This window comes from Hermetia illucens, chromosome 4 (assembly GCF_905115235.1).
Source record: "Hermetia illucens chromosome 4, iHerIll2.2.curated.20191125, whole genome shotgun sequence".
Taxonomy (NCBI): Eukaryota; Metazoa; Arthropoda; class Insecta; order Diptera; family Stratiomyidae; genus Hermetia; species Hermetia illucens.
The window spans coordinates 94,754,719-94,826,807 of record NC_051852.1 but is presented as its reverse complement, the minus strand read 5'-3'; the positions used below and the strand labels follow the sequence as shown (position 1 = coordinate 94,826,807).

General features: G+C 41.8%; 1 protein-coding gene across 1 annotated transcript; it reads right to left on the bottom strand.

Annotated features, from left to right (window-relative positions):
- Positions 1-26,835: 26,835 nt before the first annotated feature.
- On the bottom strand, positions 26,836-33,518 carry LOC119654889 (toll-like receptor 7). Its single transcript, XM_038060505.1, has one exon. The coding sequence runs from the start codon at positions 33,201-33,203 to the stop codon at positions 29,121-29,123; it is 4,083 nt and encodes a 1,360-aa protein (XP_037916433.1). The 5' UTR covers positions 33,204-33,518; the 3' UTR covers positions 26,836-29,120.
- Positions 33,519-72,089: the final 38,571 nt, after the last annotated feature.

Genomic DNA, 72,089 nt, shown 5'->3' with positions numbered 1-72,089 from the left:
AAACGAATTCAGGAATATATCATATAAGGCCAGACATGCAACTTTGCCAGCCTTGCTGCCAGTAGATAGAAAGAGGCTTTGGCATACTAGAGGTTAATTTGACTAACCTTTATGTTTGTACACATAAGTATAGTTTCATGTGAAAACCGCCACTAATTGAAGGATTTGCTGCCTTTCTTTTCGTGTAAAATGGCAAATAGTTGAATTGCAGAAGAAGTTTATTTATTCTAATATTCCATTCTATATTTGCACATAGTTAATTAATAGGGGCCCAACCCTCTTTGCACGATTATAAATAAATTAGGAAATAACAAAATATCTAAGCAGTGAATGAATATGAATAAGATTTTATGTATTTAGTTAGTCATAAGCATGGAACACATTGAAATTACCGAATACTTTGCAGACATTTGTAATGATTCAGAATTGTCCAAATTGCACTCAGATGTTCCCAAATAGTGAATTCTACTTTCTCACTGGCAAATATGCATTCATTTGAACTCTGTTACACCCAGTCAAGGCAGAATAAAAATGTAGGACATGCATCTAATCCGGAACATAAAAAATATATTAATCAAACGTCCCATTAACTCACTTAAGTTTACAACACACTCATTCAAAAGTACGTTTCGTCCAGACATTCGATTCTTTCGTAATTAACTTTTATCGGTCTAAAAAACGTATAAAAATTGCCTTCAATTAGTCCACACACAAACGCACTTGCTATCTCCTATTTCTAACGCCCAACAAGTGCTCCCCGGTCATAAAATATTTATTTTGTCTGTCAGACCATGAAGGGAATAAAGATTAACCCTTTTCTTCGTTATCTCAAGGAGGAATGTAAGAAAGGCACGTGTGTTGCATTCCTTAATTGACAAGCGGCATCAGGAAATTCCTAATTAATTTCGAATTTCAAAGCTTTTAACAGATGAGGCCCTGGTGCGTGGGCAATGACATAATGCAGTTGGGTTCAATTAGCGTCTGGATGCTGGGCGCGTTGCAGCCTGCAAAGCACTTTCCGTGGATCCGGTGCATCACGAGCGGCTGAACAAGGAATAGAGCCATCAAAAATGTGGAGCTGATAATGCACGGCAACGATACGACACGGCTGTTAGTGTACCTTCTTAATCACTAAGGCATTATCATAGGGAAGGGTCTGGGTGTCATTGAGTTTTTTTAAAACTTGAGGTTGAGGTTCACTATCTCTACCAGGCGGGGTGAAATCCATTTTTAAACATCTCTTCTTATGATTACTACAGCATTACTACAAGGCTAGAAAAATAACCTCAGCATAAGTAAAAGGCAAGTTGGCAAAATGAAACAGTAAAATAATTGACGAGTGGCAACTTTCTCATGAAAAGAATAAAAAAATAGTCCTTCGCCATCCACACTTTAATTTTATTACCATAGAATGCGCATATCTATATTTCTTCCAGCAAGTTAAAAGTACACAAGCCTGGAAACCGGAAGCTGGACGCTTGAGGTGTGAAAGGTTTTGTGTATTTCTTTTATAAAGACATTTGAGTGTGCATTGGTCCCATTAGAACGTAACACGTAATATACGCATATATTATGTGAGAATATCCACATTCAAAATCTGTAATTTCCAAAGAACTTTGACCTATTATAACTTTGTTAGTAATAGTGCGATTTCCGCCGGACTTGGTAGGATCAAACTCTATATTATAGCCTACATTACTACAAAATTGGTGGTGCTAGGATGAACTAACAGGGGTTCCGCAGCCAATTACTGAAAGTTATAGTAAAATACTATTATTAACTTTATTTGAAAGGATATCGGTATAGAAGCTATTTCGGAGCCTAGCCACCATATAGTGGCAACCTCTTGTTTTTTTCCAGATTTTTCAGTTTCTGAGAATGGTCCCCTTAAATAGATGATCAGTTTCGACCTCCCGAATTCCCCGCCTTTCCAAGAAATATCAAAACAAAGGCCAAGCTCGGAAAGTACTAACCGAGATCTTTCATTTGATATCCCACATGACTATATTTGGTGAAAAAAAATGTATACCCCCCTTTTGCATGTATGGGTGTCAATCGCTGCTAGAGTCTCCGAAAAACATACGCGTGACGGACAGACAGACAGACGGACGGACGGATAGACAGATAGACAGACAGTAAACCGATTTTGATAAGGTTTTGTCTTACACAAAACCTTCAAAAAGGGAATATTGCATATTCCTAAAAATTTGATTGTTTGTGAGATCTGAAGAACGTATAATTTATACATGTTTTTATCGTCCAATTTTTTGGAAGTAAAGCTGAACACTGACTGTATTTTTCTAATGATAACCGAAGTTACTGAGCCACGAAGGTGCACTCCCTGTACAGATTCAATGCTGATCAGCAGTTAGCGGATACCTGTGCTAATATAAGAGATGTGCTAGGCAGGGACCGGTTTCCTAGAAAAGAGCAACTACATTACACTCTATTACAACGGCTATTTAGTAAATGACATTCTCAGAGTAGGTTTCCTAGTCAGCCAAAAAATAAAACCTGCTGTTTTCGACTTTGAAAATATAAGCGAAAGGCTATTCACATCGCTACCGAAGAAAATTTCGAAAAATAAGTCCCATCGAAGTTCACGCCCCTACAGAGGAGACTCCATAGTTGGAGAAGAATATATTCTATGATATCCCAATACATAAAAAGTGCAGCAATTATAGAGGTATTGCTTTACTGAGTACAATCTGCAAGATATCTTATGCTATCTTGCTAGATCTAATACACCCAGAATATCATCCGTCCACACCAATGAGGCCCTTCAACATCAACAATAGTCCAAGACAGTCAAGAATCCTTTTTAAATTGGAGCTGAATTAAGTGATTCATCATGCTGATGTAAATGCGAGAGGCATCATCCTCTTTAAATCCAAGCAACTGCTGGCCTGTGGTCACAATATCGACATTATGTGAAGAATAACCTGGCATGTGCAGACTACCTTCATCTAGATTGGAGAGGCAGCAATTGGCATGAGTTCTTGGGCTGCACATTAATGAAGGCAAGATTAAATTTCAACTTCAGCATCAAAACCTAAAGAAACAATATCAAATAGCACTGGTCAACTGAGAACGATAAAGATAGGTGAGGTAAGAACGCAGTGAAACGGGGAAGTAAACTGAGCCGAAGAAAATTCCGTTGAAAGCAGGTAGTTCCCCGATTATGGCCTCAACATTGGCAAAAGGGGAATAGTCAGCGGCTCATAAATCTGAGCAATGGACAAAACGAGAATATCCAGATTTATCCGTGAATAATCATTATTTTCAAAACACGAGATATGTTTTACGTCGATATCCTTCGGAAAGTGAAAGTGTATGATACAAATCAACCTTAAACGTTGCGAGGCAGCTCAATACCTACTCTTCCAATCAATTCGAGAGTTGAATGTGGACATTGTCGTAATAAGCGAACCTTATCGAAATTACGGTAGTACTAAGTGGGTGAAAGACTCATCTGGAAACGCGGCGATATGGGTACACAGAAAACAGGGCATACAAGAAACAATGGCAATCCCTAATGACTTGTAAGAGCAAAAGTCGACGGTGTCCATAGCTGCTAAGCTCCTCCTACTGCAACAACAGCACAATATTAGAAGATATTAGGCAACTTGGTGTGGGACGCTAGAAACCACAGCCCTAACATTTTTGCGGAAGATTTCAACACATGGACCTTGAAGTGGCAGAGCCGACTGATGAAAACCAGGGGCCAAATCCAACTCGAAACCTTTGTGGAGATGGACATTGCCATAGCGAAACGTTGTATGTGTTCCCACCCTTTCGAAACAGAGGATAGAGCTTGATCGTCGATCTGACTTAGCAGAGTATCTCGTGTGGGAGAAGGATCGTCTATCTTTGTTGACACTAGACACGAAGGTAACGACACTCTATTTCCCAACGGGAGTGGAAAACCGCGAATAACTGAGAAGGAATATATGACCAGAATGATGTGGCCAAGAGGCTTTGCCAAAGGACAAGAGGGAACACAGAACATCGACAGAAGAAGAAAGAATTCCGCAACTTTCGAAAGTAGCCATAATAAGTCCATACAGAAAAGTGAGCGAAATTGTTACACGCTGCTATTCCATGAGCAAATATGAACCCGTGACCGGCTTTTTCGAAAGTTATAATGCTCTTGGGCAAAAACCACGCAATACGAAAAAGTGAACCTTTGCCACTAGTTCAACCGGACGTATTCTCAATCTCCAGGGTTACCGAGGATGAATTACAGAGGTCTGTGGATCAAATGGATCATTAAAGATCCGGGAATGGACAGGGTTCCAAACAAAGGCCTGAAGTCGGCTACTAAAGTCAGGCCTAGGTGGTTCATAAACACATCTGAATCGTGCATGGTAGAAACAATACCTCCCACCTGAAAAGAAGCAGTGGTTGGTTCTGCTCCTAAGAGCCTCTAAAACTACTTGGCCCCTTTTTATATCACCCTATCTGCCTTTCAGACACTATGGAGAAGATGTTGGAGAAGGTGAACAGCATGCTTTTGTTCGTCGAGTTAGCGGGTAGTTAATCGGAGCGGCAGTATGGGTTTGGGTGAGCCCATTTTACGGTCGATGGTCTGGCTCGTGGATCTGGCCCAAGAGGAGTCACCTATTGGTAAGTACTGGGCGATGGTAAAACTAAATATTAAGAATGCTTTAAACTCGGCCAAGTTGGATTACGAGCACCCTGGCTAAACTGGGTGTCCCTAGCTCGAAAAATCGAGAGTTACCTCTCGGAAGAACTTTTTTGTACGAGACTGATGATGGGCCGAAAAAATATGTTACGACAGGTGTTCCCCAAAGTTCCGTATTGGAACACAACATATGTACTATATGACGGAATGCTTCATTTTTGCGTGACAATGGTAGCAGCGTTGATTGATTTTGGCGATAGCTGCGAAGCATCCCGAGGACGCTAAGGTTTATGAAAGGCAGACCATTCATGCTATCAAAGCGTGGTTTCGAATGATTAAATTGGACCTGACGATATTGTCAAAATCTGCGGTGATAATGAGGAGGTTGTTTCAAAATCGATCATCAGACATCTAGAGGCAATAATCAATGCAAAGTTGAATTTCTACACTAGGACTACGCGCGACGAAAAGCAGGGAAGGTTAATTATTATCTTATTATTATATTATTATGTCCGGATAGCTGAGTGGTTAGAGCACAAAGCTGTCGTACGGAAGGTCGCGGTTTGAAATCTCGCTGGCGGCAGTGGGATTTGTATCGTGATTTGACGTCGGATACCAGTCGACTCAGCTGTGAATGAGTACCTGATTCAAATCAGGGTAATAATCTCGGGCGAGCGTAATGCTGACCACATTGCCTCCTACAGTGTACTGTAGTGTACCGTTACGGTCTTGAATGAAGTGCTCTAACACACTTCAAGGCCCTGATCCAATATGGATTGTTGTGCCAACGATTATTATTATTATTATTAATTATTATCTAGCAAAAAGAGGACCAAAATATTGTCGTCTTAATGTCGGATCTTAATCGATTCAGCTGTGGGTGGATATCTGAGTCACATCAGGATGATAATCACGGGCGAGCATAATACTGACCACGTTGCTCATGCAGAGTATTGTAATCCTATAGTGTACCGCTACGGTCTTGAATGAAGTGCTCTAACACTCTCAAGGCCCAGATCCAATTGGAATGCCGCGTCACCTACCATTATTATAAAATATTTTTGTCATCTACTTATCGTAGGGACGGTGAAATCTGTCCTGTTATATGCGACTCCTGTGTGGGCGGAGAAGGTTAAATTCGCCTTGCCGGTCAATCGCACTGAGGCAATGTGTGCAATCGCGAAAATGATTCCCTTGGATCTTCCAACAAATTAGGTGCAACGTCTCTAGGGAGGAGAACGGATTTAGCCGATGTGACTGCGGGCTTTCAAAAAACCACATTTTGTTCCCAGGACTTAGTTGCGGTCATCTTACGTTGCCAGGCCCATGGCGAAAGGAGAACGGTTATAGTTTGTTTCCTCCGCCGATGCAGAAACGAAGGGATCTAGAAGTGTATGCAGCAACTGGCCTCTTGGAAGGTCGAACTGTTTCCACGAAAAAGTAAAACTAGACCCTTGTTAAAGTAGATAACTTGCCCCATCTTCAAGGCACATTGGGAAAGGACATTGTGTTGCAGTTGTTCATAACCATAAATATATGTATGTACATATTTGTCATTAGCACTTCTCGAGGACTTTATACTTCTTTCCCGCTGTTCGGCGTTACGCGTTTCAACTATCTTCGACTCTGCTTGCTTCATTCTCAAAATCTGGAGAATTTTATCCAAGATATATACCTAGCTCAGTGAGAGAGCAAGCAAATCTCATCAAAGTAGCCCAGATGTTTGAGAAAAGATGTCATGGTTTCTTGCGAATAAAGCAACATACAAAATATAACCGATAATACTCCACTTTGCCATTTATGTGACATATGCCTTGCTATCATATATCACTGTAATAATAGCTATTCGTTTCTCCACAATGTCCCTACTGCGTGGAGTACTCCAGATGCACCCTGGCACTGACTGTTCTCTGATGCATACTAGGGTTATTTTTGTCATTATCTTGACGATGGCGGGTATGTAAAATACTTCCAATAAGCGCATTAAAATCGGGTGCCCTTATCGTCGTAAAGAAGAAACCAACGATTAATGCCCTTGTCTGGATCATTCAAAGATTAACGAAAACCTACAAGTTTTTCCCGCTTTTGGAATAGGTTTCTAATATCATTAGCATTTGTACTCTGGCAGGCGCAATAATAAATTCCCTTTTCTCACACGACATCGGGGCTCGATCGCGTCATATTCGTAACCGGTGGTCAATCGAATAAATCATGTTCATCGATCGGCCAAGCCTTGTGGTGAACTTTCAGCATCAACAAGATATATTAGTGGAAGATGATCTTACGGTTTCTTACCAGGACAGAGGCAAATCGTCAAACGCTGTCTCATCTCTGCCCCGGGAGCAGCGTGTCCGAAGCGGCTCAGATATTAAATGCCCCTTTATATAATTCGCAGAACACGATATGACTGCGAATTATATTGAGTGTAAATCCCCCATACTTTGAGCCAAACCTTGGCCAGAGCTGAATATATTTTGTTTGATGGTTTGGTCCAGTCCGACATCAAGTGGATGCAGACTTAGGACCCCTCAATCCTTAAACAAAATGTAATCAACAAGATAGTTTCCCTATTGCCAAACGACAGCTGGATCGGGCAAGCGATCAATGTTTATGTTGTTCTCCAACCTTGTGAAAAGCAGCGGATCCAACAAATAAATGAAAGCAAGTGACAATCATATGATTATTCTCTTTCGAGATCGACGTGAGCGAGCACTACCTGTCTGCATGTCCTCAATTAACCCCCTATGTTAAAATTGACGCTCACCACCTCCACTTGAATTTGATGCAGAGCTCTCCCGATCAAACGCCGAAACTGAATGTAATTCTATTAAGTTCATCTTCCGGAAAGCCAATATTGACACTCTCAACTGAAATTTAGCGTCATTCAACTGGGATCGCATATTATCAAACTCTAAATGTGAGCAGTCTCTTGGCACCTTTTATAATATTCTGCCCGATCTCCTCCCCTATTATGTCCTTCTTCTCCTACTTGTCTTCATATGTTCCTCGAAGAAACCTAAGGTTTATGCAGATTAATGGTCAGTTATGATTTTATGGTTGAAAATCGCACTCTATTTTTTAAATACGTTTTTCTCGAAACTGCATATGGAAAATCGCCTGCCACCATAGCCCAAAATCTATCCAACGAAATTCTTTGAAATTTTCAGCACTGATTCAGAACATATTTCTACGGTCCACAAACTAGGAAAATTCCGATTAATTCAGTAGTTTTTTTTTATTCAAGGCACAAAAATGTAGCTTTTAATATTAATAATCTTAGTTTTCGGATTGTAGTTAAGTATGTACGTTAAAATGCCATTTACTTTTTTTCTTTAAGATGATTCCAGCGCCCTCTACTGTGGCAGCAGAAAAACACCTTTTTTTGGAGATGGATGTATAAATTGCTCTGTATTTCAATAACGAACTATGCGATCGGGCTTGAAAAATTACTATGCACGCTCAAGATATTATTAAATCTATGGTGAAAAATTTGTATATGTATCTTTATCCAGCTCTTCACAAAAAAATTCTAAGAAAAGCCAAAAAACGGCCTTCACATGGGATGACCCCCTTAAGGGTGAGATATGCCATTTACTTGCTCCTCGCTTTGAGAATGTATGTAACTAGGAATTTACTTTTGTGTATATTGTCTTTAATTAGATAAACAAATCTCGGTAGAGTAAAGATGGGATAGATTAATAGTGAGTGCTATTAACAAAACAGGATGTTACACAGTCATTCAAAATATAGTGCCTCGTCCATTCTCAAAGGGCTTTCAAACCTGTTTTAGCCGCGCTAAAACCATAAGTGCAAGTAAATTATTCAGAACAAAAACATTACTTGCCACACTTTGGGTTTGTACTCTTCGACTTCTCATTCTCGTATTGAAAGTAAGATTTATTACTAAAAATGCTTAGTCAAGACTGAGTACTTCCTACCTTTTCATCAAATTTTATGCCAGCGGCAGAAGGACAGGCAAATAAACAGAATCGACTGGAAAAAGATTTTATTCTGCATAAAATCTGAAATAGTTATGGAGCGCATTTTACCAGAGACAACAAGCAGTGAATATGTTGAAAACCTAGTCCATTCCAATCTTGCCCTCGAGCAACTGCACATTAGATGAGCTTCCCTAATCACAGACAAATGAAATTTTTATGATGGCTCTTAGGCGTCCGTCGAGTGCACCGTGACACTGCACTCCTTTATGATATGACGGCATCCAATAAATTGGATTGCATTTCGTTGCATCCGCAATATGCAAGAGCGATGTGCATACGTCTACGGGACCCATCCCTGCTTTCGTGGTCGCTTCCACACACACAGTTCTCCCAGGTATAAACAAAGGTAGGCTTAATGGGTCCTCGGCACTTTTCAATGATTTATTTCACACGTTATAGTGCGCTGAGCTCGGCCTTGTTTTGTTGTTCGTCGTGAACCTCTTCCTTCTCAGGTATCGTTGATTGCCTTGCTCTTGACCGACCCCACTCGCTGCCCCCCTAATGCCAAGTAACGAAAATCTTTCAGGTGATGATCACGAACAGCAGATTATTAAAGAGCTTCAGAAGAAGAAGGTAAAATGGGATGAGTAGGAAAAAACTCTAAAATCAGAAAAATAGTGCAAGCCTCAAGGCGATGAGCGTTCCATAATCATACGGGGCTCCGGAGAAGGGGCCTAGCGATCAGTAAAATGGTGGTTTGTGCTGCCAGTTTCGATTCAGCATTGATATACTTGACCCACAATGCTATCCAATGGGTGATTCCCTTTATTGTGATTCCGACAGTCAAGAACGAATGCGGCGAGGTCTACTGAAACAGCATGAAGCCCACTAATGTCTCTTAGATGTTCACGTGAGCAATACCCAGTACGCTTCATAGATCATCTTCCAGGTATTAAAATCAATGAAAAAGCCAAACTAGCTTAGCAACACTACTAGATACTGCTAGCAGCGAGCTAACGTGCTCTAAATTGGATGAATAACAACAATCCGGGAAACCTGTTTCAAAATATAGCCGTGAGTGCTGAAGACTGGTAATGGGCTTGCGACCTCTTCCATCTTAAACGCGAACATGTGTTGCCCTCCGCCTTTGCCGTCCACATATGCGAGACCATATCTTTTCTGTGCTACGTTTACGAACAAATCTTGAAGAAACTGCAGAATGACTTTTATGGCCAAGATTCAACCTAGCTCGGAGGTTGCCCAGATTAGGAGAGTTCATATTCCGACTACCCAGACCTAGGCAGGTCGAACTGAATCTCTCATCTGAATACATTCTGCTTTCCGTAATTCTAAGATTTGCATTAATTTGTCGGCATAATTAACACGGAATATAAACAAGAAACAATGCCAACATAAACAGAGCAGAAGACTTTGTGCAATTAAACTTCTTGGGAAAGCGCCTTCACACACTTTGCATTTAAGCCGACGCTTCGAAGGTTCTAGTGCGAAACGGAATGAGTTGTTTACTACCAGGAATATGATATATTAGCCAGGGAGAGGGGGAGCGATAAACTAGTATTCTTATTTACACTTTTCAACTCGCTGCTTTGCGGTATCCAGGTGGAAGATTATCTTCCATTGAACTCATTCGATGAAACGTGAAGAAAATCCGCAAGCTTCACACATAATTTTGCGCGTAGTTTCGAATTAATCATAGTTTAATAGGTCGACTAGTTTCAACAAGGAACCTTCAGATCAGCTAGTAGGAAACTTCCTACACAACCAGCAAAGAGAAAAGTTAAAGCATGCGGATATAGAGCGCCAGCAATGTACCTCACCAGGGTGAGTTTGGAGCAGGACCTACAAACTGCTTCTCCTTCCACCTCTGAAATACTTTGTTTACTCAACAATTAAAACTTCTTAGCACGGTACCTTCCCGAACAAATATTTCTCAAAATTAAAGACTATACACCATGATAAAAAGCCAACGGGTAACTGATTAGCATTTCTAATCATTATTCACATGCTGGATCGAGTTAATTCACCTTTTTATCGTGTGCACAAATGACTCGCCTCCCGTGCAGTGTAACCCTTCCATGAGCTTGCATACATGCCCACATGGACTGAAAATTGAGTTTGAAGTCGAGATACTTTGTAATTAGTCTATCATGTTGTAAAGGCGGAAGTGTATAGGTACCTCCAAATTAACCAACTAAAAATTAACAATTAACAGTTTACTCAGTTACTTAAAGACACATTTTAGACAAAATAGGGCTGAGAGGAAAGGAGAAACGTGTGTGCGTTCTTTACAATGAAGTTGCTCAATTACAATGCTTAGTCGGGTACGTTTTCTGAATATTTAGTAAAGTAAACACTTCGCATCTGAAATTGGATATTACCAGTTGTATGTTGTGAAGGAAAGCACGGACAATACATGCGGGGCTCAATGGAAGTCATGCTTTTAACCTGAGTTCATCGCATGAAATCTGAACTAAAAATTTATTAAAATTGATAACATATTTGATAAACGTTCTTTCAAGCTCGATGTGATATTGATCCTATACAAATGGCCGAATAAGAAGAAAGATACTAAATAAATGCAAGAAGTCACTGCCGGTCAAATGCTAGTATAGGTCCCAGGGTGAAACGTGGATTGGTACCCACGATGGAGCATAAAACCTGGGAAACGCCTGCTGAACCAACACCAACAGCTCTACTTCCAAACCCTACCTCCACCTCCACGTGGTGATCGCTGGGAGTTCTTTCTTCATGGAAAAGTGCAGACGAAGGAGGATGAAGGCCTCCCGCGGCTAAAAACCGGGACAAAAGTACCAACTGGTCCTCCAGGTTGGTGGTAGGGTAGGGCTGACAAACCTACACGGAAAACCGATGTCGGAAAGCCGCAGAAGGATCCTCGCACGGATGGACTGTAAAACGACGACCCCGCCGACGACAACGGAGTAACAATTTCAGCATTTTCTCATGGAACGTGCACTCCCTATACAGACTGACTGCTGCTCAGAAGGCTTATGTAACAGCGTTGCAAGAGATGTGCTAAACAGGGAACGGCTTCCTGGGGAGGAGCACTACACCATATATTATACCGGTCATCCAGTAAACCATGCTCGGAGTAGGTTTCCTAGTCAGCCAAAAAAATAAAACCTGCTGTTATCGGCTTTCAAAATATAAGCGAAAGGCTATGCACTCTGCGTTTGCGAGGCAAATTTATAAATATAAACCTCATAAACGTTGACCCACAGCTTATATGAATGTTGGAAGTACCTGGTTTGCGCGGAAAACGGTCCACAAACATACGTGCGCCTCTCTAGACGGGACCACTTCCAACCAAAACGACCAAATGCTGATTGAACGCCGCCACCTCTCAGCCTTGATGAAAATGAGAACATAGAGGGAGGTCAATATAGACTCAGATCACTATCTCGTTGGGATAATGCTCCGGGTTCGAATTACAACACCACCTAAAATCCCCTCTGACAATCAGGTGGGAGTGAACACGGAAGCCATTCACAACACAGCCACACACTTATAAGTGAGAAATGGATACCGCAACATCCGCAGCTAACAGCCGTCCAGGAGAAGCAGCATCAACAAATGATCTTCACAACCACCTGAAAAGGATTATCATTGATACGGCTATAAAAATACTTGACGCCAGCTGCAAGAAAGGTCAGAACGGCTGGTTAAACGATGAATATAAGCTAGCAACGGAACGGGTGAATGCCGCATACCGACTAATCTCGCATTTTCAAAGAATGCGTGCACGCGCGGAGACTTGTCACGAACTCTGTCGAGGCGAAAAGCGACTTCACAGACGGAAAAAGGAAGCTTGGGAGAACCAACAAATCTGTGAACTCGAAAAATACAGGGAGCAACCGCACCAGGCGCAGAAAACGGAAGTTTTACCAAGAAGCCAGCAGGTTGAAGCCTTAGGCACTTCGATGCTCATCCTGCGGAGATAAACAGGGAAATCTGATTATCGACAGAATGGGCATATTGGGTCGATTATTTTGATGAACTGGTCACCAACCAAAATATCGGCGAGTTGGAGGCCAACTGAACACGACGGACAAATGCTGCCACCACCAAGCACAGAAGAAACAGTCCGTGCAATCCACAGGCTCAAAACGATAGATCACCAAGAGCCGATAAAATTACAGTCGAATTGGTTAAATATGGAGGCACCAAGTGGTTCATCAATAGATGCTCAATGTATGGCATAGTGAGTCCATATCTGACAGCTGGCAACGGGTCATACATGAAAAGGGAGATATCACGCAGTGCAGCAATTACAGAGGTATCATGTTACTGAGTACCATCTATAAGATATTCTCTGCTATCTTGCTAGGCCGGATAGCCCCATACGCCCAGAACATCAGTGGCCCATACCAAAGAAGCTTCACTCCGTGCAAATCAGGAACAGATCAGATTTTCTCTATGCGGAAAGCGATGGAAAAACTGCTGGAATATGGCCATTATTTGTACCATTTTTTCATCGACTTTAGAGCCGCCTATGACAGCATAGCCAGGGTAAAACTGTACAAGGCCATGACAGAATTCGGTATCCCGACGAAATTGAGAAACTGACTAGGCTGACCCTGATCAATGTGCGAGGCCAGATAAAGCAGCAGGATCACTCTCGAGACCATTCAACGTCAGCAACGATCTAAGACAAGCGGATCTCTATCATGCGTCTTCTTCAACCTGGCCCTCGGGAGAGTGATTCGCGATACAGATGTAAATGCGAGAGGCACCATCCTCTTTGAGTCCACCCAACTACTGGCCTACACTAGCGATATTGACATTATGGGAACTACAACACGAGGTGTACCGTCTATCTTCATCCAGGTCAAACAGGCGGTGTGAGATCTTAGGCTAATAAAAACAAAACGTCAGCGCCAAAAAACAAAAAACGAACAACATTGAATCGCTCTGGTCATATGAAAACAATAAAGATAGGAGACTACAACTTTGAGACCATTGACAATTTCTCCTACCTAGGGTCGAAAATCAGTACCGATAACAGCTATGACAATGAAATTCGCACATGGTTTTGGCTACCAATGGAGCTTACAAAAACTGTTGCGCTCAAAACTTCTCACCCTAGGATCAAAGCCGTTACTGTACAAAATTATGATCTTTCCAGTCCTCATGTATTCCTCGTGCGTTTCAGCTAAGTTGATGGTCATTCTCGTTTCCCCAACCCAAGCCGAGAAAACGATGATAGTGGCGTACCTCTGTTTTATTTGCAAATTCATGCCTGATTTGACCTGCAATTAGCAAATGTCAGGCCCGGATGCTCCTTCCTATTTCAAAAAAAAAAACAACAAACAATGGTGGTGGCCAGTGACACGTTATTAGCAGTAACCTTTGTCATGGACGAAACCGTCAATCGTTTTTTGTTCAATAACACGATAGCAGAATGGTGTACTTCTACAAAGTGTGAGCCACACTGTGCGAGAATTCCAGAAGGTCTAGAGAAGTCGCAAGGGATAAAAGCACAATGTCTATAACTGACCAGATTATGGGAAGTACAATTACAATCCCAAAATGTCAAACCTTTTTAATTTTCCGAAACAGTCGCTTTGCAATATGGCGATTAGCTAATATTTCCTGGGACCAATACACGTGAGAAGCAGAACTATCAGAAGTTGCTTGCATTTCATATTTATAAACCGAGCACGTTTCGGATGAATCCTCTTACAGATGGGATTATGCATGCTCACCTATTGCATCGGCACCATCATGTTGTTTGTTGTTTCTCTCCTGGGACTCGGCGAGCTAACAGTCCAAACAAGACCTGATACTACCCAGCATGCATCAGCAGGACTGATAGCAGGCACTTAGCCTATGTTGCCAAAAACGCACTATTGTTTAGAGCCAAAAATAGCCAAACACAAATTGATTATGTTTAGTTCTTTTTAAGGTTATTAAAATCGATTGACTGTCTGTCTGTCTGTCATACGCACTTTTCTTCAAAACGGCTAAGCCGATTCAGACGAAATTTGTTGGACATATGGGAACTATGAAATTCCAGGCATAGAGGGAGTGATATAAATTTACGTGCAGTTTAAAAACGGGCTCCCCATACATGCAAAGGGGGGAATGTAAACTCTTTTTCATCATATATAGTGATGTGGGGTCTCAAATGCAAGGTCTCGATTAGTACTTTCCAAATCTGAGTTCTAGTTTTGACGCGGATTGTAAAAGGCGCTAGTAAGGAGTCAAAATTTACACACTCAAAGTGAGACATGTGAAGAAAATCAGGAGGGTGCACTTATATGTCCCATTCCGATTTCTGCTTAAATAAACTTGCTAATAGTATATTACCAACTGTTAGAAATTGACTGAAAAACCCCCATAAGCATTCTGAGGACCGTTATTAGCGTGGTCGAGGAGGGTGCGCGCATTCCTGAAACATATAGTCCGTTCTCGAAAGCCAAAGGAAGTCGGCGTGAGATCAACCCCTATCCGAAGTATTATTACCTTTTCGGTAGCAATAAAGTTTCAAAACTCTCTTTTAGTCGTCTCCTACGACAAGATATTTGATAAGAACGTGTGTCTATGGATCCTAGTGGCGCCATTTTTTCTTGAATTCAAGAGGGTTCCCCATACATATGAAAGGAGTGTACAATTTTTTTCATCAAATATGGTCATGTTGGGTATCAAATGAAAGGACACGATTAATACTTCCCTAATACTTTTGATCTTATTTCTGATATTGGCTGAAACATAGGGGAGATAGGGCTCAAAATATGTTCTCCAAAAAGTGACAGATCTCATTCTCAGAACCTATCCAACCGAAAAATCTGAAAAAAATCATGTGGTGCATCTGTATAAAATCTAGACCTCAAAATAAATCGCGTTCCGATATCTGTTTAGTGATAGCATGTGGTCTGTGTGTCTGTTTACATACAGCGAGTGGCGCTGTTTTGTATTGAGTTTAAAGTAGGCTCCCCATGCATGCGAAAGGAGGGTGTAACATTTTTTTTACAGAATATGGTCGTGTGGGATATCAAATGAAAGGACTCGGTTAGTACTTTCCGAAAATGATCTTCTTTCTAATATTGGGTGAAACATAGAGGAGTGAAGGTTTATATGTGCCTCAAAAAGTGAAGTACGTCTCGATTTCAGAACCTATCCAATCAAATGTCTAAAGAAAATCAGAGTATTATATCTGGACGACATCTGCGATGAAATTAAAAATTAATCCTTACTAGCCCCGTATGGACCATACCCCAATTTGACATCGGCATTGAACTTCCGAGTAATAGTGGTAGTGATCTTTATGTGCTACTCCCACTCGACAAAAACGACGCGCAATCGTTTGACATTTTCGACGTTCTTGTCGTTAATGCAATAAAGAGTACGATAACCAATCAGAAATAGCATCTTGGCTTTGTTATCTTAAGAGACAGACGGCTTGCCTTCCTCCAATCTTGTCATTTAGTCAAGCTCCGTAGCTCGATGAGAGTAAACAAATGTCATTATCGTAGTTGGAGTGTATGAGAAAAAATGAATGATTTACGCTCTCCAACTCATCCGAAGAAGGCAGCGTGAAGATTGTCACAAATATCGAGAAGAAAATGTATGATGACATAATAAACGCCATTGTGTCCCCACTTGGGGCATATGTCACTTTCATAACAGCTATTATTTACTCCTGAATGTTCATTCCGAGTAGAACATTCCAAATATGCTTTCTTCACCGATGACTCCACACACTCCTCCACAATAACCCGGAGAGTATTACTGCGGCTGGAGGTTAGAGCGCTAGACTGTCATAGCGGAAATTCACGGTCCAAATCACACTGGTGGTAGAGCGGTTTGCTTTCAACCGTACAAATGTTTTCGTCTGTGATGGAAGTTAGGGGACGCCGACTGTCGCTCCGATTTTCATCATTTCACTTCCTTCGGAAGAACGTTTATGTCACTCATAATAGTAATCGTTTGGATTGGGGCTTTGAAGTGTTTCAGAGCACTTCATTCAAGACCGTAACGGTACACTACAGAATAGCCTGTAGGAGGCAATGTGGTCAGCATTGCGCTCGCCCGAGATTATGACCCTGATTTGAATCAGATACTCATTCACAGCTGAGTTAACTGGTGTCCGACACGCAAATCACGATACAAATACCAAAAGGAAAGTTTCAGGGAAACTTAGTGAATACTAAAGATGATTGAGTATAAAAATGGAACAATCTGTACAAGCCTCACCGAGCGTAGAGCCCTGATCTAGAAGAGCTGCTTTTCATGCAACTTAGAGTTAAAATAGATGAGCTGTCTAAATTTATCAAGCACGCCGTGTAGCAAGCCATCAAAACATGGTGACAGTCATTTGGTTCCTGTATGATAGGTTGCCGGGGGAACAAGGAGGGTAACGGAAAAGCTGAAACCTGTTGCTCAAACAGGCAACTCAAGAGGTATTAAAAAAGGTCAAAATTGACCTCATTCTTAGTGGAAATGTCTGCAAGATCCGAAGGATCCACAAATTGTATCTGATGCGTGAACTGAACAAAAATCCGACATGGGAAAAACTAACAGCTTACATTACCAAGTTATAATTCGCTTGGTGTTCCAGTGTTAGGGTCTCGATAAGGCGACATCCAGGGAAGAAATCTGCACCGCATTGAAAAAACAATATAAGTTGGAGGAATTTGAAGAAGAATTCATCGGGAGCCTGAGCCTATGGCTACAATGGAAATGCCACAGGAGCCAACGCAGCAGTCGCTGCCCGTTGAAAAAGTTCGAATTGTGTGGGCCGTCTTGCCGTCTAAGAGAACAGATTTTACTAAAGGTGCTTCAAATGCGTTATATTTGCATATTTTGCAAAACATGCACCATCGGTATTGATCGGTCATGCAGAAGTGTTGACATATTGCCAGGGAATGCAATAAAGACCCTTAATGCATTTTATGGGAAGAGAACGGAGGACGGCATAACTGGTAAATGTTCGTCATTTAAAAATACATAGACTGCTATGAAAAAGCCAAACCAATTCAAATAAACCTCAATCACTCCAGGATGAGTAATGTTTGATTGGGAAGACCACGAATCGTAGATAGAGATTGCCATCATAAGTGAACCCTACAGGAATTTCTGTGAGGATCACAGATTCGCCCGTTAAAGCGGCGGCAGGGGACGGGCGATCGCCAAGCCATACCATACCACGATCCATTAAGCTAGTGTGATCAAAAAAAGCGCTAATTTCATCAACAGCAACTATATGTTAGTAAGCATATTTTCAGAATTTGAAGACTTGTTAGACAATCTAAATAATTGCCGGTGAGTTTAATAAGGCAACCATCGTATGGAGTAATAAAAGCAGATCCATGCCTGGGAGACGCCCTGCCCTGGTGGAATAGTGAACTGCCTCACCTTCGAATAGCCTGCCGTCGAGCCATACGAATCGCTCAGAGGGCGGTAGGTAGGACCCACAAGGGGCAAAAGTGAATGTCTGTAAGGAATCCCACAGGAACCCCAAGCTCGCCATCGTACAGAGCAAGATAGAATATTTAAAGGGGCTCTAATTAGAGACGGACATAAGCAAGGAAGAGGGGACGCCTATAGAATCGTGACAGAACGATTCAGAGGTCCTTCATCTCCGCACATCATGTGCCCTTACCTATTGTTCCAGAACCGAATAACATCCTTAAGGTCGCTATGAAATCGCTTGATTAAAGACGGCCAGGCTGCCTCTTGCCAAAGAAAAGCGGACCTCATCGCCAAGTAAATTACGGTGGCCATTGAATTGGGAGTTAGGTCATCACTTCCAAGCGAACCCTCAAATACTTGGGAGTATGATAGACGCAAAACTGAATTTAATGCAACAAGTATAGTATATTCACTAAAAGCATCTACCACAAGTGTGGCCCTAACAGAAATAATGCTGAACTATCATATTTGCAAGTTGCTTAAAATCAGAGTAGTGTTTACCTCGCTGAATGCAGTCTCAGTTTAGGAAAGCGGGCACATTTTCTTGCAATATTCGTAAAAGAAAGAAAAAGCCTAGAGGAAACTCTAGATGAAATGCTACCAGCGGCAAATTTGGCCAGCAGAATGCTGGAATGCGAAGTGCATTAGGATGGAAGTAACTCCAGGGATTACAACGATCCACGGTAAAGTGTGAAGAATGGAATATGCCAGGAAGGCATGTTTGCGAACAGCTCACATAGAGAAAAGGGATCCTAGCTAAAGTAAATTAACTTCACCCCACAAAACCTTAAAAACGAAATTGATGTCATATATAAAATGTAAACCTAAAAATACTCCATACCGATATCTGCTCAAAAAAATAGATATATATTAAAAGTTGCAATCTAACAATGTAGTAATATGACAGACGGTTTCGTTCAGGGCAGAGGCTAGTCAGTGTCTGAAGTGTTGCCTGAGAGCAGCGTGACTGAAAGTACGTGCAGGTGCTAGTCGCTCCTTTATATACGAGTATAATCGAAAACCCGACATGAGAGAAGGTGAGACCTTTGGAAGAAGGTTTCTTAAAAATTGATGCGGTTCAACATTAGCTTGATGCAGACTTAGGGCTCCCTGAATCCTTAAACAGAAATATATACGTCATCCCATTGCACATAACCCCGGGAAGTTTGGTAGAAAACCTACTATTATCAACGAAGTTATAGGGACTTCTTGTTACTTATTTTCAGATAACGTTACCTAGTGCAGGATTCAGCAATTTCCGTCAATTTTAGTAGATACTGCATATCTAGATTAACTATTTTTCGTAAAAATAAAAATTAAAGTAATCGATAAGCATAAAAAACTAAGAAGTGAGAATTTCTTCATGTCACACAGTGTCAGTAAGACAAATTATTATTTCATATAAATTCAGTTACGTTAACATTGGCTTCACAAATTTAAGGAATTTATTCCTCTATTCGATCTTGTAGACGTTGTTTGGAAAAACAGACGTACCGGCATCAACTTCCATGAATGTTCGCATTCAGGGACCTCCTCCTCCGAACAACATATGTATAATTTACGTGGTATGAGCCCAGCATGCAACATTCATGACGTACTTTAAAATGTCCAATAATTATATTTAATTCCAACTATTCACACTGTTCAAGAATTCTTCGTACAGAGTAAGATATTTCTTTGGAAACAATCCCAGATCAATTGAGGCAAGTGGACTGCCGACATGGAACCTTTTGGCTCAATGTCTTCCACTATTCAAATGCACATTTGGTCTCTTAATCAATGCTGAGGGCATTCAAGACACGTCCTCTGGAGTCTAACTGGCCAGCAAAATACCCGTCATATGTGAATGCGGGTAATTACTACATACGCTGCCGATGTCGTATGGTGCTCGGTACAATGGGACTATGCAGTCGGAGCGGACTTCATAGCAATCTTTGTGATTCTTGCACAAAATGAGCAAGAGCCCGGGTGTAGCCAGGGCTCATTTGATATCTGAAAGTGCAATGTACACACAACCCACATGCGAGACAATTCGTCCCCTTTCATGCCTACTCTATCTTCCCTGGAGTTCCAGGCCAACTACTTCATTACTATTCACGGCCTGGGGTCCATTCTGGAGGGCCCCAGTGCTGCTCTTAAGTATAATTATTCGCGCCGGCATCAAGTGACAAATTTCCACGTAACAATGCATTTATTTACGTTTTTCGATGCAGCAGAAAGCGCGTGCTACGTAATCATTAGGATTGGTGCATTCGATCCCGGTGCAGCCTTCAGTGGCGTAGCAGCAAGCAGACAACTCATGTATCCAATGCACTTGAACCACAGCAGAAAACAGTCGAGAAAATATCTCAGAGAAACTTTGCACTGCGTCGTGTAAACTTTTCCTTTTGAGATTCAAATTTATGCTGATTTCCACCGTATTTACTGAAAATATGAGTAAACAAGTCCGAGGTATCGCTTTCAAAGCGTGAGACCAAATTAGTTTTTGATTGTGACTTATTAATTTTTCAACATTATCAGAAATTAGAATATTTTATGCAGATAAAATGTCGGATTTAATGATGGGTTGATGCTGTGAAGAGCCGGATGGCAGGAATGCTGTTTGTGAAAGCGTTTCCATATGAATCTGGTTGCAGTTTGAAAGTATCTAAAGGTTGATTTTTAGTGAAGCCAACGCTACTGGACCTTTTGCATACTACGCACACCATTCGGGATGTTTTGCAAGAAAAGTTTGGTCGGAACTGCTTGAAATGCAGTCTAAATTTCAAAGAATTGATGCGCTATTGACCAGCAACAGGCTGGCCCACATGCTGTTGCATAACAACGCAACCAGTAGTTGGCGTGCCGTATCGAATTTCTGTCATTTGAATCTTCCCGTTCTCTGCTCATGATTGTCAACAAATAATCTTTTCCGTAGCTTTGCTTCCGTTCATTCTCGACATGGAGAGGCTTGCGCGGTGGTATTGATGGTGTACCGAAAGATGAAATCAAAACAGTTGCGGGAGGTACATTAGCTGTCCACACACGCTGAACTTGCATATGATATGCATTGTTACATATTGTTGGTTATACATAAATATTCCAAGAGAAACTAAATTCGGAGGTGCAGACGGTTGATGACAAGCCAAGCGCTTCTAGCTCGTGGAATATACATAAGTAAACATGGAACTTTATGTCGGAAGAATGCAACAGATTCCTAACAAATTTAAGTAACAGGTTAAACACGAATACGACTAATTGAAGAGTGGGTGTTGAAATGTTTGGTTCTTTCGAAGAAGGTTACAGAGTAGCGTTAACAGCCGAGGTAAAGGTAGAATCTTCAATCGCATCCTCGCAAGAGATTATAAAGAGGCAAGGCGAGATCCTCTATTTTCAACCCAGACGAAAATTCGTGAAGGCCACAAAGTGGGTTTTTAAGGCTTTGTGTGGAACAAAATTTTCCTAATTTTATTTTAATTTTAATTTTAACATCGGCGAGCCGCTACGGTCACGCTGCTCCCAGGACAGAGGTGAGGCAGCGTCTGACGATTTGCCTCTGCCCTGGTAAGAAACCGTAAAACCGTCATCGCTCGACACCTCTTTAGTTGGTGTATCGATTATTCGAAGGCTTTTGACAGCGCCCCGCACGCCTGACCAATCGATGTGCTACATCTGTATCGCATTAATCGCAGACTAAGAAAGTTTTTTCGACAGTCGTGGGGTGGCATACCACCTTATTGGCGGTATTGAGGGTACCAACACCTCAGAGCCTATTCGTATACGGAGGGGCATTTTGCAGGGGATTTCGTTGAGTCCCTTTTGGTTTTGCATGGCACTGAACCCCCTTGGCGTGATGACCACCTTAGATGTCTGTTACAAATAGTTGGTATATTCAGCCGTGAGATACGGATGGAATTTGGATTAGGCAAGTGTCGAATCCAAGTCATCCGCAAAGGTTATCGGTGCAAGAGCGGATCGGTGAATGGAAGTCGACGACAATGCACCGTAAACACATGAGTTGCCTCTGGCAGCCATTTGCCGATTTGCATATGTCGAACAAATGGCGTTGCGCAGGAGAGCACTTTGCTGAGACGGAGGGATTTATGGTATGTGTGTGCTCATAATAAAAAGCTTATAATAAAAGAGCGAGTGGAGAACGACCAGTGCAGGATGTGCCGTTCAGCGTAGGAGACGTTGGACCATTTCATATCTGGCTGCACTGTTATGGCACCGATGCAATATACGAACAGGCGTAACGCTGATCACAGGAACATGTCCGGTTTACAGATGTGAGCCGCAGGCAGTACTTGATAGTTCTGCTTATAACACGGCGAATTCTAGCTGATCACCGTACACTTTACAACATGCCTGACGTGCTGTTAGTTGACAAGACGAGTCACTCCGCATTTATTATTGATGTTGCCTGTTGAAAGGTCAACTATGAGCCACTAGCTCGGGAAATCAAAGAAATTTGGTGTCTCGAGAAAGTGGGTGTAGTTCCCATAATATTGTCAGCTGCAGGTATTAGGCTTCTCTTGATCTCCTTGGACTTTCATACAGTCTGGTTCCAACCATGGAGAAATATACCATTCTGCATACGTGTTCGATGTTGAGGGGAGTTCTTGACGGATTTTCCCATTAACCTATACCAACCACCACCACCAGCGCCCCCATATCTGTTAAGTAGGTAGGATCGAACCTAAACGCTCCGCATTTAGTGCTAGTGTTAGGTAAAATCCGGCATCTGCCGAGATTGTGACAACTCGGAAATAATAATAATGATCATTGGCGTGACAAACCAACTTATAGAAGTCGGAAAAGTAACAAGTCGGAAACCGGAAGCTTGGCGCTTCAGGTATGAAAGGTTTTGTTTGTTTCTTATTCAAGTGCATTTCAGTGCAGAACTATTCCATTTGTATGTCGCCGATAATAATACAAGCAGAGCTTCTGAAGCGAGCAGAGCAAAAGGGGCGTTAAATATAATCCAAACATGATATGCACTGCAGACCTGAACACACCGTACCAGACGCTGCATCTGTACTTTGTGGAATTTGAAAACGCAAACGACTTGATAGGCCTCAACACATCAGTTGGATGTGCGATTTTCCAAGTCATACATCGTCCAAACAACTTTTACCTTGACATTGCGAAACTTTGTTTGAATTGAAGGGACCCCGACTGCACAACAACTCAACTTCACAGCAGGTATCCATCAGCACAACATGACAACGTGAAGTTGCCACTTCCCCCGAAAATAAGCCACTCGTTCCACATGTGCGTTCTTTCTCTTGGATTGCTTCCCTCCGGTAAACGATGTCCTTCGGAATAGAGGCAATTCTCGAAGTAACTATCGCGGTCGTACAGGTGCCGCCGTTTTGGCGTAAGAACCCGGCAACGTGATTCCTCCAGCTGGAGGCCCAATTCACTTTGGTCGCGGTTACAGCGGCAGTTGAGCTTGTCCCTGATGTCCTCGAAGTCTGCTCTTATCGGCAATTAAAAGAGCAGCTCGTAAAACGCCTATCAGTAACTGCGACGGCTAAATTTAACCACGTACTAAACGCGCTAATGGTAGGTGACCGTGCGCAAGCCAACTGCTGCATGAAATGAAGCAGTTGCAGTTGCAGTCGCCGCAAAAAGTTCTTTATCGATGAGCCTGTTTAGCTACAGGCAGGTGGACTAGAGTTTAGGACTTTGACGAGCATTTTCTTGGCGTTTCATTATTGCGGACATCAGAATTCCTATCTCAGGCGCGGATTTCCTGTGCTACTATTGTTTGCTAGTGGATTTTCATAATAGGTACCTCATCGACCCTATAACTTCCCTTAGGTCGTCAGGAAAAATCTCATCCTGCTCACCGAGGTGCAAGCGATTTCGAGCTTCCCGCTTCCAAAAATCGTTAAGGATCTCAAAAAGTTCTTGGGCATGTTAAAATTCTATCGTCGTTTCTTGCCCGAGGCCGCCCACTATAAAGAATTTCCAAATAAATAAAACAAAACAATGAGAGACAGTACGCCTTGAGCTGAGAAATTACACTTGAATAAAAATAAAGAGAGGATTAAGAAAAAAAAATATATAAGTAGGCAAGGAGGAACGTCATTCTATGATAACGAAATTATATTTAATTTTAACGAAACACCTACAAAGTTCTAGTCTAAGAAAGTTTTCTTCGTTGTCTGGAAGGATTTGAAAGTTTTATTTACTGTTTTATTTTTAGAAAAGAGAATTTTTTATTTGCCTTACATGTAAAATAAATAATAATTGTAATGTTTTGATCTCTAGATTTCTTATTGCTGCTCCGTCCTCCCATTTATATAGGGTTCCCCCATTATGTTTAAAGCGGCAGGAGGTGAACAATTAAGCTGGCGTGGGCGGCCGCAGAGCCACCATATCATCTGCTCCTTATGAAGAAGAAAGGAAGGTGGGGACCACCCGTCGCCCCTTCCTCGCGCGTTAGGTTTTTGTGAGGAGTCCTCTACTTTATCAGGCCGTTAGGCATTTTAGCTGCTTTGGGATTGAAATCCTCGGTGGTATCACTCCCCCTCAAGACTTCACGTCTTTATTAGTTTACCCCGGGTGGGTTTTGTTTGATTTACTCCTGAGTCAAGGTGCGTGATTAAATCTTTGTATCCTGAAGGGAGATAATATGTGAGAACCAAGAACCACGGCCCACATCCCGCCGAACCGTTAGCATTCGGGTTAGCTCCAGCACGTACTGTCCGGTGCCATGTATTATCTCGCGCAGTCGGTGCTCATGTCTGGTAAACCTGTTAAGGGAGTTTGGTTGGTTAACAGCCTTGCTGACCGACTCATCGTAACAGAGTTGGTGCCCAATGTAGGGCCACAGTTGTTGCGTACGTAACAACACCGTATTTTTCAATACCTTAGACATTGCCATATTTGCTGCTCTTCACCAAAAGTGAACTAAATCTGCCAGCCGATGAGCGTCTTCTCCAAATAGGTCAATCCCGCTAAATGGAACTACAGCACCAGTGATCGTGAGTTACTAGCCGTGTATTTCTCAATTAAATACTTCTGGTATTCCCTTGAAGGCAGGCCGTTCACTTTTTTCACGGACCATAAGTCCCTATCTTTTGCTCTGAAACAAACGCCCGACAAAGTGTCCCGTCACCAACTTTAGCACTTGACCTTTGTCAGCCAGCTCACTTCTGATATTCAAGATCCCCGCCACCGTCAATTTTCCGGTAATTGCCGAGGCGCAGGACAACGCAATTCTTCAGAGCTTGAGAATCAACTCCAAACACGCTTTTAGGGAGTCCATAAAGAAGGACATTAATTCTAGGGCCAGACAATGCGTCGCAAGTCAGAAGCACACTCAAAAAGCATGTGAGGAAAGAGGTAGAAGTGTTCCCTCAGTTCACCAATCGTTTCCACACAATCTACCTCGACGACATTGGCCCTTTGCGAGATTCGCGTGGTTTCAGGTATTGCCTCACAATCATCGATAGGTTCATGCGGTGGCCTCAGGCAATACCTCTGAAAAAAATTACTGCGCAATCTTGAACAGAGTCCCTCTGCTGCGAATGGATTCCATGCTTTGGCGTCCCGGGAATTATAATATTGGGTTGGGGTAAAAGTAATGTCGTATTTGTGATCGAAGTTTAACGCTTTATTTAACATACTCAGAATTATCCGATTTAAGTCAAATATGCGCCGTTTTGTTCGCAAACTTGTTGCCATTTAGAAGGCAGCTCCATTATCCCCTCTTATAACCCCCCCCCTCCTTATTTGAAAAAAAACTCAGACAGCCAGTTTTCGCAAGCCTCTTTTGAAGCCACCTTAGTAGCACCAAGAGCATTTTGCATGGACCGGAAGAGATGGTAATCAGTTGGTGCCAGGTCCGGACTATACGGTGGGTGCGATAGAACCTCCCATCCGAGCTCCCGTAGCTTCTAGCGGGTCATCAAAGATGTGTGAGGCCGAGCGTTGTCTAGGTGGAACAGAACACCATTCATATTGACCAATCGCCTGCTTCAAACGGTCGAGTTGCTCACAGTAGAGGACCGAATTGAGGGTCTGGCCATAGTTGAACAGCTCATAGTGGATGACTCTCCAAACATCCAGCTTTTTTGGAATCCAATCTTCTGCAAATGGTTCCAAACGGTTTTATGGTCCTTACCCAGTTCCTGGCCAATCGAGCGAATGCTCGAATCCCGTACACATGTTTTAATTAGGAGGGCGTGGCAACTACCTTATGAGGCCTCTTCCTAAGTCATCGAGCTAGGCCGACATCATTATAGCCTCAATGTCGGGGGCACGATCGGATCTCCTTGACTCGACAAAAGCTCTTCCGCGACACGTCCGTTTTCACTTCCGGCAGCCGAGTTGAGGAAGCCGTGCGTCTGGTTCCTCGCTGAAACCTTCCCTTTTGGTTTCAGCTGAGGGTGAAGTGTTGTTGCGGAACGAGAGACTTCTATGTCGGACTCGACAGTGGAAACTGTTTTTCGATGTCAAATCAATTCGAGACAGAATTAGCCGAAGGAGGGAGATCTCTTCTCTCAATTTAATTAAACAATTATTAATAAAATTAATAAACTGAGAAAATCGCAAAGCTTCAGGTTGTCGTACTTTACACAACCTTGAATGTATCAAACATCCAGATTCCCGGCTTATTGTATTCCAGATTGGTGACTTTTTGAACCATGTACATGGGACCTCCGTCTCATTTATCTAAAACAGTGTTTTCCAAAGCATGCCACAAAGGATTTCTTGGCCACGCCGTTTATCAGTGGTGTCTTATTATGTTTCGTCTTTTTCCGTACGCGCAAGAGATAGACAATTTTATAATTTTTCATTTTATATATATTTTTTCATATTTTATGGAATCTTGACTTCTACAGATACATCTCTTTCAGTTCTATCTAATCCACGAACAAGAGAAATAATTTGTTTCCTATTAAACGAATACAATATACACAGATGTACAAATCAATAGAATAAATACAGTTTTATGATTTCTAACTGAAATTTTCTCATCCTACCTAAAACTAGATGGAATTCTAGAACTAAATAAATATTACATACAAATTAATAGATCTCTTCCAAGCGAATTTTAACTGTACACAAACGTGGAAATCCTTTTGCCAAAGTAAAAATATAACAATACTGTTCAGTTGTCTGAAAGAGTTTCTTGTTTTATCGAAAGGCTTCTCTGTTGAGATTTTTAGAGTTCCAGCTTCAAATATAATAATTTCATCTTTCTTAATTCATTCAACGAATCTAAGGAGCACAAGGTGAAAAGTCTTATCACTTTCTTCCTATTTTTAACTATCAGTCAATGATTAAATTTTTACATCGATTTTTTTTTTTAATGTTTTTTTCTTTTAGGTGATCGAGGAAAGAAGATTTGTTTCGTTCTCTTTCTAAATAATGAAAGGCTTTTCTTGTGAAATTCGAATGTAGAGAGGGAGCAGCCATTTAAGTCTTTCTGGTCCCCAAAAAAAAAATTATTTATCTATTCTTCTAAGAAGGAGGATCCAGAATATTACATTTCAGCTTGATCTTGCAGTAATTCAGTCTGCACGAAGCTTGGGAGTAAATTATGAGAGCAATAAATTCACAGGTAACAACAGTAATCAATTAAGAGCCCGATATTGCCCGCTCATTCATCTAAACTTTTTTTTTGCATGGATCGGAAACTTATGAAGATTTTTTTTAGTTTTGGTGCGGATTGCCCACTATCTAGTCGCGTATGTGTTCATATGTGTGGTCCGAGCCAGTACAGTCGCCTCATAACTGTTGAAGAAATTATAAAAGCCGCAGGTAGCACTTAGGGTCGGCCGCTGCGATTGGTTTAATTATTATGCATGAGCATATCGGCCCAGAAAGTTATCGCGACATTTTCCATTGATTATTTATAGATTTTTAGAAAAGATTCAGATAAGGAAGTGTAGGATTGGGATTGGTTTTGGAATTCTTGCATTAATGATCAATGGCGGTTCGCGAAATTAGAGCTCATTAGTGGACGAAACACAAGCAATAAGTTTGAAGAAAGTGACACCATTGAATTGGATTTTGCGTAAATTAATTGGATGTTTGACGCAAAAATGGTTTTTACCTCTTTCGAGAAGCAGGAAAGGGGACAAAAAATAGTCCAGCCAAGTTTACCTAAATAGGAGGGTCTCGTTTTGGAAAATTACTATGATTAGAGTTTAAAAAATGCCAGTTCATAGAGTTTTCTGGTCTATGATCTAATTCGGTCTGGAAGCCTTTGTAGCGGTGTCGGCGGTCAACTTGCTACTTGGTTATGTAGCTTTATGTGGTTTTGAATTAAGTTCTGTTAACCTTGACTGCTGGAGAAGTTGGGCTCGTTTGTAACTTGACTTGTTAAGCGGTGATGCGAGCTTGCACAACCCTTTCAAGGCGGTTGATCTCAACGTTCACATTAACAATGATGATGAATGTACCGAAATCAGATATATGCATTTCTTAGGATGAATTTAGTCTCTTATTCCCAAATGAATATCAAAAACCAAGGGCCGAATTGGTCTGCCGGGCAACTGAAGGATAACCCTGTCCTATGTAGACTTATACCGTGTTTACACTTGCAATTTAGTCGCATCATAATCGTTCAGGGGCTTGACCTACGCAGGAAAAAATGTCCCGAATTCCACAGTTCATATCGCGTCAATGTTCACCCCCAAGCGCATATCAATTCCTCTATGGCCGCTCCCTCCTATTCCCTATCAATTTTAAGGCATTTTTACCATGAAATATTATTTACAAGCCGAAATATCCAGGCATTGAGTCATTAGAGCTGTCCTTACATCTACGTCCTTACAACTAACTGTATAAGTAATCGAAAAATAAAATAAAGTTAATACAATTATATCACATGAATTTGTTTCCTTGTGTTACAGGGAATTGTGGCGGGTGTTCGGATTGACCTCGAGGCTTTTGCAGACACACTGGCCGACTCACAGGAATCGCAGCCATGATCGCTTCTAATTGGTGGGTTGGGCCCGTTGTCCTCATTGGTACATTGCATGGTGAGCGCTCGCTGTCTTCCGGTTGGCAGTTCTTTCATATCCATTTGTTCCTAAAATTAAATGACTTGTAGGCGGACGGGTGAGCCGTGCGAGCCGCTAAACCAGGAATGCTTGGCCACTGTTGGTGTTTCCGCTTGAATTCGCACCACCTGGAGCAGGGGCCGGTGCTGTACTCGTTCCACTGCCGCTGCTGCTGCCTGCGACCGGCGTTTGAGGCTGCGGTTGTGCTCCACTGCTACGATGAATGGACGCATGAACGGCCGCAGTGTTGAGGGGCCGCCAATTCGAGGGATGTCCGCCACTACTCGTCGTCGCGGCCGTATGCAATTTTTGCATTTTGTGTTGAGGGTTGCAAATCGCTCCGGCTCCGCTTGGTATCATTGAAAGGTTCTCGTGGTCGTAGCCACTGTACTCGGAGTCTATGCTTGAGTAAATGTGCTCGGAGGGCGGTCGCATGGGGATATCGTTGAGGGGATGTCGTGCGGGGCGTGGACTCGGCGTGGCTGTCGTTGCGGACGAGTAATTAGTCTCGTCACCGTCCTGATAATAGGCCGGCGGGGGAGGTGCCTGTCGAAATATCACACCTGGACTCACAGGTTGTTTGAAGCGTTCATGATGGTCGATCGTGTAGTTATTACCCCGGGGGGAGAGTTCGATGGGAATCGCGTATCGAAGTTTCTCCCAAAAGTATGGATCGCTCGTGAGGATCCTGTTGCTGGGGATGGATTTTAAGTAAGGTTGAAGTTCAGCCACCTCTTCCGCCTCGGGACCGACGTCCGTTTCCTCGATGAACACCAGTTTGCTCGTCAACCCCCTTAGCGCTTCGTGGAATGCACTGCGGAACTCCGTTCTTATCCATTCAGTTTGCAGAAAGTTTCGAGTCAAGATAACGATCATCTTCCTTGACGCCCGTGTGGCTTCGACGATCTGCAGGTGTGAAGCATCAGGAGGCAGATCCCTCTGTTGGATGCACAGCCGGAATGGGGGTCTGCCGTGTTCCAGCTCGCCTGCAATTGTTCGACACACAAACTCGTAATCCTTGGCCGAGTGCAGGATAATGGCGTCATATAGTTTTCCAGCATCATCGAACCGTGATTCACAGACTCGCACTCCATAATGAGCGAAAAGCCACATCCGAACCGACTCCCGGAACACGAATACAACAATCAAAATTATTATGAGCACAATAAGGACTAGAACGGCTGCCAATAAGGGAATGTATCCCGTGTAGACGTCCTGGTTTGGAATCGCAGCCGTGTTCCCTGCGTACTGCTCATTGCAGCCTGCGGAAGCATTTAAGTCGAGCTCCCGTTTTACGGCTCCATCGACGCAGTAGATATCCTGGGCGTCTTGGATGACCATGGAACTGCTGGACACAAACTCCGTCAGCTCCTGGAGGAATTTACAGTGACAAGACCAGGAGTTGCGCCCGACAGCCAAAGCAGTCAAGCTGCTCTTCTGCTGAAGGTTGTGAAGCTGCCATGTCGGGAAAGTGACCAAGCGATTGTTGTCTATCCTGAGAACCCTCAGTGAAGTCAGATCGGCCAAGGTGTTATTCCCGATAAACGAAAGTTGATTGTTGTGCAAGTATAGCTCCTTCAGGGAACTCAGCCCACTAAACTCACTCCCTTGCAGGGTCTGTAGCTTATTGTTCTCCAGGTGTAATATCTCGAGCGCTGCCAATCCAGCGAATGTTTGATTCTGCACCGTCATCACGTTGCTCGCATTCAGATACACAGAACGCAGGTTCTTCCGGCCGATAAAGATTTGATTTTGCAGCACAGGCAAGTTGTTTCCGTCAAGGTACAAGTCGGTGACATCCATGGGCAGTTTGCTTGGGAGCTGATTGGTATTTTGCCGCCCACAGTCCACGATGTTTGTGCCCCATCGGTCGTCGTTGTAGCAGCTGCAGTTGGTCGGGCAGGTCATCTCGCAGTCGCAGGCATCGAAATCACAACAGTGACACAGGGCGAAGCAGTGGGTGTCGTACTTGCACAGGAAGTCACTGCTGGAGAGGCTGGTCAGGGCTCGAATGGGGGCACTTCTGCTGTGCGGCATCAGACATTCGATGTTGGCCAAGTCCATGATCCGGGGGTGTTGTCGTGAGGTCAAGCTGTCCGCTCGCTGCAGCCACTCCATGGAGCAGTCGCACTCGAACGGATTTCCGCCCAAGTAGAATTCCGGAACCATCTTTTCGTCAGGCGCAGGGGCGACACGGAGGTTGTGGAGCTGCAGCTTGGAAATCATGTTTGCATATAGGTCGACCCGGGTGAGGCTGGTCTTGTCCACGAATGTGTTGGGGTGGATCGTATTAATGAGGTTGTTGTTGATGAACAGCAGCTCGATTGTGTTCGGGACGGACATGGGGCCGATTTCGGTGATTCTGTTGTGACTAGCATCCAGCGTTTTCACTCTAATCTCCTCTTGTAGTTTATAATAATTCCCAAGCGCCTCAATATAATTCCCGTGGATATCCAGCCACTTGAGCTTGCTAGGGATGAACGCGTAGTCGAACCAGACTAAATGATTCTCTGACAGATTCAGCCAAAGAAGTGATGCGAGGGTCGCAAACACCCCGTTGATATCGGTCAGGAGGTTTCGGTCCAATCGAATTGCTTCGAGTTCGGTGTTTTTGTCGAAGGATCCCCGCTCGATTGCCTGAACCCTGTTCTTTGCCAAGTTCAGAACGCTTAATCGCGGCAGGTCCCAGAACATTCCAATCGTAATATTCCCAATCTGATTGTCAATCAGCCGCAATCCTGTGAGCTGATTCAAATTGCGGAAGGATCCGTTTTGGAATCCAGAAATCTGGTTCTCCCCCAAGTCAAGGGTTTTCAGCACTGCTAAATCCTGGATCGCTTCGGGCACTTCGGTCAATTGATTCGAGCTTAGGTCCAGCTCCTTAAGATCTGAACAATTGCGGAACGCTTGTGACTCAATTATGTTTATGAGATTATTATTGAGGGTGAGCTTAGTCAGGATGAAGAGCCCATTGAATAGCTTGTTGTCGAGGGTGTGCAGCCTATTCTCTGCCAAGTTGAGTGTGTGTAGGTTGTAAAGTGGCAAGAACGCGCCCTCCTCCACGTGACCAATCGAATTGTTACGCAAGTCCAGATTCTGGAGGAAGTACAACTCGCTGAAGGTTTTTGCGCCAATTCGAGTGAGCGCGTTGTTCGCTAAATTCAGGACAACCAGACGAATCAGACCCGAAAACGTTGCGTTATCAACGTTGTGGCTGGTCAGCTGATTTCCGCTCAGATCCAACACGAGGAGTTCCTCCAGATGATGGAAGATTCCTTTGGGGAGGTCGTAAATTTGGTTGTGTTGCAGGTGGATCTCCCGGAGCTGTTTGTTGCCGGCGAAAATATCGGTTGGTAGCGTTTCCAGATGATTGTAGCTGATGTTGAATATCTTCAAGGATGCCAGCCCAGACAGGGCATCCGGCGAGATTTCGGTGATGTTATTGAATTCCAATTTAAGGTCGTTTAGCCGCCTCAAACGCGAAATTCCCCAATTGTCGGGGATCGACCGAAGCTCGTTGTGGCTGACGTCCAACACTTGCAGCTCAGAGCCGCCCGCGCCCGTACAGGGTAGATCCCCGAAACCGAGACTGTCCGCGGATCGCAGGCGGTTATGCGTTAGGTTCAAGATTTGCAAATTGCCCAAGGGACACCACACACCTTCCGGCAATTGCCGCAAATTGTTCTCACTAAGATCCAGCACTTGTAACTCGCGCAATCCGTTCAGGGAACTCGTGAACACTTCGAGACTTTTCCCGGCGCCCCAGATGCTGTTCCGCGTATTCACCGCGAGCCTCCTTAGCGAATTTAGTCCTTTGAAGGCGTTCGGAGGCAGTTTCAACAGTCGGCAGGACTCGATTTGCAGCTCGCTGAGTTTTGGGAGGCGCGCAAACGCCTCGGCCGGCAACTCACTCTGGAAGAGGAGCGTCTCGCTGCACTCTATGTCGAGACGGTCAGCTGACTCGGCCACCTGTAGATTGAGCCCTTGTGACTCCAGGATCCTCAGGTGGCACTTTACGCTGGAGGGCTGGTATTCCCAGGAGCACTGAGCGCCCGCCGGCCGGACAACTACCGTCCATATCACGGCAAGGACGGCAAGAACTGCGGTGGCACTTGGCAGGCGGCTAAATGGTAATTCAAGGCTCCTCGGGGGCGACATTTTCACACGACACACTTTTTACAAAACCAAACAAAAAATTTAAATCGACACAGCACTTGGAATTTTGGCGTTAAATCTAATCAGCCATTGTTCTGAATTCTTTCGTATATTCCTTTCTATTCGCAAACTCACTTTCCACACGATTCCGCGAATTTAACCGGCAAAAGCTATCCAACGGCGGCAGCTTCTCGTAACGTACCGGCCTCCGAGTGTCCAATTGTCTAACGTGTTTCAGCCACGCGACTTCAACAAGTTGAAAGCGATTTCTTGTATCGTTCAATGAGTCGACGACGGAACGCGACTTCTTAGCATCTTCTCCGCACAGCGAACGAACTCAAACTGACTCTGGTTGCGCTCCGTCGGGCGCTCTCCGACTCTGCTGCCCGCCGCCAGCACCACGCACACATGCCAGCGAACGGTCAATGAACAGGTTCCCGGCCGTATACGTGCACGAGAAGTGCATTCTCCAGGCGGCGTGTGTGTGTTGCACATCGCACGCCACGGACTGCAGCAAGCTCAAGTGCATTGAAGCCTTCGAAGACAATCGAGTCCTTTGCCCGGGTGGGGGTTGCAGTGTGAGAGCCCTTTCCCTTCCTCCACTCGTTCGTGAGTGCAACCCCGGGGAGAGGCTGCGAGGGAGGCGAACTGCACGGCGATGCACCCCAGAGTTCTTGGTGCAAGCGAGAGCCGCCGTGGCGTGAGTGCGAAGGAGGAGGTTTTCCTTCTAATCGCATTGTTTTGTTTTCTGATCTTCCCCGGAGAGCGAGTGCAGTGTCGCTCTCTCCCTCTCTCTCTTGATTCAAGATCAGTATCTCCAGAATTCGTGCCAACAGATGGCTCTCGTAGTACCGTTTTCAGCGGCGCGCCGCCAAGTTTGTTTCTTATTCGAGGCATTGAAATCTTTCGTTTTGCGATCTGTGAAGCGTTTTCGGGGGTTTTTGCGTCTGTTCGTTATCTGCGGCGGTTGCGATGGGAAATGAATTTGGACCTTTTGTTTTTGAATTTGTTATCTTGCGGATGATAAGACCGATGAGTAATGGGGGAATTCGAGGGTTGATAAGATAAGCCTTGGCGGAATGCACTTCGTTGATAGAATATGTTGTCCAAAAATGGTGTTTGCCAGATACTTTTCCAGAAGGCCAGAAGTTGAAGTTTAAGTTCGCCCTTTCCTGAAAAATGACGGTTTTATTATAGTGATGGTAACTTGGAATCTGAAGTTATGATTAAAATTTTGTTTTATATGATTTCATTCGCCATGGCTTATCTTTATAAGAAGAGCTGGTTACAAAAGTGTCACTCCAGACAATTGAAATTTTCGCACGTAATCCTTCGAGTTCTTTACGTAAGCATTAGGAGGCGATAAGTGTTTGCCCGCAATATTCTTTGATTGAGCCGCTGTAGTAGTCGCAGATTTGAGATACTGGCTAATCCCCAGAATTGAGCTCCATAATTTTTGAAGTTTTTGTAGAAAATTTACGCCCTAATTGCAATTTACGCTTTCTGACAAGGAGCCATTGCAACCTATTCACTTTAAGATTTAGTTGGATTTTGTTGACATCTAAGTGTTTCTTTCACATCAGTCATCACTAGATATCATTATCCCGAGATAACTAGCATCGTTAACATGGGATAGCGATTCCGCTTGACGTAATCAATGGATATGTTTCTCGCTTGAATGTAAAGGTAATTTGGTAACTTTAGGTCTCATACGTTATTGCCTCTACGTTTTAAGCCCCTACTAAATTCTTCCAAGATGAACGTTGAATATATATGGTGCAGTTTATGAATTTCCGTCGATAAAGGATATGACAATCTTAGAAAGATGCTGCTGCTTACCAAGTAAAACGAACGCCACTTTTAATTTTATTCCTTTTTACGAGGTTGTCAGGTCCGATGTTCAGGTTGAAAATGTTGACTCACTCTCTTCTCTCCTCCGTGAACCTAGCACAATGCAAGATAATATGTTCCTGTCGTCAGGATGTAACGTCCTTGAGGAACTATTGAAAGAAATCGATTGTGAATTCGTATCGTTTCAAAAGAACCTCTCCAAGAGGCAATTCTTGATAAACCGAGGAAAGTAGCCAGGGGCACCTTATCTAGCTCAGTTGAGCGGCGTACAGGCATTTTGTAAAATGTGATTGTGAACTACTCAGGTCTGGTTTCAGCAGCCAAATTTAAGGCTTAAGAGGGACATCCTGTGTGAAGGCCTTTTTTTCCCTTTTTTTAGAATTTTTTTGTGAAGAGCAACTTATATACCCACCTCCGAAAAAAGTTGGTTTTCTGCTGCCACGCTAGAGGGCGATGTAATCATCGTAAAGAAAAAATGTCAACGGCATTTTAACATGACTTTACCACTGTCTGCAAACTAGGATTATTAAAAAATATTGAAAGCTAAATTTTTGGTGCCTTATTAAACTTTTGTTTTGTGAATTTTGGTGTTTTGTCAAGACTTCTTTAATGAATAAAAAAAACTACTGAATGAATCGCAATTATCCTAGTTTGCGGACCGTAGAAATATGTTCTGATTATGTCGTGAAAATTTCAAAGAATTTCGTTGGATAGATTTTGGGCTATAGTGGCAGCCGATTTTCAACATGCAGTTTCGAGAAAAATGCATTTAAAAAGTAGAATACGATTTTCAACCATAAAATCTTAACTGAACATTAATCTACTATACACCAGTCCATAAACTTTAGGTTTCTTGAAGAAACACATGCAAAGCCTTGGCTTCAATTCTTATGATTTTAGTAAAGTCACTATATTACGGCGATCGACATACTCGTAAACCTGGCATCTGACATTTTACTTGTTCAACACTGTAACTTTGCCGTATATTCTAAACTATATATAGATACAATTGATGCAAAAAAAATCGATTTCGGGTATCGACATCCGGGATGACCCCCTTAAGGTACAACCCGCAGTCTTGTCGTCTCGAATTCATCTAAAAATCTCCCATAGTTCTTCCTTGATAATCCCGGGGTCGAGAAACCGTCCTCCAACGATTCTGTTGATCTAGATCTGCTGCAGCGGGGATGTAATTAATTATTTTGAACTTTTATTTTCAAAATCATTTTTATTTAGAACAAATATCGAACAGTAATAATGTAGATTGAGAAAAATGAATGAAAAACAATCTTATAATCCAACAAGGAACAAGTCGGGAAACCGGAAGCTGGACGCTTCAGGTACGACTGGTTTTGTGTATTGTTTTATAAAGACATTTAAGTGTGCATTTGTCCCATTAGTACGTAGCACGTAGTAAATGCATATATTAGGTGAAAATATCCACTTTCGCTTGATATTGTCATTCAAAGTCTTGAATTTGCAAAGAAGCAACAGCTTTGACCTATTATAACTTTGTTAATAATAGTGTGATTTCCACGGAACTTGGTAGGAATATGCGATGAACTTATGGGTGTTTTCCAGCCAATTACTAAAAACTATGGTAATATACTATTTTAAACTTTATGTGAACAGATATCGGTATGTAAGGTATTTCGGAGCGTTAGCACTATATATTGGCAGCCCCTTGTTTTTTACTGATTTTTCGGCTAAAGAAATGACCGAGGTCGTTGCCTTGGGTTGGACCTCCCCACGTCGTGGATGTTTGTGGTCGCCTTATGCTTGGCTTGTCGCTATGATCTTATCACTTGCACATCATTAAGCGTGATGATAATGAAACTAAATCACGGTCTCATTGTGTGGATGCCCTATACTCCACTAAGGAGTGAACAGGAGATAAACAAACAAAGTCCAGACAGCTTAGCAAATTACATGTACTGATATTCTACTGAAAATGGTTCAGGGTTAGTTCAGCGGCGAAAGAATTATTGGAGATTTGCAATAGGTTGGTAGACAACAAAGCACCAGCCTTGACAGCATATGAAACGAAGTCGAGACTAAGCATATTTGCAGTTGTTTGAATCATGCTTGGTAGGTAGCCTGCGACATGGAAATGACAAAGGCTATTGTTATTGTTGCTGAGCTTTCTAGCGAACGATCTTTTCACAGATCTACATGTCTACTGGATACTATGGGGAAAATGCTAGAGCGAATAAGCTATAACAAATTGATTCCAACTACAGAGAGTCTGGGAGGATTATCACATTGATAATTCGGCTTCCGCGAGGCCAGACCGACCGTCCCTACCATCCAAGTGGCTTAGTTGAAAATGCGATGCAAGGCAACGGTGCCACTAGCAAGTACTGTCTAGTGATTACCCTTGACATGAAAAATACATTCAACTGACCGAGTTGGAAGAGGACAGGAATTAGGGAGTGGGTTTAGTGGCTAGCGATAATGGATGGATTTTACAACGACAAACCTGGTAAAGAAAATGGAATGACGATTTGCGCATAACCGATACCCTGTCCCAATATAGGGCTGATGTAACAGCACTGCAGGAGATACGTTGGACAGGGACCGGCTTCCTGGAAAAGAGTCGCTACACCATATATTATAGTGGCCATCCAGTAAACCATGTGCTCGGAGTAGGTTTCTTAGTCAGCTAGAAAATGAAACCTGCTGTAATCGGCTTTGAAACATAAGTGAACGGCTATGCACTCTGCGCTTGCGAGGCAAGTTTAGAAATATAAGCCTCATTAACGTTCTCGCCCCTACAGAGGAGACTGCAGAGTCGGAGAAGGATACCTTCTACGAGGCAGTAGAACGAACCCTCGAAGCCTGTCCCAGATATGATATCAAAATCATACTTGGGGATTTTAACAGCCAAGTAGGGACGGAGCCCGTATTCAGGCGATACGTCGGCTCCCACAGCTTTCATCAAAATACAAATGATAATAGACTGCGGATTATTTAATTAGCAGGGCCACACGAAATGGTTGTTGGAAGTATCTGGTTTGCGCGGAAAGCGGTCCAAAAACAAATGAGGGTCTCTCCAGATGGGACCACTTTCAACCAAATTGACCACGTGTTGATCGAACACCGCCACCTCTCAGCCTTGATGAATGTTAAAACATATAGGGGGGCCAATGTAAACTCGGACCACTATCTCATGGGCATGGTGCTCCGAGTTCGAGTAACAACATCTCTAGAATCCGCTCTGATAATCAGGTGAGAGTTGACACTGAACCCAACCACATTACAGCCCTCCATAACATCTATAAGAAGGAAATGAATGCCGCAATAACCGCAGTCAACAGAGATCCTGGAGATGAAGCATCAACAAATGATCTTCACAACCACCTGAAAAACATTATCATTGATACGGCCACAAATATACTTGGCCCCAGTTGCAAGGAAAGGAAGGTTTGGCTTGACGATGAATGTAAGCTAGTTACGGAACGGAAGAATGCTGCATACCGAGTAATGTTGCATTCTCAAAGAACGCGGGCACGCGCAGAGACTTATCACGAACTCCGACGAGCCGAGAAGCGACTTCACAGATGGAAAAAGGAAGCCTGGGAGAATCAACAGGTCTGTGAACTCGAAAAGTACAGGAGCAAACGCACCAGGCGTAGAAGGCGGAAGTTTTACCAACAAGTCATCAGGATGAAGCCTTACACACCACGATGTTCATCTTGCCGAGACAAAGAGGGAAATCTGATTTCCGATAGAATGCGCATATTGGAGCTATTGGAAGTATAGAAGAAACAGTCCGTGCAATTCATCGGTATAAAAATCATAAGTCGCCAGGAGCCGATGGAATTACAGTCGAATTAGTTAAATATAGAGGCGACCAATTACACCAAGTGGTTCATCAACTTGTGTTCAAGGTATGGGACAGCGAATCAATGCCTGACGATTGGCAAAGAAGCATTATCTGTCTCATACATAAAAAGGGAGATATCACACAGTGCAGCAATTATAGAGGTATCACGTTTCTGAGTACCATCTATAAGATATTCTCTGCTATCTTGCTAGGCCGGATAGCCCCATACGTCCAGCACATTACTGGCCCATACCAAAGAGGCTTCACTTCAGGCAAATCAGCAACAGATCATATTTCTTCTCTGCGCCAAGCGTTGAATATGGACAACAGTTGCACCATCTATTCATCGACTTTAAAGCCGCCTATGGTAAAACTGTACACGGCCATGAGAGAATTCGGTATCCCAACGAAATTGTTAGGACTGACTAGCGTGACTCTGACCAATGTGCGAGGCCAGATAAAAGCAGCAGGATCACTCTCAAGACCATTCGACATCAACAACGGTCTACGACAAGGGGATGCCCTATCATGCGTCCTTTTTAACCTGGCTGTCGAGAAAGTGATCCGTGATGCTGAGGTAAATGTAAGAGGTACGATCCTCTTTAAGTCCACCCAACTGCTGGCCTATGCTAACGATATCGACATCATACAAACTGCACATCAATGAAGTTAAGACAAAGTATATGGTGGCAACGTCAGCACCAAAACCAACCAACCAACAACATCAAACTGCACTGGTCAAACGGGAAGAATAAAGATAGGAGACTACAACTCTGAGACCGTTGAAAATTTCTCCTATCTAGGGTCGAAAATCACGACCATTAACAGCTACGGCGATGGAATCCGCGCACGGTTGTTGGCAGCCTACAGAGCCTATTTCACCTTACAAAAACTGTTCCGCTCGAAACATCTCACCACAGGGTCAGAGCTCTTACTGTACAAGACAATGATCTTGCTAGCCCTCATGTATTCCTCGGAAACTTGGGTTCTTAGCAAGAAGAATTGCAAACTCTTGACCGCGTTCGAGAGAAGAATCCTCCGAACAATTTTTAGCCCCCTATATGAGGATGGACGATTCCTAGCCTACATAGCCTACATAACGACGAAATCTATGAGCGATACCATGACCGTCAGGTTATGGATAAAATCCGGCTCAATAGGTTAAGGGGGGTCGGGTCGGGGCGGGTCACTTAACCGTATAGATGAGGATGATCCAGAAAGTCTATAAGGGCAATATCTATGGCAGAAAAAGAATACGAGGCAGTCCCTGCCTGAGATGAAGCAATGGCGTAGGTCAGGACGCCAGACAGCTTGTAGGGATATCGAATTGGTGGACCTCGGCGCAAAACTGGGATGTCTGGAGATCCTTATTAAGGCAGGCCTAGACCGGATACCGGTTGTTGCGTCGTTGATGGTGATGATGAGTTTTGATGTTAACGGCAGCTGTGGACGACCAAATTTTTACTTAGAAGCTTCACACATTCTTCTTCTCTTTTCTATCGTTTGATCATGAGAGTTTGCCCGCGCGTATCTTTCCGGACAAATGGAAGGAGACTAATGTTATCCTTTTATACAACGATTATGTAGCAATGGGCGAAGACTTTCGCACAATATATATTTTTTTTTCCACGATTGTCCAGATTCTTGAGAGGTATGTAAAAGATTGAAAACGATACGAGGTTTTGCGAATGGTATTATGAAGGAACAGCATGGACTAGGCCATAACAGCATGGATTTCAATTGATGCGCTCAACTGCTTCTAATTTATTAAAGTTACCAGCTTTATCGCCCAAAGTGTCTCGATTGAAAAGGTGTCATTCCGATTCCGTCATTCTGCTACTCAACACACATCTATCGTGCGTCTTTTCAACAACTGTTCTCTCCTGGTTAGAATCGTACCTACCTGGTAGGTTATGCATAGCCTTCTTCCATGGTTCTGCCTCAACTCGCCCATTCCTATTTTTGATCTTCATAAAAGGTGTTCATTGCTTATTTACTTGTCCCTGTCTTCTACATGCCACTAATCTAAAACTATTTTCTATCGTTGATTCCCGTACTGAACAAATCTGTCTTTAGTCACCTCGCTGTTGGGCTCAGAATATGTTAGTACTAAATATAAGCAAATGTTATACACGATGTTATTCATTAAAACTTTTCTTTCGACCGCCATTTATTACCTTGATGGTTAACTTTGAACAGCAGTGGAGGCTCTCTTCAAGCTTCATTTTAACCTTCATTATGTGGGCATCTTCAGCCGAGCTTCCAAAATGTCTGGCCTTGCCCTTCGCTCCTTCCATCAGTTCATAACTATCCACTCCTCGGTCTTGTTTTTAATTCTTTAGTCCACAATGTACTCGAATATCCGTGATATAGTCCCCCTACCACAATTGTAACTGCCATACAATAGAGTCAGTCCTATGGAAGTTTACGCGTTCTCTCTTCTTTAAGAAGAACCTTTCTTACTCATCTTATTTTGGTAGCCTAATTTTTCTTATAATGCATCTCTACGATACCGAACAATTTTGATACACCCATTGTATCCTGTTCAAGCTTTTGAACAGCCTGATGAATTGTTCAACTCCTTTCGAGATCCGTGGCCTTTCGTTAATGGAGCGCTACTTTTATTCCCCTAGAATAATAATAATATTGTCAAGGGACGTCGCAGTGTATCCTTTGCTGTTTATAGTATACCTAATGACTATAGTATGCCGTTTAAGCCCAGCAGCAACTTTATTATGTTCCCTAGTTCTAAGTGTTTTATCTGGTATTAGGTAATCTTCCAGGTGTATCAACCTACTTTGCACAAGTGTCGGACGCGGTACCAGAACATGTTTGGTGATTTAAACATTCTTCTCACCGAATCTGCATACTGTGTCCTCAGATATTCTTAGTTTCTCTAGCTGGTAATAGAGCCTGCAGTGACCAGTGAGTATTCCCACTTTGATCCAGAGGCTGTTCTTGGTAAAATTTAAACAATGTTTCGAAGCTTGGGTTCTTATCCCCTTAAGATCATCCTGGATTGCTGCATTCCTGGTAAGTTTGCTTTGTAAAGTTTCCTCAACCGTTCCTCTTCGTTTTTAGCATAGTAGCAATTTCCGACTCAGCAGATTGACTCTGTCCCGTATAGCGGTGTCTCTGCTCCTTTCTTGGCCTGCTCCTTTCTTGGCCTGCTCGTCTGCGCCTTCTAACCCAATGTGATCTGGAAGCCAGAGTATCTAGATCTTGTTGAAAGAGCCGAGTGTATTCAGTCTGTTAAAGCGTTCCCATACCAGTTTGGAATTCATTTGGTTTGACCTAAGTAACCTATTTATCGTCCTTCGATTCAGGCAGCTCTCTGCTTTGCTGGTATTTCTGGGCATTCAGAAGATTGCTTCTTGCCCGTATTTGTTTGTACATATGGAGACGAGTCCACTCGAGAAGGACTTTTAGGGGTAACCTTGGGCATTTTGTCGTTGCCAGCCAATCATTGAAGTTTGTGTAAGTCACTGGCTATTGTGCTGAGTTCAGCTCTGTCTGCGCAGACTATGTCCCATGGAGAACCATTGGCCTTATCATTCCGTTTTATGTTCAGTGCAGCATTAGACATCAGAGCCCTAGTAGCTTTCCGACATATGTTACCAACATGTATTTTCTACAGTAGTTTTAGTCGTGTCATTTCCAAATATTTGACTTTTATCACTCGTTTCACTTCTATTAGACATAATCCAATGACTCTCAGGTGATTAAGTTTGCGCTTCCTAGTGAATGGTATTATATTCACTTTGGCTGGATTTATCTCCGCCTGCCTGCACCAGTTACTAATGATTCGTAGTTCAGTTTCGATTCTGTCATATAGAGTATCCTCATAGTGGCCCCTACATATAAAAATAATGCGATGAGCGTGACCTTGGACTTGTAGTCTCGTATTTGTCAGCCCTCAAGATTTCGTTAACTATTATGTTCCACATTAACGGTGATAATACCTCCTCTTGTGGACAACTGTGACAATATCTGTAAATACCTGATGGTACTTCTATTTGCCTGCTCTTTAACTTTCTGCCCATCCAGGGGGCCAGGGTGTTTCCCACCCCTTTATGGATTAGGGTGTCTCGTATCTTTATATGCGATGTGTTATCGAACACTCCGTCGATGACCAAAACATACAGTCTTATTTCTTTTGTTTCTAATGGCATCCCGTACTGTATCAGTCAGCTGATACAGCCAGTTTCGGTTTCTCTTCCTGCCCGGTAATCGTGTTGAGATGCAGAGGATTGCGCATTGGATTCTAATATAGTAGTCTCTGTAATTCTCCGCTGTTTTAAATATGAGTGCTGTAAGGCTGATTGGTCTGAAAAATTTTGGGGTGAAAAGATCCTTCCTACGGGTTTCGGAATGAAGACAACTTTAGACCGCCTCCATTTCTTTGGTATACATCTCCAGTTTCCAATTCACTTTTTTCCTCTTCGTCTTGTTGGGATGTCAGGCAGAATGCTATTGCCTGCCGCCGTGGAGTAGGACCCTGGAAAATGAGTTCTTAAAAGCAGATGTACGCGGTCCTCCTCATTCTCGGTAAAAATTCTTCCTTCTTCAGAGCCTGTATAGCCTGGATGCTTCAATGGTTAGTTCTATCGGTTCAAAGAATTGCCGTAATTTGGTACTTTGGCTTCATCTTTTATCTCATTTGAAAAAAAAAGATGGCTGCATTGCAAAATTTTTGCGTCCTGGTAGTTCCCTTCGTAAATTGAATCATTTATTTAAAATAAAAAATAAAAATAATAAGCAAAACTTAATTAGGAAGCTGAAGTGGCGATAGATAAGTTACATACTTAGAAATGAGAACCATCTTTTAGCTGTACCGTGGCACTAATTCCGCGCTACATGGCAAAATATATTATAATTAGAGAAGTTTGTAGTCTTCTTGGAAATTCCAAAGGTGCACCTTCTCTTCAGTGAATTACACAGCTAATAGTTTAGTATTGCTTATCTTTGTCTACAAAATTTCTAAATTTGGATAAGATAGTAGGGTTGATAACATTTGCAACAAAGTCCAATACCATTAAGTCACTAACATGAACCATTCAAAGGCCCCGAACATTTCCAGATTTTAGTACTCATATACTTATAGAAATAGTATAGATCATTAATACCATTAAGCTGAGACTTCCTCCAACAAAGCACCATTAAAAAAGTTCATTCATTACTCATTTATTCCAAAGTATAAAAGCGGAGCTCTTTGTTTATTGGTGAGCACTGTCGTTAACAAGACTTTAACGATTTGATTTCATGTCACAAAAGTGACTACGAAATTAGCCTGCTTTCGAATTAAACTACATAATTAGTAATAAAATGAATACCGACTCCATAATAGCTACCGACTTGAACTATTGTCATTAATTCGTTAACGATACGAAAGTAATTTAGCAGGTGCGAAACAAAAATTAATTTTCAGCTCGATGCTTTCCAGTGGGTTTTCAGCCACTTGCCCACGAAAGAAAATGAAAAAAATAACCGAAAAGTTCATTTAACTGTGGAAGGCTGCAATTATATATTCAATTCCATAAAACTGGTAGTCGGACCACGGCTTATTTGTCTCGACCAGCGCGCAAACATCTTTTTCCACCAATCTCAGAATATTCGATTAAAATTTATAGCCAAAAATGAATTTCGAAAATGTATTTATAATTTAATTAAGTAGAAAATTTGTTAAAATTTGGAATTGAGAATTAAGTATTAGAGAAGTTATCTGTATCTGCGTGTTCATTCTTTCATTAGTTCTTCGGGGCCAGAGGTAAAAATGGAAGGTTCCAAACAAAAAACTGATTTGCATACCTGCCGGGCATATTTTTCTGGACTGCTTTTTAGAAACGATTGTAAATTCGGGTATTATGAGAACGGACCATTCATTAATGTATTAAGGAATTAGTTGGCTCCTACTAATTAGGCTGACAACTACAACGACGACCACGGTGATGATGGGAATTTCTCCATTCCGACCTGAAAACACAATCACAAATATTGTCAACACAAATTTTTATCATAATGTTTCATCAAAATCTGAAGACTTAGGTTCTTTCAAAGTCGACCTGGGCTCTCTATACACTTTGTAACCGCGGCCTTCGTGATAAGAGGCTGCAGCCAACGGATTCATATTCTCATTTAATCTGACCTAAATCAGGTATAAATTATCTTTTTGAATCTGACCAGGTCGTTAGTTGGGGTGGTTTCTGGCTCGGTTCATTTGCTGGATCGTTTAGTTTATTTGGAGCCCATTAGCATCTGCATAATAGAAGTGAAGCTTGGTTATCTTTTTGTGAAGGTATATTATCGCTTTCCCATTGTAGAAGACTCTCGCTACACTGGGGGACCACTTTATTCAAGCTGGTGGTAAAGGTTCTTGTAGCGCATATCAACGTTGAGATTAAAAAGATTAGCCTGCCAAGCTAAAGAATTTTCTGAAACATCAGCGAAAATTATGTGTCTTCAGATTCAGAAGCTAACTGCTAGCAGGTTGCACGTACATATGAATATTTGTATCTTTCAGGGCACGGCATCCTTCCCAAGACAAAGATTCCTCCTCCGATTGCTCACTGATCTCGCTGACGATATTCAAAATATTCGCGCGGCTAATCAAACTCGTAATCAGGTATTCTTCCCTTATCCACTGCTGTAATCAGTGGTACTTCTTGTGCTCGTTTTTCTTCACCCGGGACGCTGGAGTATCGCGTTACTTTCTGTCAAGCGAACCAAACATTTTTATAGAAATTTCGATAACACCTTCTGTATGCAAATTGGCTGTTTCAAATGTCTGAAGTGTTGATTGAAAATGGTTTGGTTTAAACAATAATTGTATACTGAGATGATAACAGAGATTACAAAGTGGAAGAACTAGTTTGGGGCAGAATGGATGATGAAAACGAATTCATTCAAAAATTTCAACTTAAATAATGCTTCCCATAGTGTCTCTTGGTAACGTTGTGTGAGAAAAGGAATCAGCATGTGAATTACCAGGCTAAAATCGATTTAACGTCATTCCCTATATTAAGCATCTAATATATTACGCACATATTTGGATCGCGTTTTTGAATCACTGTATAATGAAGAGCTAATCAATTTTTTATTCAATAAGACAATATATAACACTTTTTCAAGGAATGTGAAATATGGAACGGAAAGCTTTCATTTTAGAAAGCTATAAACATTCTTAATTCATTTCTCGTTCATTCGATTTTTCTAAATGTCAACGCATCTTCGAAGATAACAGATTAAAAACAGATTAGAAAATTTAGTCAAATTTTGTTCATTTACTCCGTTTGATTGTTTGACTTTAAAATTTGATGATTGACTGATTTAATATATCACATTTTCTTGCAAATTATTATTTATGCTTTGACTAGTAAATTAGCAAATTAAAATCTACTGGAAAACACCACAAGTTAGTGAATGATTCGCTTTAAAGATTCCAAGATAAATATTTTTAAATTTTATCTTTTATTGAAAATAAATGATAACACAATGTATCCCTCCGCCACATTATCTATTCATTGTGAGAAGTTTGGAGATGCATACAATGAATTCAAAATTGACTTTTGATAATTAAAGCGAGCTTTGAAAAGTCGTACCATCAAGAATGCTGTCTCGACGATCCATTATTTTAGGAAAGTGGTTCAGATTCAGGAAAACAATCGGCTCACTGTTAAGCTGTCTGTCCGGCTTTTATTAAGGTTTTGTTGAAAACAAAGTCTTATTAAAATCGGGCAGGCATGAAGTCTGTCAGTCTTCTTTGTTATTCTTTCGTTAAGAGGTTGACAGCTTTAAAAGCTACCATTGGCTCTTCCCAGACGGTGAGTTGGAACTCTTGTCCACTAAAACCTCCTTCTCCTTCTCCTCTCTCCCCGGGACATATTGTAATATAAAATTTATCCTGCGCTTGTATTTACGTTCGTGCTCTTCACTATTTCCTTCCGGCTAGTCAGTCTATATCCCCTTCGATTTCAACAGATGACTCATCACGTTTTCCGAAGCAAATGGAATAGAAAGGAATGGAGCCCTAATGTGGCTTTTTGAACCGTGAACCCCGGACATTGAAATAAGGCGTGCTCAGCGTCCTCTTTAGTATGTGAACTCCGAATATCTTGGGTACCTGCCCAGGGCTGGACAGGGTGGGTATTCTTCCCGCGCTACTGCCACCAAAACATGCACTCAAATAAAAAACGCGAAAAATAGATGATAGAAGGAGAGGCAGTGGTGTCAGGTGAAACAGCGGAGAAATAGCTGCTCGCATCTAGCCAGAATACAGAAGTCGTCAGTGCTAGTCGTAGCACCGCTGTGCTGAAACCAACCGCTGGAAGTCGACAGACGGACTAGTGGTTTCCAGTTTGGAATCCATTGCCGTCGAAATGGATATAGCAAGTACTAGCCATAGTAATGCTAACCCGAAATCATCGACTACGGGGGCCCTTTAAAAGCAAGGGTTGGCAAGAATGTCGGTCATTGGAAACTGATTAAAAACCGCAAGTCCATTGAACTCCTACTCAAGTGCTAATACAAGAATGGCATATATACTCTGAGAAAGATCGCTAAGAATAAGGAGGCCGATGCTTTCGCCAAGCGGGATAAAGGGACCTCAGAAAATATCGGGCAAACATGTGCCGCTGGTGGAATGCAATTTCGCTGGAGACAAACTAGCGCCGGAGGTGTAAACCAGTGTTGAAGTCAGGTTGTCGGAGATCGTCATGGATTCCATGTCATAGCACGCGAGGGTCGATTCCCCAGGCACTTTCTTATTTCGTGCGTCACTAAGATCAGCGATGCCTAGGAAGGCCGTAAAACTCAAAGTCATCCCCTACGACAAGATCCCTAGAACTCGTGGGGGCTCCGCATGCTGTTTGGTATTATTTAGGTCCTTCATTTGAGTCGCAGTACTCTTTAGTATTTTTCTATACCTCGTAGAATTGAAGGCTTTCTTCACTTCAAATATTGTCACTGCATACTATTTGTCCTCTTCCAGAGCGGCCTTAGCTATGCTAGCCACCAGGTTGACCGCACCGGTCGTAGAAGTTTTCTTTTGAAAGCCGAACTGGTTTTCAGAGAACCACCTTTCTTTTCGGAAATCACAAATTATCTCTAGTAGATTTTTCGTTCAAATAATTTGCCAGTAATATTTAGAAGTCATATTAGTTTGCAGAATGAAGGTGGATCCAGAGATTTGTCTGGCTTGGGAATGAGAATTATCGACTGCTTTCTCCACTCTGTAGGAAATGCTTCTTCGTTAAGACACGCGGTGGATTCCTCGGCAAACATATTTGGCACTATATTTACTTCTGCCTTTGTTGGAGATACTATTCATACTAGGAGCTTTATTTTCGCCTATTTTCTTTGCAGTTTTCAGGACCTACCCTTGGAATTTCGACGGGATCAACATTTCGACAATAGGAAGGCAAGTTGGGAAAAGTAACCGGAGGAGAGCGTTTGCTTTTATTTTTGGATACCACTGTTTGGTATACGCCGCCTCAGAGGCCCAAATCAGATTCCTTACACAGCTGAAGTGTTCGCTTTTACTTCTTACTATGGCCACATGCAATTTTGTTCGCGCTTCTTAGTTTGTGTGGCTGCTCGTATCTGGATCAACTTCTGTTTCGTTGATTGTATCTTCTGGCATTAAAGCAGGTCTTGCGGTGTTCCTCGATTTCAGGGTTCCATCGGAAGTATCGTACTCATCTCTGGGGACCAGTACGCCTTGACATGGGTGCGTCGCATGTTCATTGTAACTTTTCTGTCTGACTATCTGTCTGACTGTCTGTTGCACTCAGTTTTGTCAGGAACGACTGCACCTTTTGCCATGAAATTCGATAGAGAGCTTGAAACTATGAACACCGACGCATACGGTGAATCACATTGTTGCACGTTGAACCTAGAAGGGGTTCCCATATACTTAAAAGAGGGTGCAAATTTGTTGTTTATACTTATGTGGGGTATCAAATGGAAGTCTTTCCGAATCGAGCGTTAGCTTTGACATTGACTGCGAATGAGAGGAGTGTACGGGCCCGAAAAGGGTCAATTAACTCAAGGAGAACGAGGAAATTGGTTGCGGCATAGAAAGGCCTCCAGGAAAGCTAAGCTTAACAGGCTATCCAAAATACATGCGGCTGGGGGGCTTGCATAGTCAAATTCGCAGTTTATATGATTTGCTTGTTACTTGGCTGACAATTTACTTTTTCTTTAGCCTTTTTCCCGTTTACAAGGGGGTCGGCTCGTCATGATCGGTTGCACCATTTGGTTCTTTCAAAGGCTTGTTCTGGGTGCAGTCGCGAGGCTTTCAAATGCCCACCCAGCGTATTAAGCCACCGTTGTTTGAGCCGGGCTTTTGGTGGCTTACCATCGATTTCGGTGTTCAGACCAATCATGGCAAGTGAATTCTCCAATTTCGTGGGCATACTATGGAAGACGCTGCTCTCGCTATTTCGTTTGATATCGATCGCGGATATCCTCATTTCAGATGTGATCAAAGCGTATTACGCAAATAGTCGAACGCAATATCTTACCGCAAGACGTCGTTCATTGTCTTTTATAGTTGGCCAACACTTAAAACGCTAGAGGGAGACTAGGCGGGCGTCACTGGGGTAAATTTTAGATGTGAGATATTCGTTGATGCGTCGATCACAAAGAACATCCGTTGTGGATGGCCATTTCATCCAGGCTGCGCAAATTCGTGAAGCAGTTACATAACAGTGTTCTCCATTGCGTAATTGCATTGACCAGAAATATTTAAATCTGGTCGAATATCCGTCGCGGGCCGTCGGTCGGTAAACAAAGTACCATTCTTGTCATTAACGCAACAGATGTGTTCGATATTCTCTGTGGGTTGGTGTCGGCCTTTGACAAGTCTTTTTATCCCGCGTGTCCAGTTTATCGTAAACTTTGTATCTTTGTCTTTGGTGTCCGGATAGCTGAGTGGTTAGAGCGCAAGGCTGTCGAAGGGAAGGTCGCGGTTCAAATCTCACTGGTGGCAGTGGAATTTGTATCGTGATTTGACGTCGGATACCAGTCGACTCAGCTGTGAATGAGTACCTGAGTCAAATCAGGGTAATGATCTCGGGCGAGTGCAATGCTGACCACATTGCCTCCTAGTGTACCGTTACGGTCTTGAATGAAGTGCTCTAACACACTTCAAGGCCCTGATCCAACATGGATTGTTGCGCCAACGATTATTATTAGTATTATTATTTGTATCTTTATAATGGACCGTCCGGGTTTGCTTCCCGGTTGGCATTCTTATAAATTTACCAATTAACTACCATTTTCACGGACCTTTATTTCAATATCGTCATTCGAAAGCAAGGTATCGCGGTTGGTGACTTGGCTTGCAGACCCCAAGGGTTGCATAGGCCGTTTTGTGGATGTTGTTTTTAATTTGGTTCCACTATTCTCCCATGTTCGTAATGCCTGGTAATCGCGAAAGTCATATCATTCCTTCTTTCCTTTTCACGAAAAGACCACAATTTAACTCGTGGCGGGGCACAGCGTTCCTCACGCTGTTTTGTCCGTGGCTTGATTCGGCAATCGGCGCTCGATATGGAAATGCAATAGTCCTATAAGGAACAGTTTTGCAATCACTTACGGTGGTAAAATGTCGTTGTCTTACGAGAATATAGTCGATTTGCGTCGATTTAAAATGTAGGAAGATGAGACAATCGTTTGATTGATCATGTGTTTACAAGTACAAAGTCATGAGTGTCTGCAAAATTGGCTATACGCTCGTCATTCCCGCTGCGAGCTCCAAACCCTTTTCGCTACGGCACTTGTAACCGACCGCCTCTCACTCACATGACCATTAAGGTCGCCTGCAATGATGATATAGTCATCAGCAGGCACGTTACAGGTCTCACAGGTATCGAGAAGTTGCCAGAAGGCATCCTTTTGGCATTAGGTTAACCTGGCTGTGGTGCGTATGGGGTGAAAAAGTAAAGTGCGATCAGCTGATATAATGGTGAGGTTCATCACCCGACTGCTTTGTTGACATCACGGAAACCTTCAGAGATGGCAATGGCAATACCGCATTGAGTGTGTGGGTTACCAAAATAAATAATTTTATAGCCATTTTTACAGCGTTTACCACACCATTGAGTTTCTTGTAGGGCGCAAATATCAATATGCATTTTCCGAAGGGTACTTGGTAGTTCATCCGTCTTTTTAGTGGGGGTGCCAATATTTATCTTGCTGACAGGTGTTTGTTTTGCTCGGACAAATTTACTTGCATCTTGAGGCCGTACATGCATTCAGAACTGTTGCCTATTCCTCCTGACCGGGGCTTGTCCTGCCGCGTCGATTGAACGCCCTAGTATTTTTGCGAGGCTTACTACTCAACCCGATCAATTTGTTTTTAACGACAGTGGGTAAATTTGCTTGCTCGGTCTGTCGCGGAACTTTTCTTCAAGAGAGAGCATAGTGGAATAACCCCAATTATACTTTATTTATCTCTTTCCCTGACCTCAGTATTTTATTTTTGTTTTATTGAGGATAGAACACAGTACCTCACTTCAACCCTCCTCTTTTACCATGGTTTGGGACCAGCATGCTATGCAAATAACATGGCGGAGTCTGCCTATAGTCTAATCAAATGTTAATCTTGTGTATCCTCCACTCATTGAGCTTCGGACCCTTCTCGTTTTGGTGGGAAACCGTTTAAAGACATGAAGCTAAGATATAGTAGAGTAATATTGACTGGTGTCACTGAAAGCAGTCGATGACTATTTGCTTGCCTGTTTGTTGATTATTGACTACATTATAGAATCGACCAGAGAATATAAAAGTAAATTAAATACATCTTAACTAAAATCTAAGCTCATATTAACTATAACAAACAAAATAGTAAATCCAATGCAAGAATAAAACGTGTTTTAGTTAAATATTTAGATATTGCGCTCAATACTAAACTCATTCAGGAAAGGTAAATTTTGAAAAGGAAGGAAGAAGGGAATACCAGATGTAAACAGATATACTAGTTGGGAAGGAAGCTATCAAAGTTTAAAATTCTTCGAGCTGCTTTGTCAGTGCAGGGATGAACTGAATAATCTAGGCGGTTTTCTCAATGTCTCGCTCCTCCGGGTCCCGGACACAAGAACATAGAGAGCAATGAGTTGGCAACCAACTGGCTAGAAGAATTTTCACTTTTTGATGCTCTTGAGGAACGTACCCTCAGTGCCTGTTAAGTCAAGGAAGATTTATCTCTCCTACGATAGAAAACCGAAAACGTCTTTCTAGCTTGTCGGCTTTGGAAGGACTTATGACTGATCAGCTACGAGGGTCAACTGGTATTATCCACAGTTTAATCATCGTTACTGTATTAAACAAAACTACTTTACCTGCTTCTTATTCTTACTGTACTTATTATCTAACTTTTGAAAATGCATGAATGAATGGAAATGATTCCCCAACTTGTATATAGATAGAAATATTACGATTAAGTAAATAAATGGGTTAGGATTACCTTTCTTATTGGTGTTGAATATTGGCTTTTTTTTTAACTAAATTTACAAAATTTTCGATCGTCTTTACGCATGCCATTGACCCCAGAAGAAAACGAGCGAATCACTTCTGCTCGTATTATCCTAGCAGCATTAGAATATACTCAAACTAATTTCTCCAATTTCATATTTGAAAACTCTGATAATTGCCATACGAAATAAAATAAATTTAATCTGACATTGTAGGAAACGAAGTAAACAAACTCTTTCTTCGGAAAAAATAATTTTCCAAATTCTTAAGACCATCATAAATAAAACCGATCATTTCTAATCCTTTTAGCCACTTAGCGAACTCATTCAAGCAGAGATAAGTCCGAAATTAAACTTCAGACCCCAAGATACGATTGGAGCGAATAAACAAAAGTTTCGTAACAGATATACTCGTTCCTACTATATTACAGGTTGGCGGTCCATCGAATTATAGAAAGCGCTATAGATATTTACGAGTATAGGACAGTGGTTCGTAACATGAACTTAATATACGTCCGAATACCCTTTATAGGACATATATGTAAGTAACTTCATTTAGAGAAAAGATTTTCTGGTTTTCAAATTTTTAAACTTGTCTGTGCCAACATTACTTCATATCGAACTTGGGCCTAAAAAAGTTTTTTGTGCATTTCTTATATAAAAACATTTAAGTGGACATTATACGACTTTAGTGCGATACTGACACTCTGAGAGAAGTGCCTGCGACAGACAGAAAGATGGATAGACAGTAAACGGATTTCAATAAGATTTTAAGGTTTTGTTTTACACAAAACCGTAAGAAACCAAACTAATTATATCGACTAAAAAATGTAATATAGACAATACATTTGGAAATAATGCTGCAAAGCTTATCTCTGCGAAGTTGCGTCAATTCACAAATGTATTGTCATAAGAAATTTTTGGGTTCTTTGAATATCAACAATGGAAGTACTTTGTTCTAGTATACGAACTATGTAGATTTCGAATACATAGATCCTTTACCCCGGAATTTTGGATTGTCATTGGTATAAAATGACATATTCGATTATCTGCGTGCTCCCTATTATATTATGATAACTTTCATTCCTGAGGGTTTTCATCATATCCTGCTATTATACCCATGTCTTTACTTTTCTGTCACCGAGCACCAACTATTACTTTGACCGTTGTACTATCACCAAGATATGCTATAGGTAGTTGAATAAGATAGCCTGGAGGGAAATTGATCACTTCCATTGGCATACAACAGATCAACATCTCGGAAGTTAAGTTCTGACTTCCCCACCAACAACCCATGGTTCTTGTATGAGGTATATAAATGTCTTAAAGACATTGATCGACGACTGATTAGTGCAGTGGCCATTTTAAAATACTGAAATGCCCTGAGCTGCACGTCTCCTTTACTGGATTTAGGAGTCGACACTTGTAATGTGACGGTCTCAAGCCCGTAGTAGAGCCGGTCACCCGTTCGTTTCCGAAGCTTCGTAATATCAATTGCAGGAACGCGATATCGACTCTCTATCTTGCTGTGCTGCTTATCGGTATCCAGGTGAAAGTGTTGAGGTTACTCTGGACACCAGATTGTTCCGCTCCTTCTCTGGAAGTCGCAATGGTAGTTCAGAGACCATCTCCAAGGTTAGTCGCACACCTTTCTAGACATCGCTGAGGGAGGAACAGTACTCCTTGAGCCAATCATTCCTGCTTTTTAATTGAATATATTCGTATCGTTAACAAATTTTTCATTTTGCATTGTATTTGTATGGCTTAATGGAAGATAGATCTGGTAACAAGAGAATGAGGGTAGCCACTTTTCTTAAGGTCCCGTTCTGTGCGGAAATTGGGGTTTGTTACATTGTGGAGGTTTCCTCCTACCTGCAGTTTACATCCCAATTTGTGAGGAAGAACTTGTTAATTCCAGCGCAAAGTTACACTTCCTTTAACCTAATTCCCGTAAGCTGTTACTAGACTTCCCCTTGTCGCTTCGGTGGCCCGTGACCCTTCACTGTTTGAATAATGTCCAATGTGGTCGCCAATCAAGGTTAGAATTGGTGGTTGAAATTGCTTTTTTAAATGACTATAACAATGATGATTACATTATGGAATGTGTGAAGTCGCCGAAAGTTATTTATTTCCCGAAATATGTAAACCGCAAATTCATGGTTAAACAGCGCATGTTATCAGTGCTAAACTCTATTTAGTAAGGCGCCAAATTGTTTTTATAACTGAACGAAAAGGATTGATTATATTGAAAAATGCTAATTTCTACAATTCCAACTTGATTGAGCTGAAAGTAAATTGCCTGGGATGGATTATGGAATGTTTGCCATTATACCTCATTCTTAGCCTAACACTCCATTCTCAACGCTGTGGTATCTCCTAGCTATTATATGTGTATCTTAACATTTAAGGTCTCTAGAAAAGCAAACTTATGCTGGAATCGTTTTCCGGATACCCATGACTGAATCCCGTTTGTCCATGTATAGGTTTAAGCTCTGATTAGTAAATTAGTAACTTACAGTTCAAAGGCAGTTTTAACTTTGGGTTTAAGTTGCTAGTTCCTTGCCTCTCTGTGCCTCTGCGAGCATTGGCAGTAGCTTCCATAAGGCGGTCATCCCGTGTGAAGGCCATTTTTTTTGCCTTTCTTTGAAAAATTATTTTGGAGGACTGGATAAAGATAAAAACGTGATTTTTTCACCATATTGTTATTGATATATCTAGTATATGTAGCAAATTTTTCAGCTTGATAACGTAGCTAGTTTTTGGAATACGTGTCAATTTATGCACCCATCTCCAAAAAAAGGTGTTTTTCTGCTGCCACGCTGGAGGCCGCTGTGTTCGTCTGAAGAAAAAAACCTAAACGGCATTTTAATGTGGACAATATTCTACGGTCCGCAAACTAGGATAATTAGAAAATATTAAAAGGTAAATTTTTGGTTGGCTTTTAAACTTAATTTTTTTGGATTTTGGTGTTTTTTTACCGTTTTTTTTATGAATTAAAAAAAAACGACCAGTCCGATTGCAATTATCCTAGTTTGCGGACCGTAGAAATATGTATTAAAGTCGTGAAAATTTCAAAGAATTTGGTTGGATAGATATTGAGCTATGGTGGCAGCCGATTTTCAAGATGCAGTTTCGAGAAAAACCCATTTGAAAATTTAAATGTCATTATCAACAGTAAAATTTTAACTCAGCATTAATCTGCTATACCTGGTCCATAGAGAACACCCTCCGTTTCTTCAAAAAAGTTTTGTAAGGCCGATTGTTGTTCTCTGGTTTCAATTCTGGCTCTTTTAGAGAGGTCAGTCGATCGTCGTTCGGACCGCCAAATTGGCGCTTCATTTAGGCAGTCGGCATAAACCTGACATATGTGACCAACTTGACATCCCGTTGTCACTAGGATTTTGAGAATGCCATTGAATCCTTCATTGAAAATAATTACAGCCAGAAAAGTGACTATTTCTACATCCTTGGCCCCAGAATGAGGGTGTTTAGGAGCTAAAGTCCAGATCAATACATTTAACGACTCATTGTTATTCTGGGTCTCTGCTCCTAAACATCTGTTCAAAAGACCATCTCGTGGCAAATCTTCGTAGGCTGGTTTGATGACTGTTTGAACTTCTTCAGTCAAAGGTGCCTTCTCGTGGTGGAAACTATCCAGTTCTCCTTTAGCTTTCGCTTTGCGCCATTTGCACCAACTGTCCTCGCCTGCTGCACAATTTTGATGCAGAGGACTTTCGTCTGTAGAACATTTATGGAGGAAAGTTGCCCAAATTTCTTGCTTCATTCCAAATTCGAATTTGCGTGTCGACGAATAGCTAACCCAAAAAATGTAGTGAGGTCGTTAATAACCGTTATCAGTAAGTTTTCCAGCCCCTTTTCCACCAATGCCTTTGTGATTCTTCTTTGCATTTCTAAGCCGCGTTTCCATTCTTTTCTTGACATGTCCTACGTATTCCTTTTTTACTACTACGTATATTTTATTATTTGCAGAAATTTGCAGAAATACTGGAGAAAACTCCAGCAAAATCCAATATACAATACACAAAACTTGCCGCAATTGGAACATCCATGTTCATGCTTGCTAAAAGTTTCTTTGCTGATATTGATGCGAAGTCCTTTTTCTTCTCTGATAAGTATGGATTCCCATGAAATACTAGTTTTTTAGTGCGAGCATGGCGTTGAACGTTAAAGCGATCTCCCTTCGTACGTTCCATTTAAAAAAATCACTGAACACACAAACAGCACAATACTTACAACAAAATATAACGGAGCTTGAAAGCTTTTTAGTGCGCACTCTAGACTGGATTATCCTTTTTATTCCAAGCAGCAAATAAGTTTTGACAATTGATTGGTTTTCCATCTTTTTATATTTATACCTGTATTCAGGTAAAAAACTACCAGGTAAAAAAAGATTCGATGCTTTTTCTCATCGAGTACTCTAGCCGCGGTTGCAAACTCCTTACCTGTTGAACACTGTAATTTCTGAACGAGTCGGAATATCGGAAAATCCCGTTGCGCAGATATTCTCCACTATATATGGATGCAATTCATGCAAAAAAAAAGTCGATTTCTCCAACCCGACACACGGGATGACCCCCTTAAGTAGCACCTTTTCTAATAAATTTGCGATTTAGGGAGGAGCGCTCTCCTCTCTTATATGTACTTTACAGTTTTTGGAGGTAGCATTTTTCCAATAATTTATTAAAATCCAGAATGTATTGATAACTTGGGAAGATCATATTTGCCGTTTTGGAATGAGTTGATAGTCAGTATTGCTGTAGTGTATGCAGCAGTGATAAAGTTAAAAATGGTTCCTCCTTTTTTAGCTACAAAACACATAAAATATAAAACCTTGTAGACAAAAATGATAGAAATTTCTTCAATTTTATCACGCTGCTTCAACATGAAAGAAGAGGCAGATTGAAGACATAACGGGGCAGCGATCAAAGCATCGGAAACATATATAGCAACTTTTCTTTTCTTCTTCTTAGTGGAGACTCCCCGATTGAGGAAGATAGTGACGTATTATTATTATGGTTTTGTACAAATGAATACCTTATAAAAATCGATTTTCTGTCTGCTTTTCACGCTCGCTTTTCAGAAATGTCTGATGAATTGCTTACGCCCTGGACGAAACCGTAATCCGTCTAAATGGGGGGTCCGTGGACAAAAAAAAATGAGAGTGAGTTGCTCTCCATTTGGTCCGTTCCGACACAAAGCGGAGCTTCTGGATTTCGACTTGCTTTTACTGTGTTCACACTCATTGCAGTAAACCTACAGTAAGAAAAGAGCACAAAGACGAGCGCAAGCAATCTTAATAAACTGGTATTCAGAACCAGGACAATGAAATGGGGAGCGGAAAAGCTCAGCCAATTCAATCGTATCATATGATATATAGTACAATTCATCGTATCGTCCTTCCTTTAAGCTCTTATTATATATTTTTGCCTTTGGTTGTTTATTGTTTTTAAGATTGTGTTCGGTTGTTTGCCTGCCCGTGACACTACAGTTAATGTGACGAAATTAAGTGGAAGTATGTGGTCTATAGCTCTATCTAGGCAGTATGATCTTGTCTTCAGTTTACAATTGACCGGTTGGTGGATTGCCCCTTAATAAGCCTGCCAAGTTTTAAAACAATTGTTTTAGTAGTTTCCGAATAATTTTGGTCACCGTTTCAACTTCAACTTCAGGTCGTTTATGGTACGCATTCTTCTCTTTTAATGATCGCCAGTTTTATTAGGATTGATTTGATTTTTTAAGGAGGATTTTTTTTAAATTACAAGTAAAGTTAAGAGAGAGAATTGGTGGACCTCGGCGAAAACCGGGATGTCAGGATTTCCTTGCTACGGCGGGCCCAGGCTGGATACCGGTTGTTGCGCCGTTGATGATGAAAAGTTTTCTAGTGCACTCACTTATAGTAAGAGCTTTGCCCCTATGGTGAAACGTTTCAAGCGGAACAATTTTTGTAAGCTGGCTCTCCTGGTAGCCAACAACCGTACGCGAATTTCATCGTCATAGCTGTTATCGGTTGTAATTTTCAAAAATATTTTCAACGGTTTCAAAGTTATAGTCTCCTATCTTTATTGTTCTCATTTGACCAGTACGATTCGATGATGTTCGCTCTTTGACTCTTGGTGCTCACGTTGCCACCATGTATCTCGTCTTCCCCTCGTTAATGTGTAGCCCAAGATCTCGCGCCGCCTTCTCGATCTGGATGAAGGTAGACTGTACATATCGGGTTGCTTTTCCCATAATGTTAATATCGTCAGCATAGGCCAGTAGTTGGGTGGACTTGAGGAGGATGGTACTTTTATCTGCCCTTAGGGTCAGCCATATCGATTTCGTCGAAGCACCGAATTCTCTTATAGCCGTGTACAATTTTACCTTGGCTATGCTATCCTAAGCGGTCTTGAAGTCGATGAAAATATGGTGATGATGTCCATATTCCAACAGTTTTTCCATCAATTTGAAATAATAAAAACTTGTTTTTCATATTCGCTAATGTTAATTTATTGGTCTTGCAAATACCGATATTTCGGGAACCACTTGTTCCTTTCTTCAGTGCTAACAATTCCTTGTCTGTAGGGGCGTGATTGTTAATGAGGTTTAGATTTTTTAATTTTCCTCGCAAGCGCAGAATGAATGGCCATTCGCTTATATGTTCAAACTTCGATTCGAAATTTTAAGGGTTTTTTATGGAACATTTAAATGAAAAATAAAAAAAAAACTTTTGTGTTAATCGGTTACAGGTATCCCTCACCTTAACACCGTATACAAAAACCAGGTTTGATTGTTTGCGTAGTTAAGGTAGAATCACCTAAAATCGCGATGTGGGGTCCTCAGGGGTCCCCCATGGTATGTTCAAGGTTTAATGTGCTTCCGCTTCCTAATTGATCAACGCCTTCGATTTACAGCCAGCAGATCAAGAAAATGCGATTACTAATTTGATTGAGATCATTGGTTTTGTTATCACGAGCGTAGTTGAGGTGTTTGGGGAAAATGCCATGGTTCATTGAAGCGTTCCACGTCCGTTCGTGGCACAATCACGAGATGAAATAATATCAATAACATCGGTGATTAAACCCTGGGGGACTCCATTTTGTATTTCAAATTTTTCTGAGATTTTATGTGGAAGCTGACATTTTGCACCATTATACGTCGTCCTGAAAAAAGCTTTTATTTTCTCCGAAAGAGCGTAGAGCTTAGAGCACAACGGATATACTCTCTGTGCATGCTGTTAGCAGCCTTCTCGAAATCGATGAAGAGCAACGTCGTTTGCAATGACAGTGAGCACGAAGATACTTCTTCGAATGTCATACATAAAACGGGCATCTTGACCTTGACCAGCTATATCATCCAAAAGAGGTGGAACTTCATCGGATGTAATATGGTTAAGAACCGCTGTGAAATGTTTTTTCAATCTCTTCGGCTCTTCGCCATCGTGAATCAGGAGTCGACTATTGCACCATTGTAGGACCATCTAACAATTTGAGACCACATGCAGGTTCTTTCTCCAAACGATATACGCTTCTGAAATCATTGTAATTTGCGCTGGGTTTCACTTTCGTTAGCAGACTAATAACAAAGTGGCTTTTGCAGGGCGTATACTATACTTAACTTCTCGGGGTTTTGCGCGGTATCGGAGTTCAAACGTCATCACTGGCACTTTCCATTCATCGATCGGTTCCCATGATAGTAATAGTCATAGCGGTCAGCCAATCCTTTCATGCCCCTTAGGAATGCGCCCGAGAAAAGAGATGGATGGACTCCCAATACTCATCAATTTTCTCAGGGTGGTTGTACAGGGTATCTGCTGCCTAAACAGTAAGATACCTCCCCCATTGTTGAGTGCGAACTAGATCTATTAAGCTGTCGATATTGAACTTCGGGACTCGTAGCTCTCCAAAGCTGCGATAAATAGTATACGCAATACGTGCGTAAAAGCTAAGATGGTGATCCCTTCCAAAGCCAATGTCAACGATTCTATTGTTACACACCTTCAAAAGACCAAATCTACTGATGATTGTAAAATGGTAAATCTGATTGCTCAAATGATGTCGGTCAGTTGATACCCAATCTTTTAACTCTTTGGTAACCTCTGTGTTCATATCGATCATGTGTCCGAACACTGTGTTGTTAAGGACCACCTATCACGACGACATCCCTTTTGGGTAGCCATCAATAACAATCATATACCAGATCCCCGTCTTCTACCATTTGGCTCTCCACAGTACAAAAGCGTAGTGCTTGGCTTAGACCTAGAATGTTCAGTTTACATCACTGGAATTTTCAATGCAACTGAAAAAACGAGCATTCTGGGGACCTCGATAATGTTGCCGAGAGCGTTAGTTCATTCCAGAAACTAATCGTTAACCGTTTTCGGTAGGCAAAGACCGTAGCCGTAAAGTCAGTCACTATCTGACCCGCATACCAAAGATAAAGACACTTTTGATTACGTTCCAGTATTCAGAAAGATTCTAGGGCTAATCGTTTGACGTTTGTTCCCTTCGCGCAGCACAAAAGTTTTACCATTGCTGAAAGACAGCCAAGTGACGGAGGTGGCCCGTATTGAATTTGGGGGGAGGGCCCCGCGGGTAAGCGCTTATCAAATGGTAGTTTCTTTTCGGGCTGGTGTCAGAACTCCTTTTAGTGCGTACATTCAAAAGGAAAATCCTCAATCTACTGGTGATCACAATATGGTCGATCTTATAAAATGTTTTAAGCCGGTTTGTTGAAAGCCAACTGAGCTTGTGGTAAGTCGTTGTGACTCATCATATGCCTGAGTAAGGTGCTGTCAGGCGCACTTTGATATTCAAGCCACTCATAATCATCCTGAATCATCTGAATTCTTCAATTCTGTACAGGAAATATCTACCTCCTCTAACCTGGACTGGAATCTCACAGTCAAGATTCATTCAGTAACTGGTTCGAAGGTAATTAGATCGCGCCTTGCGGTGGCCGCCAATAACCGTCTGACGCCGCACTGGCTACCACTAGGCTTTTCAGAATTCTAAAACCGAGTGCCTCAAAAGGAAGAGAATACTACCCAGAACCTTACTGTCTTACTTCGGATGAGGCTAAAATCTGCAGTTTATATCACTGAAATTCTCTCTTCAGTTTATAGGTAGGTTGAAAACTAAAAGTGAACCAGCTAAGTAACGAACCTGTAATTGTTATCTGAATTTTACTTTTAAGCCTTTGAGCCGGATGACTTTTTTTGGAACCTGGAAATTCGAAAGCAGCGACCAAATGAAGCTATTATACCTTTACAGTTCGAGGATCACACTTTGTTAAAAATTTAACAGTTTGGATGGCACGAGGAATTCAAGGCGGGGTGTAAGCAAGTGAAAATATCCTCCCTCGTACCGGGATTGCAGAGGAGCAAATGCTCTCCTCTGTTATGCTATGCTATATTGGGATAATTACTACATACCTGAGTTATGGAATAGTGTAAGGAAGAAGAGACATCACGATTTGACTGCCTGTTACCAATGTGCTTGCATCTGTGTTACTTTATTTGCATGGGCGTGGGGTTTTGCACATTAATTTCTTGCATGAATCTCGCAAAATAAATGCAGTTTACTAGCGTAACCTTTGAATTTGCCCATCGGTCCCAAAGGCGTGAAGTCTAGATTCGAAATATCTTTCTTCACGTGGAAGACAATGATTTCAAGACGATGAGATGGGGGGCCTTTGTGGGCAATGGGCTCCTTACAACGCAGTTTTCGTATTATAATGTCGCGAATAGGGTTGTTCCAATTTGCTAGGAATAATGTATTTCTAAAGCAGGAGACTGTTGAAAAGTCCTGTTGATATTTGATCCAGATCTAGGTTGCCCAACTTCTTCTCTTCACTGGGCAGCAGGTCTTTTGTGTATGTGTAGGAGGGAGGTCTACCGAAAGAGTATTTTTTTGAAAGATGCAGTATTTCATAGAATGGTTATAGGACCTATGTAATACTTAAGTATATTAGACAAATAGCTAATTTGTCTTGAATTTAGCTATTTTACATATTTTGGAGGTACAAAAGTAAACGAGCTGAGAAGGCTATTTCTTTTATTGGCTAAAAAATGTGGGGAAGAACACTATGTACTATATTTTGTTAAGCAATGTTCTTCGATGTTTTCTCTTTGGAGGATTCTCCACAGCGTTGTTTACCTTGCTAAATGTTCAGTATATCATCCTTATAAGTCCTTATAAATTTATACAGCCAGGCTAATTCTCATCGCACAGGTAAATTTGACTTCAGTCGTGAATACAGCTATCAAACTCTGCAGAATGTGTTCCAGGAGCTACAATTACGGAACCACTGTTCTCCAAATCGTCTGAACTCAAAGTGATTTAGTTTGCACTCATAACTTAATGTGTCCCGTCCATAATCTGACGTACGCACTCTTTGAAAAAATAGCCAAAATTTTTCTTCACGCTATACCTTTGCATTCCAATGCGGATAAGTCAAAGGCCGTTCAGCGTAATCTGCTTAATCAAGAGCCCAATAAAAACATCTCGCGCCGCGTGGACCAAATCATCCGGCGACTGAGGCGCATAGTTTGTTTTCACCTGGGCCTCAGACCCGCACCTCTGCGTCCACACCATCTTATTTATGTTTGTTGTCGATCTCGAATCAATTGCGAATGGTCCACGAGCATGTTTAAAGTAACGACCGTCATACCTGCTCAGGTAAGCGATGAACTACGGCACAAAGTATACTACATGTGTGTTTGCATGGACTTTTGAAAAACAAACGTGGCTTCGCTCGATTCAAAATTAGATAAACTTAATAAAAACTAATTAGGCATGGTAATCGCAGCTCAATTCAATCGTCCGATGACGAACGTCAGTTTGGACAATAGCAGCGGCCCGGCAAAGATCAGCACTTCTATGGCCCCGAGCGGATGCTCCAGGTCCTAAATTGCATCTGTGAATTTCAGTAAATTGAATCCTTCGCCGAGACAACTAGACGGAACAGAACGTTGCGAATGAAATTCGTCACGAATAAGCGATTTTGAAGCAGCTAAATGTCCATCACGGCTCATCAATTTCAGAAAAGTGAAAAGACACACGAATTTAAATTTTGATACGCCCTAATGAAATTCTTAAGAGGCATGTAAGCAGGCATTATTTTCATAAAAGGAAATGGGATTCGGACCTCTGAAAGAGAGGATCAGCACCAGGCCGTAGATAATTTCACACAAACGAAAGCAGTTCCTGGAAGATGTGCACGCTTATCACTTGCATTAGGATGGGACTGTCCTGTTGCTTGGAAAGAATGCAGGTAAACTGATTGTCACCCATGTTAGGATGTGAAATATGTTTGAGTAAAGGAAAATATTTTTTCCCAGTTTTCTTCCTATAGTCCTGAAGCTTTTTTAGTATCTACAAATACCGTGAGTTATTTACAGGAAAACCTAATTACTTTCTAGAGGAGAAATTTATGAGAAAATACTTCAGATTGATTTCAAGCTTTATCATCAGAATGGCTACGCTCTCTTCTAATATTTTAGTCAGTTTTAATTTACAGCAAATGTGTGAAACTAAAGATGAATATTCAGGTGCGACTAGATAGGATGCGCCTTTTGTTTTCATGCCGCTCGCTGTGTACATTCCGTGTTTCGTTTTGAGGTCGCGTGTCAGGATTCGTCCTTCCATACAGGGCTCACGACTTAATGACACCGACTGCAACCCGCCCATTGTCTCGTTGTTCCTTAGGACAAAATGGTAGAAAAGAATTTCAGAAAAAGCGCAGCAGCAACGCAGCAATAAATAATGCATTGCATGCAAAAATTTTCCGGGTCATAATTCATGCTGTAAATTTTCCCTTGAAGGATTTCCCTAGCGAAGACGTCTGGCTTGACTTTTATTTGGGAAACAATGAGTGAAAATGTACAAAATGTTTTCTACAATTTATATTCCTTCTGTTTATGGCAAATTTACAGTTTCTGTTGGACTCTTTTGTGTGATTGTTTTGAGAGAAGAAAATGTCCTTTATTTATGGAATTTGAAAGGAAACGGTATGGCGTAAACGGCATGAAATATAACGTTTCAAAGGGAAACTTAGCGCATTTGGATGTGCTGAGCTGCATAAATGTTGAGGTTACTCCGCAACTAAAGGATTGAGAAGGCAAAGAATTAAGATTCATGGCAGAATTTCTGATGTCACTTTGTATACGTTTAATGTTCCAATTTTTCCACGTAACGTGCACGAGCTCATTTTGTTTGCAGAATAAACTTATGCGGAATGCCTAAACTGACTCATTGAAACGACGTAGGTATATATTTTGCGGTTTTTCAATGCAAATTAGGAGTAGGAGCAACTCCAAGCACTTGGGATCTTACTAGGCCTATTTTTCTATCCATCAGAATCGCTTATTTAACCGCTTCTCGACTGCGCTTACTGAAGGCGGCTGGGAGTGAGCAGTTTTTTGTCACAAAGAACCTTTCCAAACTATTTTCGCCAGAAGCCAATAACGTATTAAATGCAGAACCATCTTCTCGTCTTTGTTATTCGAAATTTCGGGTTTCGTCGGTCAAGTTTAAGCAGCAATCGCTGCATCCAAACCTATAACAACAACCTTGTTATTTTGTTACTAGTATTGTTGACAACTCTGCTTCCCTTCCTGCCCATAAAACGGAATACGATTCTTTGTCGGGCGGGTTCTACAATCGGGGTTTCCCAAAACAAACCTACTCCCGACCTGCTTTGATCGAGTGGCCGGCGAAGGATATTGCTTTTTAATCTCAGAAAACTCCTTGCCATTTGCCGAATATTCTTCTATTTTGGTAATTATGGCAGAAGACCTCTATTTTACTTCCTTGCCCGATCCTGCTCATTCGGCCTCTATGGACTCCGGGAGTCCTTACGGGATTTTGGTATACTTACTGCCCGATGTGTCTCCTTGTTTTCCTCTGTGGACAAGCATAGAATGTTAATTCTACTGTCGTGTGTATGGTTTTTGTTTGACTATTATAAAGATATTTCATTTGCCATGTATCGATATTTCGCGGACCTTTTGAAGCAAAAAAAAAACTTTCAAAGAAAGGGAACCATTGGTTCTCGAAATATCGTTATTTCGAAAAATAATCATTTTCGGCATTCTGAGAAAATCTAGCCTTTTAAAGGGTTATGTGAAAAAATCAAAATCCATTCAATGTCTGCCTGCTTGCCTACCTTTTTTTCGGAGGTGGAACTCTTCCAAAGTCACTGTATACATGTGCCAGCATTGGCTATTTTGATCCACTAAAACCACCCCCTAACTCCTTTCGTCTTCCCCGCGGAACCACGACAAAGTATTTCGTGGCGGGGTGAACATGGCTCCAGCCTCTCCTTCCGCTCGTCGATTTGACACGCTGACAGTAAATCAGATGATTCACTATTCCACCAGCAGTTGGGCCTGCTGGGGAAAGTATAACCTCTTGGCATTGATGCGTTGCATCCCATCGCGATACATTCCATGAGGGCTCTTTCCGAGGGTGTAGCCGGTATAGTGTCCTGCTGGTCCTCAGGAAGGTAGGAATGAAAAGTGGCGAAAAATTGGAGATGGTACCCATAATGCAGCTGGAAACACCCTTGGGCATATAGGACGAAGGAATATTCAATAGTGGTAAGAAGAAGAAGAAAAGTGAAGATTACTGACTACTAATCGAAGGTCAAACTCGAGCCAAAGAAGACAAGTATCACGAACTAAACTGATATGTTAAGAAAATTTGCAGACGAGAATAACGAAAATTAATTATAATAACAACAAAATTTTAACACTTGACGAAAGCTTGAAAAAAACGACGTAAGGGTAGCATTTAGCACAGTGAAACAGATGCGGGTAAGTTTTAAACCAATATCATCAGTGATGCGACTCAAATAAAAGCAATGGATGGATTTGGTATTTTCAAGAACTCTTGAGTCCAACGACGGCACATTTCCACCCATTTGTCGGAGAACAAATGATTTTGACCAGCTGAGTTCTTGAAAGAAAGGGAGCAGAGGTCACCAGTCGAATCTATAAAATGATCTATTGAATTTGGACAACCGAACAAATACCTGTCGAGGAAAAATGTACTTTGCTTAGTGTACAAAAAGGGTGATCGTCTGCGTTGCGAAAACTACAGGAGGATCTCATGGCCGTGCGTGCGACGAAAATAATCGAGGGACAACTGGGAGAATATACAGACACCGTTATTAGAGACTACTAAGGTGGCTTTAGATCTGGACGATCGACAACGGGCCAGATATTCGCAGTTAAGTAGGTAATTGAAAAGTGCTGCAAATATTGCATCGATGTGCACCAACAGTTCGTTGATTTCTATCAGGCGTATGATAGTGTAAATCGTAATTCTCACCGAAGATAGTCCGGTTAGTGAGAGCCATAATGATGAAAAAAAACGAGGACCAGGTAAATATCCAAAATGAACTGACGCAAAACTTTCCTATAGGGTCGGGACTTAAGCAAGGGGATCGCCTCCCCCCACCCTCTCTTTAACTTTGTTTTCAAATACGTCGTCAGGAAGGTGATACCAGAGCAACGTTATTGGTAAAAGTCACCCAGCTGGTAGTGTACGCAGACAGCGTGGGTATTCTTGCCTGAGCGATGTTTGACGGCCTACCAGAAGCGACACTAGTCAAAATTCGCAAATTGCAATAGGCTGGCCACATCGAACGGATGCATGAGGGAAGGATCTCGAAACGAGTATTGAAAGGCGGAGCCGATGGTAACCGACCAAAAGGGAACCTGGGGAGGACTCAGTGGACGTAGATTACAGATCAATGCTAAAATTTCCTAACTGAAGAACGTGGTCTTTGGATCGAGGTAATTGGAGGCGATGCATCTATCAGGTCAAGGCTCTATTGAGTCAGTAGTACCATCGGAGATGCGATTAGAGCTGTAAGACAGAATGTATGAATTTAAAAAGAGATTGAATCACATTGGAGGAAATTTCATCCCCAGCTTTCTAAAATGTCAACCAAAAATTGTGACCGCTACCGCTTTCTGTCAAACAAAAACAGGTTGTATTTACTTTTGCCAGACGACAGAGCTGAATACCAATAGCGTAAGGATTTTACTAGCACGCTCTTTCACAAAGGCGAGCTGTTTTCTCGGTTATTTACGATGGTAAACCATTTTCTTCTGCCCGGACGACCATGAAATTTCATTATCCACAATACTTTGCGTATATTTTAAGGTGGGACTTGCCTACCAGTGCATATTGTGACATCCTGATTCATGGTTCAATCTCGTGGCGCTTTTGAATGGACTTTACGTATAAATAGCGAATGACGTCGTTTTCAAAAAGTGGGTACTTCAACTTTATGCACATCACAAAAGGCACGAAATAACCCACTAATTTCATTCCCTACATGAAGTATTGGACTACGTTTACCGAAATTGTTAATTTGGTTTTACAATTTTATGGAAATTTTCACCTATTTCATGAAGTGACCTCAGACAGTGTAATGTTACCAGTTCTTCTTCTTTTCGGTTTATATTGAAAAGTATTTAATTAAAATAGTACTGAAAAATGAGAACGATTACTAAAGTACTGATGAACTTCAAGAGCTACTAAATTTGTAACCTTTGATATAAAAAAAAAGAACGTTGGTTTGCTCAGAGAGTTACTGTTAGTCGATTCTGCAATCTAGTGCTTGAGCTTATAAACCAGACCAATCTATCTAGTGTTTACCGTGAGTCCATCACGGGGAAACCATCTGTGGAATAATTGGAGAGCTACCAACTTGTCGATAATTTATATTAAATTATTACGGTTAGTTAATCATCAATAGCTTGAGCAAAAATGTGTGTGTCCTCCAGGAGCCATAAAAAGGTGTTCTTTCCCGGGAGCTATAGTTCCCTCTTATTTTCTATTCTTTAAGCGGAGGGTTTTTAGCTACTGCCGAGCTTCTTTGGCAAAGACTAGATGGGAATCTAGCCGGCTTGGAAAAATTGCCTTCACTACCCACGCTAAGGATCTACAGTTCAGTCTCTGATAGACATTCTAATATTTTCGAGCACTTCATGCTGATTTCAGAATTTGCTTTACAAATATGGGGGGGGGGGGGCTGAGAACCAGGGGGAAGGTCGTAAGAAAAATAAGCGGATCACCGAAAGATCTCTTTACCACCGTGTTAACTCGCTATCAGATACCTCGGGGTGGAGTGCTTCCGTTGGCGTACAATATATAGTTTAAGCAGTTAGTGTCCTATTTATGTTTCTTTTATGAGGTATATAAGTGTTTTGCAACGATTGATCTTCTTCGAAGCAACAGCCGACTTATTCGTCTGAAAGATATCACAAGTGCTTTCCTTTGGAAGAGTTATTATTCGACACCATTTTCGAAGAAGAAGAAGAAGGCGCTAAGTGTTGGTGTTTTAATGAATATGTCAGTTAAATGTTGCACATTGAAGAAGCTCTCTAATCATCTATTCAAGTGTCTTTTTGGGGTTGATGCGATTACATCTCATTTTGTTGACCTGGGTAATGTTAAAATGAAATGATTCAAAAGCCTTTGTGAAGTAGCATTTGTTGGTTTATTCTCTGAGGATAAGGTTCAAACGCATTTCGTTAAAAGTAGGTTTTTGTGCTTTTTAAAGTCCCCTCGTGGCAGCCCGTAGTTTAATCAAGGGTGGAAGACTGTAATGATACTTTGTATTTGCCAACGTCTTCTAGTCAAGGAAGCATGAAGAACGTCATTGATAATAAGGGCAAAAGAATCAGGATCAAGATGCACATCTATCGGACTCCGCCTTGAACTTCAAACGATTCTACCTCGATAGAGCCCGTGACATTTTCCGCTGATAATAGCTAAAAAGCAGTCCGCATTTGCATGTTACAATGACAAACCATATCAACCACAAAATGAAGTGCTTCTCTATCTCATCAGCTCCTCACCGTGCATTCAAATCTACAGTGAACGTGCCGGGTTTTGCAATCAATTACTAAAAATTATAGTAATATACCACTATTATTAAATTTATTTGAAAATATATCGGTGTGGAAGGTATTTCGGGGTCCAGGTACAATATAGTGGCAGCCTTTTGTTTTTTCAAATTTTTGGGTTGGGTAGTTTCTGAGAATGGGCCCGTGAAAGAAATGTTCACATTCGACCTCCCGGGCTCCCCACATTTCCAACAATTATCAAAACTAACACCGGCTTCGAAAAGTACTATTCGAGGCCTTTCATTTGATACCACTTTTGCATGTATAAGGACCCCCCTTAAATTCGACATAGAATGATGTATCTCACTGTATGTGTGAGCGTTCATAATTCCCACCTTTCCACCAAATTTGATGTAAATCAAAAAATAGTTATCGTTCTCTCTACCTCCTTAAGCTTAAGTACTGAGGAAGAAAGTAAGTAGCTTTCGAAATACGTATTTACTAACTATTAAAATATATTGTAGTAGGAGCAAGCTACCTAGTTTTATTTTTATTGATGTAAATCGTTATAATTATTTCCGAGAAAAATACAGACAGACAGACACTGGGATGATCCGATCCGATTTTAGTCGATGAGGCAAGCCATTTGTACGAGAATGAGGAAGCGACTCTAAACAAGCAAACTGAGCCATGCAACAATTACAAGGAAATCTGATCTCTTTCTTCGATCTTCATTCAACAGAAATCATGAAAAAGTCCTGGAGTTATACATATATAAGTGCAATGAATAATCGAATTGCGAGATGGCCAGAATGAACCACGAGGTTACCAAGATCAACCACAAAGACTGAGCTACCCTAAAGCTTAAAAAATCGAGCAGGAGTTTAGGCTAATTAAATTTGTGGGAGATGGCCTATGCCGCCCCCCAACTATGGATAGAGATACATCAGTGCCACGCCGTTGTGCAGCTAGCTCACCAGAAAGAGCCTGAGCCATTACAAAAGCCATGGGGGAGGGTAGCAGGGCCGTTTCAACAATATATCGGATCCTCAGAGTAAACAAGTGCTCAGAAATGTTGGGAGTTCAGCGTAGACATTTAAATTACATAGGGAATTCTACGAAGGTTGTATCTATTCCCAATGACCGGGTTGCGAATGGAACGGTATATCATCATTCATACGGGGCGGGGCATATTGACGGAGCCCTTTCTCCATTAAGATATCTAATATTAACAGCATAAAATCTGCACTTTACTACAAGAATATGAAGTTGGGCTGCTTGATATGAATCTCAAATTTATACTAATGAATGAATGAGGTAACTTTTATCAAAGCGAATTATGAATTAAAGACTACGTCGCAATTTACTTCTTCTTTCTCAGCCTTTGTCCGGTTCAGAAGTTGGGTCGGTTCGTGTTGACAAATTGCGCTATTTTACTCGTCGTAGACCCATCCTGGATGCAGTCGAGATACTCTCAAAATACCATCCACTGCATTAGGCCACCGTTATTTCGTCGTTTCCCTTCGATTTCGATGTTCAAACCAATCTTGACAAGCGACGTCTTATCAGCGCGAAGTACATGTCCATACCCTCGAAGACACTTCTCTTGTAATTTTTAAAGGATCGTTGCAACCCTATATCGATTGTGAATGCCCTCATTTCCGTTGTGGCGTAACGCACTAACCCAGGGTAACATCTTCGTATCCACTACCGCGATGTGCTGTTTAATGTCTCCGATAGTCACCCAGCGCTCAGAACCATAGAGGGTAACAGGGTGGATGGTTCATTTTTGCGGTAAGTTTTTGGATGGAACGTCACTTCATCCAGGTTGTGCTAGCGCGTGAAGTAATTTTATAACGTAGTTCACCATTGGCTGCTAGTATTGATTCGAAATATTTAAATTACTCCATTTTCGGCTGGTCGTCGCAGGTTGTAGCGGTAGTGCCTGGTTTAGTTGGCCGTTATAAATCCTGTTTTCTTGAAATTTATTCACAGGCCGTGCTTTATGAGTCATTCAAAATCTTTATTTTATGGGATAGCAACCGGATCGGACTGTAATTTGAACATTCGAGTGGACTGCCTTTCTCTTTCCATATTGGAACGATCGTTTTTTTGTCAGTCAGATTGTGTTTCACCGTTTTTAATAACGCGATTTAGGAACTCATTGGGTTACTTTATCCCTACGTGTAACGATGATCAAGCCCGGAAAGTCCTTAGGTCTATGGTAGAAAAAGAAGACCCGGAAGATGTGCCTCAGATGGAGCGATGGAGTAGAGCAGGACGCCAGACATTTGCTAAAAACAACGGATTGGAGGATTTCGGCGCAAAACTGGAAACTTTTGTCTTCCTTATAAAAGCAGGCCTAGACCGGATGTCAGTTGTTGCGTCGTTCATGATGACGATTAGAGATTCGAGGTTTCCAGATAAACTGTGTTAGCTTTAATCGTTGCTTTGTCTTTAATACGTTGTCGTAAAATAGGGTAGGTTGTAAAGTGGATTATATCTGAAGATCATGTGCATTAGGCCGAAAATTTATCGTTGCTGGGCAGAAATGACATGGAACAGGCCACACCCTAAGAGAACCATTCCTGGTTATTCTATGAAATGAATCTCACTTTCTGAAGAAGACCATAGAGAAAACCGATTATATAGCGTAGGACAGTTAAAGATGACACACTGTCTAATGCATTAAAAAGCTTTAACCCTGCCAACCAATAACTGCTCCTTCAATCTTTTCGAAGATAAAGTAGCGCTCAACCCTGATTGTGCAATGAACCACTTAAAGGTAACAACTGTATGGAGCCCACATTGCAAACAATTTACGCTTATACTCGTGTACGATTCAAAGCGTGAAGTATCAGATGTCATGCCAATTG

What these genes read in the sequence shown, in the direction of transcription:
- LOC119654889 (XM_038060505.1), bottom strand. Translation starts at nt 33,203, where the DNA reads ATGTCGCCCCCGAGGAGCCTTGAATTACCATTTAGCCGCCTGCCAAGT.